The following is a 69839-nucleotide window of genomic DNA, read 5'->3' on the forward strand; positions in this document are numbered from 1 at the left end:
TGTTCAACATTATCTGTGAGATTCATCTATGTTATCTTGTCATCACTGAATGGTATTCCATTGTGGGCACATACTGTAATTTATTTATCTGCTCTCGGGTTGCTTTCGGGTTTTGACCATTACGAATAAATCTTGAACACCTCTTTTGAACACATTCTTGAACACCTCTGTCAGGGTCTGTATTGTAGCACTCCTGCTGGGTCTTTACCAAGAATGCTGTGTCTTATGGAAGGTGTAAGAGAAATTGCCTTTTATGAGACCAAATTATGAGACACTGTCAGACCTTTTTCCAAAATGGCCATACTATTTTATGCTCCTAATAGTAATTTTGAGAGTTCCATTTGGTGTTGGCATCTTTTAACTTTAGCCATTCTGATGAGTGACTGTCAAGTGGTCTTTCAGCGGCTTTAAGTTGCATTTGCCCGATGACTGATGATGTTGAGTCTTTTTCGAAAGACTCTTAGCCATTTGGATATCCAATTTTGTGAAGAGCCTGTTTAAGGATTTTGCCCGTTCACTTTTCTTCTTTTTGATTTATTGGAGACTTTTCTTTTTATAGCTTGGTTGTAAGTCCTTTGTCAGATGTATTTATTGAGAATATCCTAGCAGGATTTTTTTTTTTTTTTAACAAGTGTACATTGTATCATGGAGTTTGGAAATAAAAACAAGGCTGAGGAGTGAGTCATTATGTACAAGGAGACAGAAAGAGATTCTGGGGTCAGACGGGGCCTTGACCTCAGCTGAGTCAGGGTTGACTGTAATCCTGTGCAAGCAAGATGTGACCTTTATATGTCTCAGGTGACTTCTTTGTCTCCAAAGCACTTGCTTCTGGAAATTCCATGAACAGGCCATGCTGTTTCCCATCTGGGCCTTTGCTTGTGCTATTAGTCAAATATCACCTACTCCAGGAAGCCCTCACTTCCCAACCAGCCTCAGTCCAGGGGAGATTCCTCTCTGAATAAGTCCCTGGCACACCAAGTCCCAGTGCACACCAAGCCTAGCAGAAGAGCCCAAGATCCTCCCTGGTTTTTTTTTTTTTGAAAATTTTTAATGTTTATTTTTGAAAGAGAGTATGAGTCGGGGAGGGGCAGGAGACAGAGAGAGGGGATCCGAAACAGGCTCTGTGAGTGCAGAGCCCAACTCAGGGCTCGAACTCATAAACCATGCGATCATGACCTGAGCTGAAATCAAGAGTCTACCGCTCAACTGACGGAGTCACTCAGGCGCTCCCCCAACCCCCCCCCCACCCCAACCTGTTTTAGATTCCTTTCTTTTTCTGCTACTTTTTAATGTAGTGGCTTGCTGGGGTGTTTAAAACGTGCAGAAATCATTTGTGAAACAAGGCAGCAGATCAATAAAAGATGAAGTGAGTAATTAATATATACCAGGTTGAATGGATTTGCTTTATCTTTTGACCCCAGAGCATGCTGGCCACGAAGGAGAACTTGCGGATGGGTTGCTGAATGAATGTGTGACTCCAGAAGTTAGAAAGCAAAGCCGGGTCCCAATAGTCTTGGGGTCGGTGAGCCCTGACTGCTTAAAGCCCCTATGACTGGGGGCTGGTGGGGCCACATGGAGACCCGGTCCTATGTATAAGGATATCATTTATTCAGTCATTTCATTACTTCATTTAGCAAACATGTATTGAGTACCGACTGTGCCCCAAGCACTATTCTAAGGGGACACACAAAACAGGCCAAACTCCCTGCCCTCCAGGAGCTTACATTCTAGGAGAAGGAGAGACAATAAGCAAAGAAAGAAAGAAATACTTGTTCCATCTCCTGGGGACGAATGTCCCAGAGATTCTGCCAGGTGGGAGATGGGCCATGTTATTGGGGGAAGTTTCAGACAAGGTTGCCAGGACCCACCTCAACTGACTTGAGGTCTTTTAATGAAAGATTTGAAGGAGATAAGAAAGTGAGTCAGGAGATGTTGCAAGGGGAAAAGCAATCCAGGCAGAGACAACAGCCAGTGCAAAGGCCCTGAGGTATGTTTAAAGAACACACTGAGGCTAGTGGGGCTGGAGCGTAGGGAGCCAGGGGAGAGGGGTGATGCTGAGGGGCCTGAGGGATAGATTGAGGGTCCTTGCTGGCCACAGTGAAGACTTTGGCCTTTACTCTGAGCCAGGAGAGAGCTATGGGAAGGTTTTGAGCAGATCAGAGATACGATCTTAGGGTTTTTGTTTTTCTTTTTAATATTGGAAAATTTTAAACATACAGTATATATAAATACATTGAATAGTAAGATGAGGCCCGATGTACCCATCATGGTTGAGGTTTTTGTTTGTGGGAGTTTTTTTAATTAAAAAAAATTTTTTTTAAATTAAAAATTAAAAAAACTTAAAAACTTTTTTTTAATGAAAAAAAATTCAGGTAGTATTTACATACAATAAAAATGACCCTTTTCAGGGTATAGTTTTTTTTGTTTAAGTTTATTTATTTTGAGAGAGAGTGAAAGTGGGGGAGGGGCAGAGAGAGAGGGAGAGAGAGAGAATCCCAAGCAGGCTCCGCACTGCCAGCACAGAGCCTGTTGTGGGGCTCGAACTCACAAACTGTAAGATCACGACCTGAGCCAAAGTCAGACTTTAACCAACTGAGCCACCCAGGCGCCCCTCAGCGTCTGGTTTTGACAAATGTATACCCTCATGTAGCAAAACTCCCAAACAAGTTATAAAAGTTTTACCATTCCCCCAAATCCCCTGAACCCCTTAAAAATTTTTTTTTAATGTTTATTTATTTTTGAGAGAGAGCACAAGCAGGGGAGGGACAGGGAGAGAGGAAGACACAGAATCTGAAACAGGCTCCAGGCTCTGAGCCGTTAGCACAGAGCCCGGTGCGGGGCTTGCATGCACAAACTGCGAGATCATGACCCGAGCTGAAGTCGGACGCCCAACTGGCTGAGCCACACACGCGCCCCTCCCCTGGACCCCTTTAACCACTCCCCCACCCCACCTCTGATTTGTTTTCTGTCCTCATCACTTTACCTTTTTCAGCATGTCCTATCAATGGAATCACGCGTAGCACGTGGCCACCTATGTCGGCCTCCTTCAGTCAGCATGATGTCTTTGTGATGCGTCCAGGGTGCTGTGCCTGCCAGCAGCCTGTTCCTTTCCGTGGTTCCATAGCATTCCATGGCACTGTATAATGACCTCCATTGTGAGAATCCCTTTGCCTCCTTCGTGGGGGATGGACCATGGGAAGGGAAGCAGAGAAGCAGGGGACCCCTGCAGCAGTCCACACAAACAGCGACAACGGTGGCCAATGCCCGTTGTCCTCAGCTCTGTGGTTCTCACAGAAATGCCGAGTTGAAGGTAGCTCATGGCTGTGGCGCCCACACTGTCCCCCCCCCCCGCCTCCCCTGGGACAGGGGGACTGAAGCCTCATGAGAAGGAGGCTCCTTGGAGAGTAAAGTGACAGATTTAGAATTTGAGCCTGTTGGTCTCCAGACCTGTGCTCTTAGCCTCTCTAGCTCTATACCCCTGGGCCTCAGTTTCCTCATCTGTGAAATAGATAAGGGGTGTGAATAACCTCACCAAGTGTCCAACTTCCTGAGGTTGGAGGCTGAGACCCGAACAGGCTTGGATTGTCCATCCTGGCTCTGCTGTGAGACCCAGATCAGTCACCGGCCTTCTCTGGGCCTTACCTCCCCCCCCCCCCCCCCCCAGTACCTCAGCTCCACCAAGACTGCATGGAATGGGTGTGGGTAGGATGTTGGGGGATGCCTGCCCTGGTCACCAGCCCAACATTCTTCCCGGCCAGTCCTCATCCCCTTACCTCATCTGGACTCCAGCCACCTCCAGGTCCCTGGACAGAGCCTTCACTTTTCCTGTTTTATTTTTTTTTATTTAAAAAAAATTTTTTTTAATGTTTTTATTTATTTTTGCGACAGAGAGAGACAGAGCATGAGCAGGGGAGGGACAGAGAGAGAGGGAGACACAGAATCGGAAGCAGGCTCCAGGCTCTGAGCTGTCAGCACAGAGCCCAATGCGGGGCTTGAACCCACAGACTGTGAGATCATGACCTGAGCCGAAGTCGGATGCTTAACCGACTGAGCCACCCAGGCACCCCCTGTTTTATTTTTTAAATGTCTATTCATTTTCGAGAGAGAGAGAAAGCGAGAGAGCGAGCAGGGGAGGGGCAGAGAGAGAGGGAGACACAGAGTCCGAAGCAGGCTCCAGGACCTGAGCTGTCGGCATAGAGCCTGATGCGGGGCTTGAACTCATGAATCATGAGATCATGACGTGAGCTGAAGTCGGACGCTTAACCGACTGAGCCACCCAGATGCCCCTTCACTTTTCCTCTTAATGCCTTTACTGTTCTTCTTTCCTGATTAGATGCACAAGGGGTGCTCATTTAGAAATTTCAGAAGAGACACAAAAATATCAACACGATAAAAGTCCCTCACAAACCTACCTCCAAAGCCCACCACGGGTCACGGTTCGGCCGCATGTCCTTCTAGACATCCTACTCTTGTAGCCATTCGTTCATTCACTGATTCACTTATTCGCTTGCTCATTCAGTGTTTATGGAGCCACTGTTTATAGAGCCACTCTGGATTCTGAGAACATCACAACGAATAAATAAGGTGGACAAAACCTCTGCTCTCATGGAGGTCTGTACACAGAGTGTTTTTTCCAACAAAAGTGTACTCAAATCAGGGGCACCTGGGTGGCTCAGGTCACGAACTCACGGTTCGTGAGTTCAAGCCCCACACCTGCTGTCAGCACAGAGCCCTCTGCAGATCCTCTGTCCTCTCTCTGCCCCTCTCCAACCTGCGCTCTCCCCCCAAAATAAAGAAATATTTAAAAAATGTAATCAAATCATATTCGCTATTTCGTACTGTTTCTTTTTTTCCTTTTAACAATACACTGTGAGCATTTTTCTTTGTTAATATATGGAAGCCACACAGCATTCTTTAAGAATTTTTTAAAATTTATTTTTGAGAGACAGAGAGAGAGAGAGAGAGAGAGCATGAGTGGGGCGGGGGGGGGAGGCAGAGAGAGAATTCTAAGCAGGCTGTCTACACTGTGTACTGTGTCGGGCCGACACGGGGTTCGAACTCGCAAACCGTGAGACCATGACCTGAGCTAACTGACTAAGCCAGCCTGGAACCCCTCTTGGAGAACATTTTTAAAGTTAATTTTTGCCTAGGTAATAAGTTCACATGTTTCAAAAACCGAGGCAGAATAAATGCGGGTAACTGAGAACCATCTACCTCATGACCACGTCTTCCGTGTCCTCAGTTCCCCACCACACACAGGGAAGCGGTTTTTCTTCTTTCTTATGCATTTTTCAGACTTTTCCACACGCTAGGTAAATACACGTGTATATCCCCCCACGCCTTTTTTTACAGTAAGCTCCACGTCCGGTGTGAAGTCTCAAATCCACGACCCTGAGATCAAGACCTGAGCTGAGATCGAGAGTCAGGCTTACCTGACTGAGCCACTCGGGTGCCCCTCTCTCTTCCCATTTTGACCCCCCAGTTAGCAGGTAGCTGCTAAGTGTGCTGTGTCACTTACCAGTATGTCCCAGAGATCCTGCTGTATGAGCACATCGTGGGTACCCTCACGCTACAGCTGCATCATTTTCCATTGATGAATATCATGATGTCATTAACAGATGACGAGACCCTAACCATCCTCCTAGACACAGTCCTTTATTGATGGCTATTTGGGTCATGTCTAACTATAACATCTTTGTCTCAGCTGCTGATTCTTCCATTTTATGGATACCGTAATTAACCAGTTCCCTGTCGTGGGGCGTTTAGGTCAACTTCCAATGTTTCGCTGGCTGGAGATGAATGTTTGCACAGACGTTGTCGCCTGCCTTTGCAATCGCCTTCTCAAAAAGCCTTCTGCTACCAACAGCGTCTCTCGAGAGCTCCTTCTCTGCCAGGCGCCGTGCTGAGTGCTGTGCTGCATGTGGGTGATCCCATTAAATCCTCACGCTCTCCCTGGGTGTGAAGCAGGGATCATCCAGATGAGGGGACGGGACTTTGGAGAGACTGAGCACCGTTCATAGTGTCCCCAGCGGTAAGGTAGTGCGCTGGGATTGGAACCCAGGTGAGGCTGAGTCCCGAGTCTGGTATCCCAAGCAGGGGACAAGCCACCAGGTGGACCTGACAGATGGGACCTTCCCAAGGGCAAGGATGGCTCCCTCCTGAGAAGACCCAGTCTCTCAGAGATCATCTGGAGGAGATTGAGCGGGAAGAGCTGTGTCCGCAGAGTCTAGGCAGGTCGGACGATTGAGGGAGACAGGTTGGGTGTCAGACAAAAGGGAGCGATGGGGATTGTGGCAGAGTGGGGACTCCTGCCCTGTCCAGAGGGGCAGCTGCTGCTCGCTCCAGCTGACTGTGCCATGTGGAAAGCCTGTCCCAAGTTTTCTTTGTTCTTTTAAAACATTTATTTATTTATTTATTTATTTTTGAGAGACAGAGAGAGACAGAGCATGAGCGGGGGAGGGGTAGGGAGAGACGGAGACACAGAATCCAAAGCAGGCTCCAGGCTCTGAGCTGTCAGCACAGAGCCCGACGCGGGACTCGAACTCACAGACCGTGAGATCATGACCTGAGCCGAAGTCGGATGCTGAACCGAAGTCGGATGCTGAACCGACTGAGCCACCCAGGCGCCCTCTGTCCTGGGGTTTCAACAGAAGCTGGAAATCAATAATAAATTGAGCTGTTCTTATGTTTACCTGATGGCAACTGATGAGCAAACACAATTACGTGTGTCTGCTGCTAAGCCTTACATGGTTGGTGGAGAGTGAGAGATCCAGGGAATTGACGTATCCCAGGTGAAGACCATGTGTGCTGTGTGCATCCGTTGAGCCACTCTGGCCATTTCCAACCCCCCCCCCCCCGGGGATGTAAACTTTTTCAAAATAAAAAATTAGCGGGGGGGGTGGGGTGGGCAGGTAGGTAAGTGAATCTGGGCTAGATCCTGATTCAAACAAAGAAATTCAGCCATAAAAGATATCTCGGAGACAATGGAGTGACTGGAATATGAATTGCGTATCAAATGGAATTACAGCTTTTCTCTCAGGTGGGATGATCATAGTGTGGCTACAAGTGAGACTATTCTTGTTCTCGGGGCACACATGCTGAAGGGTTAGGAGCAAAAGGTTACGATGGCAGTAACTGACCCTCAAGTGATCCAGAAGACAACGTAGACCTACGTGTGGGAGAGAGAGGTGGCGAGAGAGGAGACTACGTGGGCCAGGCGTTAGCAATGGCCATCCGAGCCTCCAACTTCTTGTGTGCCCGAAGTTTTTCATAAAAAAGTTGGGGGTAAAGATGGAAAAAGCAACCATGGGAGGAAAACAAAATGTATGTGGGTGCTCAAAATGGCCCCCTGTTTGCCACCTGTCATTTAGCTCAATTAACCCCCATGCCAAATGGGGAAACTGAGGCCTAGGGAGAAGGAAGGAGCCTCCTCTTTTTGCCACTGATTTACCTGACTAATTCATTTTCCTTATCCAGTGTGCGAGTGGGTGTTTGGGCTGGTGGAGATAAGTCACTTCCTCTCTCTTGGCCTTTGCTTTCTTCCTGATGGGTTCTGTTAGAGTCCCATCTTACAGAGGTGGAAACTGAGGCCTAGAGAGGGGAAGTGACTTGACTGAGTTGCACATCAAGTTGGGCAGGGGAAGCTGGTCCTCAGGGATTCCTGTCTTCCTTCTGTCCCTAGACAGATTCCTTCTGTCCCTAGAGCAAGAGCACTCACTTTCGAGTCAAGAGGCCAGGCTCTGCCTTCAGCTTGGCTGTGTGACCTGAGGGCTGACCTAACTTCTCCGAGCTATAGTTTGGGTGAGAAGGCTCCTGGCCTGCTGCCCTGTGAACGGTTAGAGCTGTCATATGTCCCCCTCCCCTGTAGTCCTTGAAATCTCAGAATCCCCAGCTGTTCGCCCACCCAGCCTGCCCCAAAGGGCCATTGCCGCCTCCTCTAGTCCTTCTCTTCCCCAACTCCAGACCCCCCAGCTGCTATTCTCCCCCACCCCCCAGCCTCATCCTCACTCTCTGTGTGTTGGCTCCTATCAGGGCTTGGACCCATGATGTCACCCTTCTGAGCATTGAGTCTCCCCGCACCTCCCCGCCCCCGCCCCCTGCTCTGTGCTGCTCAAAGCTTTTTTTTTTTTTTTTTTAATTTATGGACTGCATTTCCTCCTCCTCCCCAAGCTTTTAAGGTATAGTTTACACCCCATAAAATTAATACATGTAAGTGTAATTTTGATGATTTTTGACAAAAGCGCACAGCTCCGTTACCACCATCACGAGCATCCTGTAGAATATTGTCTTCACTCCCCAATTTTCCTCAGGTCCTTTTGCAGCTAATCCTCCCACCCCAAGTCCAAGTCCCTGGCAAGCACTGATCTGTTTTGCGTCACTGTAGTTTTACCTGTCCGGATGGCATACAAATGGAATTGTATCCAATGTCACCTTTTGTAGTGAGGCTTCTTTGACTCAGCACAATGCACTCGAGACTCGGCCATGTTGCTGCCTGTATCTGTAGCCCATTCCTTTTTAGCTGCTGCATAGTATTCCATGGGCGGATATGCCATAATTTGTTCTTCCATTCACAGGTTCATGGACAGTTGGGTTTTAATTATAATGCAAAAATATGCTATTGATATTTACATACAAGGTGTGTGTGTGTGTGTGTGTGTGTGTGTGTGTGTGTAAAGAAAGGTTTTCCTTTCTTTTGGAGTGGAATGGCTCGTAGATAGGTGTATATTCAATTTCATAAGAGACTCACAAGCTGTTTTCTAGGGTGGCCGTACCATTGTGCATCCCTGCCAGCAAGGTTTCTGCGGATCCTGGTCAGCACTTGGAATTGTCAGTGTTTTAAATTTTAGCCATTCGAATGGGTGTGTAGTAGAATGTCATTGTGGTTTTAATTTGCCTTCCCCTAGTGACTAATGACGCTGTTTTCAGCTTTTCACGTGTTTATTTGCCATTCGTGTCTCTTCTCTGGTGAAGTGTCTGTTTGGATCTTTTGCACATTTTTTATTGGGTTGTTTGTTTTCATATTTTTGAATTGTAAGACTTCTGTGTATATTCTGGGTATGAGCCCTCTATCAGAAATGTGTTTTGCAAATATTTTCTTTTGGGCTTGTTCTGAGGATTAAATAACATCGTAAATGCTCAGTAAGTGGGCGTTTTATCATTACTATTCTTATGACTAATGCTACTTTATTACTCTATTTTGTCCTTGTGGATAGAACAAAACCTCATGCCTCTCGGGTTGGAACTCCCAGTGGCACCAGCCAACGGAAGCTCCCCAGGGCCCCCAAACCCAACACTCAGGTCCCCTCGGGCTGCAACTCCCAGAGGGAGACATAGCCTCTACTGGAGCCCAAAGCATCTCTGTGTTGTTTGTTGCTTATAAAATTCACTTATCAAAACCAACCAGCTGGCCTAGGCTGCTTGGCTGAGCTGCTCCTGGGAGGGGAGGGTGGCCCAGAAGAGACCTCAGAGATACCCTCGCCCGCCCTGCCCTGCCCACGAGGCAGAGCCACATCCATCCCCGTCTCCCGCCCGCCGCCAAGACTCCGGTGTGCCGGGCATGCTCGGACACGCTCCCTCCTTCGAGCTTCACCACCGCACCCGGTATCTGATTTCATTTGCCAAGTGAGGCCCCTGAGGCTTGGAGAGCCCACGTGGCCGCCCCAAGTCCCGCAGCCCAAGAAGGGTGGCACTGAGACACCACCGCGGGCTCTCTTGCACGGACATGGGCGTGTGCATGCACTCGTGTTCAGCGTTCACCCAGCTCGTGCACACTGCCAGGCTGGGCCGAGAACACCTGGAGGCAAACGGTGACTGTTTCCTGAGCACCTCGCAGGTGCCGAGCCCTGGGCCTGAGGGAGTTATCTCACTCGGGGGAGTGGCTGTTGGTCCATTTTACCGATGAGGAAACTGAGGCTTGGAGAGACCAAGTGACTCACTCGTCAGAGTGGCAGAGCAGGCTTTGCATGCAGGCACGCTGTCACCTCGGCCTGAGTGCTGGACTGCTGGGCCCCACCGGGCCCACAGCTCTGTCCCTTCCGTGGGGCCCGCCCCAACCTGTGTGGCCAGCTGTTCTGTGCTGCTGGCCACAGTATGTGCGCATCCTCACTGACCAGCACGATACCGCTGGGCAGTCCCTCACGCCCTCCCCACTTCACCTTTGACATGCCCTTCAAGCTCGTTGACTGATATGCTCCGTCTCCAGACCCTTCTCCATGCTGTGATGCTTCTCCGGCTGCCCTCCCCACCCAAGCAGTTTATAAAAATGGCTTTATTCATTAAAATCTTCCTGGTGGGAACAGGCGGACTCAGACACCCTGCTGGGGCCCCCGGGTGGGGGGTGGGAGGCCACGTGGCAGGCATGACCTGGCTGTGTTAAGACGCAGGTGCCCTTCGCCCCGGCCACCCCCTTTCTGGGACTACCAGCCTCAGGTATCCTGGCACGGTGGGAAAAGTTGTTTGCGTGAGGACGTTCGTTGTAAATGGGAAGTGCTAGAAGGCACCCAAATGCCAGTCAGCAGGGGGCCTGCTAAGTGCATTATGGGCGACATGCGGTGGATTTTTTGCAGCTGCAAACAGATAAGGATGCTCTCCATGTGCTGAGACGAAGGGGCACGCAGGACCGAAGGGGGATGTTAAGTCACAAAGAGACGTGCAGGATCCTGAGGAAAGCCCAGATATTGCCTTGTCCGTGCAAGGATGCGGGAACACTGAGTCCCTGGAGGGTGCCCAGGTGGCTGGGGGACAGAGGTGGAGACACTATTCACTCTCACACCTTTGCCCTTTGGAATTTTGAACTGAGATTTCCCCCTCCTCTGGGAAGCCACCCCTGATTCCACGAGCTGAGGTGTGTTGAGTAACTTACGGGTCAGGATAGGCCTCCCCCCTTTTCTAAATCTGGCTGCCCCACTGGTTCTTGGGAAGTGCCTCCCATCCCCTCATCGCCTGTCTGTCTTTGGGTCAGACCAGACACCCCTGAGGGAAGTCCTGGCCGAGGTACATCCTTCAGGGGAACCCACATGTCCAGCTCAAGACCCTAGGAGGCCACTGAATAGGCCCAGATCCTGAGGTCTCCTCCTGCCCCTGGGCCTCAGGAATGGGCTGATTCTACAGCCAAGCCTCTGTTGAGCGATATGTGCTAAACACATTCTAGTCCTCCCCTGACTCTTTAAAATGAGTACCAGTAAAACCTCCTCTTTACAGAGGAGGAAACTGAGGCTCACTGAACACTTACAAAACCCCAGAACTCGCCCGGGGTCATGCACTGGTGAATGGAGGGACTCTTGGCAGCCTCTTGAGGGAGACCGACCATCCGTGGTTTTTCCACCCTGGGGGTGCCTTTCTCTTGCCCTTGAATGAGGCTGGGGACCCAAGATGCATTAGGCCTGGGCTTGTGGGCTCCAATCCAGCATGATGAAGACAAGCACAGGGTTTTCGGGAACCCAGAGGAGGGAGCAGTAATTCCTCCTGGAGTGGCCGAGAAGGCTTGGGGGAGGTGGACTGGGGCTCAGCCGAGAAGGACGAGATGGCTGTCAAACCCTTCAACTCCACATGTTTCCCACCAAGTTCACTATCTTCTCTTCCCACACCTGCTGCCCAGCCCGGTGTTATCTCTGTGATTGGCACCCTTCCCCTGAACCTGTGGGAGGCCCGAAGCCTCATCACTCTGGCCTCCTCCCTCGGCCTCCACCTTCTTCCTGCCAGCCACTGAGGCCTCTGGATCTTTCTCAGATTCTGCCACCATGTCCCTCACTCCTGTCCTATCTGGACTTGTCTCAGCTCCTCACTGGAGAAGGAAGTCCCCACCAGGGGCCCTGCCCTAGGAGTGGCTGACACACTGGGAAGTGTGGTAGGTGGTTCTGTGGATGGTCACCGTCCACAGTAGACTGCAGAAGGGCTGTGGAGGTTTTATAAAAATGGCTGCAAGTTCTCCGACATTCTTCCCATGGTGAGCCAGAGTCTATGTCTCCGGTCCTTAAAACTGGTAGGGCTGTTTTGACCAATAGAGTAAGGCAAAGGTGACCCCGTGTGACTTCTCACATTGCATCAGAAAGGGCCACACAACTTCCACCTAGGTCTCCATCTGCCAGGCGGGGAGGAAGCCGTGGCCACAGGAAGAGGCTATGTGTAGGTGCTCCCGTTCAAAGACCAAGCCGGGCCCAGCCCTGAAGTCCTCCTGGCCCCGGTGCCCAACACGGAAGTGAATGGGGCCTCGTGGTGAATCCGGCTGAGGCCACAGATGTGGTGGGTCACACACAGGCCACCCCTGCTGTGCCCTGAGCGTGATAAAATAGTTATTTGACACCACTGAGTTTAGGGGGCATTGGAACTGAGTTTAAGGGGGATGATTTTAGCAGGAAATAAGCAGACGGGGTGGATTTTGTGGCTTTCCCTGTCTCTGACCGTCATTCCTTTCTCAACACATATCTGCTGGGACTTAGGAGGGGCTGGGGGCTGGGGAGGCCATGCCGGCTTAGAACTCGGCTCAGGGTCAAACCCTAGAGGCACTGTTTTTCACTCCTCCGTGAAACAGCGGGGCTGGCTTAGAACCAAGGAAGTTTTGCTGTGTCCCCCTCTGCCTCCCACACACTGCTACACACACACAGCCTCTGATACCACTAGGTTCTGGAGTTTTGGGACACTAGGTGCTGTCAGGTCCTGTGAGGCTCTCAGTTTGGGTATTGCGGGAAGGCTGCTCGTAAGAGGTGGGATTTGAGCTGTAAAGAACAGGCAGAGTTACAAACAATGATGACATTCTGTTTGTTTACATTAAAATATCAGATAAACATTGGCTTTGGGGACATATTAAACCGTGACATATTGAATATATGTGAAAAATAACACCTGGTTCTTACAGAAATGTTTGACAGAAAAGCATAAATAAGGCAACACATTCCTCTTTGCCCACAAGTCGCCATGGCCGAGGTGTTGGGAATATTTCCTTTTTTAATTTTTTTTAAAAGTTTTCTTATTTATTTTGAGAGAGACAGAGAGAGTGAGTCGGGGAGGGGCAGAGAGAGAGTGAGGGAGAGAATCCCAAGCAGGCTCCACACTGTCAGCGCAGAGCCCAATGCAGGGCTCGAACTCACAAACCACGAGATCATGACCTGAGCCGAGATCAAGAGTCAGATGCTTAACCAACTGTGCCACCCAGGCGCCCTGGGAGTATTTCCTACATTCCTACTGAGCAACGTGAACCAGGCAGCAACTTTTGGCGAACTTTCCCAATGGCTCGAGCAAGGCAGAAAACAGCCGGCAGAAGGGAGCGTTCCTACCACAACAGTGCCCTCGCTCCCTGCCCCTGCACAGTGTCTAAGGACAAGGTCACAGCAGCCGCCCCTGCAGTGGACCCAGATCTGAGCCATTCCCAGAACAACGCCGTGGCTGGGGGAGCACCTCGAGTGTGTGAGACCAAACATCCTTCCTGCCGTTTCTGGGTTCTCCCAGCCCCAAGCACACGCACTAACCTCCAAAGCCCGGGCAGTGGAAATTCATCCCTAGGAGGAGGGCTGAGGAAGCCACTTGTCTAAGCACGCGGGGGGCACGGTGGCCGCCTGCCCACCAGATGTCTGAATCAATCTCCGTCCTTCACTGGGGCCTCCCCCCGGGAAAGATTCTTTCCACCAAAGAACGTCTGCGACCCTCCAAAGGACAGTTTTCCCGGCATGGACAACCTGAACACCCTTTCTCCCCTTACACCGGGAAGATGTGCGGTTGCCGGAAACAGAACATTTGGAAGGATGGGATGGCTGGGACTTTGACTCGCAGCAGGGGCAGGCTGGGGGTGGCGGCCAAGGGCATTTCAGGCAGGGGCGCTTCCCCAGCACAGGACTGCAGGCAGCGCCCTGACTCTAGGCCTGGAAGGGCACAGCCGGTCCCGAGGAGATCCCTCCTGAGGCCTCTTAGCGTGGGGAGGTGGGAAGCGCTCAGCGCCACGCAGGGTGCTGTCAGGGACAGACCCGGGGCTTGGCTTGGCTTGGATGGCTGTGCCGCCCCAGTGATCTCCACGGCAGGCCCCTCAGAGCGACCCTGGGCTCTGAGGTCGCGCCCCAGCCGAGACTGAGCCACCACGCAGCGGCCTCCCCTGCCCGGGGTCCCCTCTGGTGGGCACGTATGTCCCTTTTTGGCCCGCCCACAGCAGACCCTGGCCCGGGGTCTCCACCGCGCCCCCTCCTCCCAGGCAGAGCCGCCTTCACGGGAGACGCTGGAGACCACCAGACCCTGGTGGCCCAGGCTGCCAAGGGGCCCCGTACCCGGGCACAGGGCATCGGATGGCCTGCCCCGACTCCACGCAGAAAGCAGGCAGCGGTCAGAACGGGGGTCAGCTGGCCCTTCAGCGGGGGCGCGGCTGCAGCACTGGCCCAGCTGCGGAGGAGGGTGTGGGGGTCTTTATCCCCAGGGCTCTGGCGAGGCACTTATGGCTTTTCTGGGGAGCGTGTGGCTGGCAGGCCTGAGCGTCCCCGAATGACTGCTGATCCTCCAAAATGATCCCATTTTGGCCTTCCACGGCCTGGGCCTGCTGACCCCTAACCTCGTGCCCTTCCAGTCCTCTACCCCGCTCCCGCTGGTACTATGCTCTAGACCCACGGGCCTTTTTATTTTTCCTGAAGGTTTCCGTTTAATTTTTATGAAAGCAACGCATATACCTAGGGTTAAAAGTTAAATGGCATTACGAGGCTTGTAGGAAGGACAACAGAAACCCGGGAGCTGCCTGCTCCCGCCCCTGACAAACGGGAAGTGGGGAAGGGAGCGTGGACCGTGTGCCAGGCTCTGTTCTGGGCACTGAGGACACAGCGGCGTCCCAAACAGACCAAGTGCCTTCCGGCCACAGTTGATATTCTAGCGAGACCGCCTCCAACCCCTTTAGCTCTTCCTCATCTCTCCATGGCATGCTTATATTGCTATTTCTTTTTCTCTTCAATTTTAGACAGTATCTGATGGCTTCCAAGGATTTCGTTCTTTTACGTATGGACCCGTGTACTTCCCCTCCCCCAAGCACCCAATCTGACCTCCTCAAAATTTTTGGATACATCAGTGTGTGGTGTTTACAATGTTGTGATTAAGTCAACATTGTTTCCAGCTGCCGCTCCTGTAGCCCATTAGGACTAGTTTTCTATTTTGTGTTATTTGTGTCACCAGGAGTTAACAATTGACTGTTTTTCTTTTTTGTGTCGAGGTGGGTGCTCAGGGGGTCCTTTCAAGCTGGAGGCTCATGACCTTTGTCTCTGGGAAGTTGGGAGGCAAAACTGCTCCTTTTACAAACTTTTTTTTTGTTTTTGATGTTTATTTTGAGAGAGAGACAGAGAGAGAGGGTGACGAGTGGGGGAGGGTCAGAGAGAGGGAGAGGGAGAGAGAGAAAGAGAGAGAGAGAGAGAGAGGGAGAGAATCCCAAGCAGGCTCCGCTCCATCAGTGTAGAGGCCAACGTGGGGCTTGACCCCACGAACCATGAGATCATGACCTGAGCCGAAACCAAGAGTCAGGCGCTCAACCTGCTCGGGCGTCCCTCCTTTCACGAACTCTTAACTCAGTTTGTTTCCATTCCCACCTGCCCCTCCACCTCCAGAAGGACCTGGTGCCTCTCAGGCTGAGTGTTTCTAAGAGTCTGGCATGTCCGTGGTCCGGTTTCGGATTGGCCCCCTCCTCTGAAACCCCTGATTTTACTCTCCTCCACTCTCTAAGTTGGTCGCTATTTGTCTATTCATTTTTTAGCTTCAAAAATGTTGTGGATTCCTCTTGCCCCTGTCATTGACTTTCTTATTCTCTTTGTCCTTGTGAATTTGTGCCTTAAGGATTTATTTATTTTATTTCATTTTATTTTATGGTCCTTTTAGAGGGGTTTTGGGAGGGAAAAGAGAAAAATATCCCCATTCAGTTCATGATTAACTACAAGTCCCCCTCACGTTTCTCTGAGCTCCTACTGTGTACCATGGACCATGTTAAATCAGCTCCTACCCTCAGTTTCACATGGCTCTTTTTTTATCCCCAAGTCTGAGCTCAGAAGGTACTTCCTCCAGGAAGGCCTCCTTGACCGCTCTGTCTAATGGTGTCTCTCTGCCACGTCATCCTGCTTTACTTTTTGTTCATAGCCCCACTATTTGAAATTATTTTATGTATTTACTTTCATTAATGTATTGCCTTCCTTCTCAACCTCTCCCAGAGCTATGCTCCACGAAGGCAGGGACCTTGTATATCTTGTTCTTTCCTGTCTCCTCAGTCCTTAACATGGGGTCAGGCCAAAGTAGATGCTCAGGAAATATATGTCAAATGGATGGATGGATTTAAGTTTGGAATCTCCAAGAGGCAAAGTTCAGCATGACTCAAGGAAGAAGATGGTAATGGTCAGAAGTTCCTAGGAACGGAAGACACTTCCAGTGAGGGCATGAGACCCTTGTCGTAGGAAGGATGTAAGTCTAGGCTTGGGGATGGCTGAAAGGGCACAGAGGCATTGAAGAGAACAGGTGTGCTAATCTTCAAGGCCTGAGACACGTGGCTGGCTCAAGGTCACTCAGCTCCTTCCTGGGGGAGTTAGGACGCCCTTTAGATTCAAAAGCAGTCTTTGCAGGTGGATATTGGGGTGTTCCCAGGTCATGGAGTTGGCCTGATCTGGATGCAGCTTGCCTCTCTCCTCCTTGGTCAGGCTGGGCAACTTGCTTGTCTCTATGTTTGCACTCCTCCCCCATACCCTGGTGATAAGGACAACTCCGGCGTCCTGGATTCTAGATAACAAGCATGAACCTTCTAGTAAAATGCTAGGATACACAGTAGGCTGTCCTGATGATCTGGTTAAACGTCTGGTTTCATTCTTCCTGGCACTGAGAATCAGGAAGCTGCTTGAAGCCTTGGGCCTCTGTTTCTTTGTCTGTGAGATGAAGTCTAACCGTGCTGACCTCGCTGGGTCACGTTAAGTCTCAGCCTTGGGGTGTGACAGGTGTCCCTCAACACGTGTCCCTGCCTCCTGGGCAGGAAGTGCCACTTTTGAGGACCTGGGGACACACAGGCTCTGGACTGAGGCTCCTGGGTGTCCAGAGCCCCTGAGCACCTTGACATGTTCCTGGGACGTGCCTCCCTGCAGAATACTGGGTTGGATGGACCCAAGTGCTCCGTCAGGAGCAAAGAGCTCGGCATTTTTCCAGAAAGCAGTAGCGAGAGCTCAAGGACGACTGTTTTGCTCAGGAGGAGGATGTTGCAACCCATTTAGTGGAAGCTTGGGCAGAAAAGGCAGGGAGACTCTGTCTCCGTCTGCCCGTTTCAACAATAGGTCTGCCATTACTCACTGCTTTAGGCATCTCCCTGAGCCTCGGTTTTCCTTTCTGTTAAATGGAGATGGTGATGCTAGTATGCATCTTGCTGGCGTGTTGTGAGCCTTTCTCCATTCCACAGTCGTTCACCGAGCGCCTGTGTGGCTGGGGACAGAGCAGGGGCCAAAGCAAAGTCACTGCCCTCACGCGTCTTGCATCATAGTGAGTCCACGAGGTGATGTGCTTTGAGGGATTAGCACACAGTAGGTGCTCTAAAAATAGTACCTGCTGTTTTGCTAGCAGAGTCATTGAGCTTGTAGGAGTTCACCTTCTGATACTTGAGAGTGGTGACAATGTAAACAAGGGAGGTGAGCCCCTGCCTTCCCCTCACCATTCTCCTCTGTACACTGTAACTTCAGAGCCTGATCCTGAGTAACAGGCTCCCACCTGCTGCCCTACTCTTCCCGGGGAACTTCCTACGGCCTTGAAGCACCCGCTGGCGCTGTGCTGGGCCTGAAGGACCCAGTCCCAGCTCCCGCTTTGGAGGAGCGTAAGTCCGATGGAGAGGCAGATGGGGGTGCAGCCACTGGCAGAGCCAGGGCCCTTGATGAGAGGGCTGGGGTGGAGGTGCAGGGGGTGTGTGTCAGGGAAAGCCTCCCCTTTCGATTTCACAACTGGGCCTTGAAGGAGGGTAGGAGTGCATCGGGTGGAGAAGGCAGGGAAGGGCCTTCCTGGCCAAGGGAACAGCTTTTGCAAAGGAAGGTTTAGGGAGGAAACTTGGGCTGGCAGTGGCTGGAAGGGGGAGATGACTGGGGAAGTGCCCCACTTAGGAAGCCCTGGTAGGTTTGGGACATGGGCCGCCGTGTCTTTTGGAAGGCGCTCTCTGGCTGTGGTGTGGAAGAACTGGGGGCAGGAAGCAAAGCGAGGAGGAGGAGGAGGAGGAGGAGGAGAGAGGGTGGCCGATGCTGCCCAGGGCTCCGTGAAGTGACCGGCAGGCGTCCGGCCACCATGCCAGAAATGGTCACCAGAGGGCGCTGTGTGTCAGCAACCATGGAGGCCTCCGCTGGTGTCAGGGTGGTGTGGGCACAGCTGTGCCTGTGGGCTGTTTCTGCAGCTGTGTGGCCACTCCACACTCATGGTCACACTTGTGTCCCTTGCTGTGTTCCTGTGTGCATGGGTATTTGGGGGTGTGTGTACTTATACAGGTGTGAAAGGGGGCTTGTGGGGTTTTGTGTAAGAGTGTGTGAGAATGTACAAGAGATCCATATGGGTGAGAACAGGGGCCCCCCATCTCCCACTACTCCAGCCACACTGTTATTCCCCTAGAAGCCATCCACCTCAGAGTCTTTGCACCCGCTGTTCCCTCCGCCTGCGTGCCTTTCTCCCGGACATCCTCATGACTCCTCTCTCACCACCTCAGCTCTGTGCTTACACGGCACCTTCTGGTGAGGCTTTTCCGGCCCTCCATCTTTAGAAGTACGGCCCCCGCACCCAGACTCACTCCCTGTCTCCCTCCCTCCTCTGTCCCATAGCACCTCTTATCCACTGACAGACTGCAAGGTAACTTAGGCATTTTGCTTGTCTGGCTTGCCCACTAGACCATCACCTCGCCGAGGGCAGGGAGTCGTGTTGTGTCTGTCTGGTTCAATTGTCGTGCCTCCAGTGCTAGGCACGGAGTAAGTGCTCAACAAATTGTTGTTGAATGAATGAATGAGTGAGCTTCCCCAACCCTGGGTTCAGACCATCGTCTCTTTCCAGTCCTCTGCCATTCCAGGTCCCTCCCACCTCTGCTCACACCCACCTCCTAACCCTCTTCCTCCCTGTGTCTCAGTTTCCCTGAGTCTACCGACAGGGGTGTTTGGGACTTTTGTTCTCAGAGTCGGGGTACGAGGCAACCTGTTGTGACCCCATCAAACACCCCTTCTGGTTTCTGGGGGATCGTGGAGTCCTTCAGCCTCACTGTGCTCCTTAGAGGCGGAGGGCGGCCCGCAGATGTTGCGGTGACTAGCCGGGAAGAGAAGAAGAAGCCCTCCCGTGGTGTTTCCGCCCGTGGCAGCAAAGCAGCTCTGCGCCCCAGTCTGGCCCTCATACGTGGCCCCTTTCCCAGGGAGACCCTTCCTTGCTTCTCTGCCCGGCAAGCTCCTAGGGATTCTTAAAGGTCCGTCTCAAAGTCACTTCCTCTGAGGAGTCTTCCCTGACCTCACCCAGGCGGTGTCTGGCACCTTCCTGAGACTCTTGCTCGGGCATCTATTTATAGTGCCCCACACGGAGTTTTGTGATTCTTGGGCTGTCAGGCTCCCTGACTAACCGTCGACTCCTCCAACTGAAGGGCCTTGTCTGAGTCATATGGGTGCCTGGGAGGCTCGCACGGGACTGGAGTCACCTCATCGATGTCTGTGGCGTGCTTTTCATCCTCTCTTTGTTCATTCCTCAGGTACTTATTAGGCACCTACTATGCACCAGGCCCGGGGCTGTGCATCAGGACTGCGGCAGGGGATGAGTGGGCAAGATGCCTGCTCAGGAAGGGCCGATGGTCTAGAGGGAGAGCTGGCTGAAAAACAGAGCAAATAGGAAAGGCATTGGTGGCCCGAGCGCCGTGCAGAGAATAACCGCGGATTTGGGGGCGTGACCAGGAAGGCCTTTTAGAGGAGTTCATTTATGCGGAGGCTTGCAGGCTGGAAGGGAGCCACCCCCAGAATCTGGGCGGGGAAAGGTGTCTCAGGCAGAGGAGACAGCGAGGGTGAAGGCCCTATGAGGCAGGACCGGTACTGGCATGTTCGATGGACAGCACTAAGACCCTTGAACCTAGCAAGGAACAGAGAGGGTGAGGGGGAGTATGGGAAGCATGGAAGTCCAAGCGGATGGCAGAGGCCTGAACCTAGAAAACCCGCCGGACCAGGCCTGCGGTCCTGGTAGGGAGGTAGCTGCTGCTGGGTGCCCATTTAACAGACGGATAAGCAGCAGGTTCCGAGATGAAATGACTAGCCCAAGGTCACACGGCCCATTTGGAACAGAGCACTCCAGACACCCAGGAGTGGTAAGGCTGAGGTGGCTTCCTGGAGGAGGTGGCCCACAGTATATTTCCTGGGCACTTAGGAAGTGTCAGGCCCTAAGCCGGATACTTCCAAGCCTCAGCTCATGAACTAATTTCAGAGGGCCTCACTGCCCCCCATGGGACAGGTAAGTAAACTGAGGCATGGAGCTGTCCCATGACTTCTAGTAAGTGGCAGGGTTGACACTCAAACCTGTACCTGTCTGAGTCCACAGATCATGACTTTCTGTCCACTTCCTGGAAAGGGTGAGTGAGAGACACAGGAAGAGAATAATGATAATTATAACATATCCCCCCCTTTTTTATCTCATCGGGCCCTCTCCATCACTGTGTGGGTGGGGCTCTGCAGGGGTCACCCCTTTCTACAAATGGGCAGACAGAGGTCAGCTCCCTGCTCCAAGCATTTCTAGCAGGTGGTGGAATCTGCTTCCCTCACGTGAGGTCCCTGGCAGGTCACACACTCATGCCTGCCCAGAGGCAAGGGGCTGACCCCTTGACCCTTGCCAAGCGCTTCCTGCCCTCACTAGCCCATGGCTTTCCATCTGAGTCACTTGATCCCAGGGCCAGATTGGTCAGTGGCTCCTAAAATGCCCCTAGACTCCATGTGGCAGCACAAGGGAGGACTGGTCTGTCTGCATTATACATTATACAGTCTGTACATAGAGACTGAGGCCCCAAGAGCAGAGAAGAGAAACACCTTACTCCCTGCCAGGTAGAGAAGGAGGGGCAGTAAAGACATGACCATGAATGCTACATTTACTGACCTCTCGCTAGGTACCACAAAGTTCACCACTGTATCTCCACCCATTTCCCGGTGCCTGAACACATCAGGCCCTCGGTGGATGTTTGCAGAAGCAGGGAATAGACGTGCGCACGCCAGACACCGTGCTTTCAGCGTTTTACAACGTTCAGTCACCAATGATAGTCCGCTAAAGCCCGGGTCTCCTTCTGACCAGCGCCAGGAGGCAGGGCTGTTACGGTTGCTTTTTCACACAGGCCAAACCCGAGGCTCAGGGGTTACCTGACTTGCCCAAGGTCACCGGCAAGTAGGCATCTGAGCCCAGGTCTCGCCCCGGGGACGCTCTTTTAACCCCTGCACAGCACTTTGCCTTCCCGCTCCCGGGGGCCCCAGCCCCGCCACCCCAGTATAGCTGGGGTTTTTTCCAGCTTACGCACCCCAGACGGGCCCACAAAGCTCACTGGCAGAGCACGACTGGCCTGGGAGAGCGCGGGGGCGGGGCCTAGAGCCTGACAGGCGCCAGGCGCGCACAGCGAGTCCCCGGGAGTGGGCGGGGCTTGCGTCTTGACAGGCAGCGGGAGGGACACCGCTCCAGCCTAGGAGGGGACAGAGCCTGAGCGGGCCTGGGTTTCCCGGGCGGGGGGCGGGGCTTGACAGACAGTGGGAGGAGCCCGATTTGGGGCCAGCAGGGGCAAGGCTTGTGCGTGACAGGCAGGGCAACGCCGGCGTTGGATAGGCAGGGGACGGGCCCTGGAGACTGACGGGCCAATCGACGCGCGGGGGCGGGGCCGATGTCGGCGCCGTCCGGCCGGGGCCCCAGCGGCGCTGCCCAGTCTGGCTCCGGCACCGCCCGTCGCGGACGCGTATTTGCCGCCACCGCCGCCGCCGCCACCGCCGCCGCCGCCGCCGCCTCTGCTCCGCCACCGCGCCCGGGCCCCCTGCCCGCAGCCATGAGCGCTCTCCGTCCGCGTAGAGCCCGCCGTCCTCTCGATTAGTTCCTTCCGCTGCCCCTGGACCCGCCTGCACCATGGAGTCGCCCGCCTCCAGTCAGCCCTCCAGCATGCCCCCGACCAAAGGTAGGAGCCCCTGCTAGGGAGCGCGACTTGACCCCCCGCCCCCGCGCCCGATCCGGGCCCGGGCTGCGAACCCCGACCTCCGTCTGTGTGATCCCATTCCATACCGTACCGGACCCACGCAGCACATCGGCCCAGAACCCGTCCCTATTTGGGTCTCGGTCTCAGCTTAGACCTCACTTGGACCCCCAGTTTAGGCCTTGGGACTGCATTCGGGCCCGAACTCAAGCTAGGATCTCCTTCTGATTATTCTGATTACCCCGCTCCAGGTCAGAAACCTCACTCTGACCTCCTCATTTAGGCCTTAACTGCACCCAGAACATGAATTCTCCCAACGTGGGTACCTCAGCTGGATTCAGGGGGATTCACTGTGATCCTGCACCCAGCCGCCTCCCACCCTTCTTCTCCGTCCACTCCCTGGTCCCAGGGCTGTAGCCAGACTGGGATTTAACTGACACCCCAGCAGTGCTGCCCTGCTGGGGAATCACTGTAACCCCCCTCCCCCCCCCCCTCCCCGCCCCCACCATGTGAGTGCCTTGGCTACACTCCAGCTAAGAACTCTCTCCTCTCCCCTAACTCTCTCCATCCTTGTAGGCCCCGCATTGCCCCATCCCTGGTGGGCTTGCAGGCCTGCAGCCTTGTCCCCCAGGAACCTCTCTCGTCCTCCCAGCCTGCCCTAACACACAGCGCCCTCTCCATCAGCTCTCCTTGTCTTGACTTGCAAGTTTCTCTCTGCACTTGGGGACCTCACCGCTTTTTGCTCCCCTGTGTCTCCAGGATTGATCGATACCAGGCTTGTCCCTGCTGCCTCTGGGTCCCGGGCCAGCTACTACTAGGCCGGCGTGCTGGCCGTGCAGTGGGCTTGCTCTTGTCTTCTCCAAGTAGCTGGCCTTCCTGGAAATTTTTGTGAGGTGGCGGCTGCGGGCGGCAGCAGGATTTGTCATGCGGGGGTGGGGGTGGGGGTGGGAACTTGGAGGGTGAAAGGGGGATTTTTTTTTTTTTTTTTTTTTTTTTTTTTTTTGCAGGAAGAGGAAAGGATGTTTTTGGCATGTGGGAGCCTCAGCAGGCTGGGCTGTGTAAGAGTTCCAAACCGGACATAGCTGTAATGAATGGGCTGCCTCCTGGCTCTCTAAACCTGCTGCTGCCTCACCCCAGCAGCAGGAGTGTCTGTGGGCCTCAGTTTCCTTATCTGCAAAAGGGGAGTAATCACACCTGCCTTGTGTGGCGTTCTGGATATGATAGGAGGTAGCAAATACCGAAGAGTTTTAAGCAAGCATGGCTGAGGAGACAAGGAACTCAGCATGGTGCCTGGCACATAGTAGGAGCTTAGGGAGGGACAGCTGCTGCACCCCGGTTTTTACCATGTTTCTTGCTGGGAAGGCCTCAGTCTTGCAGTGTCAAGGCCTTGCCTCTGTTTGCAGCTGCAGAGTGAGGTGGAGAAAGGTAACACATGGCACTTAATGGGCCTCTGATCAGAGGTTGTTCCTCCCTCTCTTTCTCTGGAGAGGCCCCGGCAGCCGGAGGGCATGTGGGGTCCTGGGGAGGGCACGGGTCCTTCTCTGCCCCTGCTGCCAGCGGCTGTGGTGGCTGTGGGCCAGAGCCCTGCTGGCCCGGTGGGCAGGGTAATTACGTCTTACGTAAGTGGGAGGCCGGAGCCCTGACCGTTGCCCAACCACTGTGAGTAACTCAGGAGGCACTCAAGGGGGGAGGTGGCTGGGGAGGGACTTGGACTGCACAGACCTCGTGGAGCTCGGGAACCGGGAAATCATACGCTTCTCCATTCTGGAGACCCAGGAAATTAGACGTTTCTCTTCTCCAGCTTGGGGTGTGTGCCTGGCTTGGTCAGTGCTGGGGGACTTAGGGCAGGTCCCCCACCTTCTTTGGGCCACAGTGTTTTCATGGGCAGAAGGAAGAGCTCGGAAGCAATGTTTGTCTCTGAATGCCCTTTCAGCTCTTCCGGGGGGGATGCCTCGTCCAAATAAAAGTTAAAGCTGTGGAATTGGGAAGGTAGAGAGGTGACAGGTGTGAAGGGGAAAGGGACTTTGGAGAGGCAGTGCTTGGTCCCCATACGCTGTGTGACTGGAGTCCTGGTGTTGCTCTCTCTGAGCCTCTCTCTGCAGAGAGAGAATTGGGATGAAATTCCATTTTGTGGGTCCAGGTAATAGATGATGGCGGGTGGGTTAGATGGAGGGTCAGGAGCCTCTGCAAGGCCTAGGGACCCCGTCAACCTCTTTGGGGTCTGCGGAAGGATGTGGTGGGGAGCCGCGATACCACCTCACAAAAATCCTGACAGCTACCACTTACCAGGCTTTTTTCCCTGTTTTCCCAGGTACTCTCTCATTTCTTCCTCACAGCCCCATTTATTGAGGCTCAGAGGTGTTCGGTGCCTTGCCTGGGTCATACGGCTGTGACAGGTGCAGCTAGGGTCTGTCTATCTAGGACTGTCTGTCTCCAAAGGTCTCCCCAGTGCTCTTTTATGTTCCATTCTTGTGCTAGATGCTTGAGCTGAGCTGCTGGGTGGCCCCCTCTTCCCCGCCCCGCTGCCCCCTGCCAACCGCCGTCCCACGTCCCACTGTCCCAGCTAGTGGCACTCTCCATGACGTCTTTGTCTCATAGGCGTCTCCCCCAGGCCGTGCCTGACCTGGGGGAAGGACTGAGCCAGAGGTGATGCCTTTCGTGTACACAGCCCTCTACAGTTGGCACATTTTATATTCACCGCAGTCCGTCCCATTTGACAGATGACAAAACTGGGGTCAGACAAGGGGAGCGGCTGGACTGAGTCCAGAGAGCTGGGATTCTCACCTGGCTGCCCTTCCCGTCCTGGGCACAGGGCCCCCAGCATTGTGCTCTTCTCCACCTTCTCAGAGGAATTTGAACAAAACAGGGCGTGGTTGGCACTTGACCTTAAGGGAGCTTTCCTTTTGACCTTCCTGCCTTGCAGCTGGTGCCCTGCTCCATCCTCTATGCCACAGGCCTGGGGAGTTTTCCATGAGCCCATGAGACCCCAGGTCCCACAGCCCTGCTGGTCTTCCCCAGTCTCCTCTCGCACATGCCATCTTTGGCTGGGGTCAGAGGCTGAGGGCAGCTGGCACTGGGGCCAGTGGTCAGGGGCACGTTTAGTTGGCGTGGTTTGGGTCTGCTGCTTCAAGCCACGCTTGTCCTTGGGGGTACCACATGTACCCTGTTACCGTCCCCGCTGCACTGTGAGTGCCACCAGTGCGGACACTTCATATTTGATCTTCACATGGCTCCCGGCTGCCCACTGCGGGCACTGAGGCTTCAGGAGCACCGTGTCCCGGTCCTGCCTGCCGTGGCCACTGTCCCCCCTCAACCCCCATCCTGTCCCATCCCTGCTGTCGGAAAGACTGGAGGGTGACACCTTGGGGACTTCCCCCACCCCTGGCGTGACGCACAGGAAACTCTCTATCAGCCAGCCCGTGGCTCAGGGCCCGAAAGGAGCAAAGTTCTCAGTTGCCTGTGTGGGGAGAGGGCTGGGGCAGCGGGAGGCTTCCGGTGGGTGAGTCAGCGGGCACTGGGTGCTGACTCACCCGCCGGGCATGCCAGCCCAACTGGCTGCTGCTTAAAGGGGCGATGCCTGCTGGCTGGCGGATGGGTCGGGGGCTGTGAGCCCCGACCTCTCAGGTCAACATCTAGCCCTGAGATGGGCATCAGAGGTGGCCCCCTTCCTGGACCTCAGACTGGGCCGGGACCCTTGGGCAGGCCCTCCTGGACCCACTCCCGCCCCGCCCAGGAACTTCCTCTGTTAGGCAAGGGCCCTGCTTCCTCTTGTTCACGGAACAGAAGCAGGTGGCGGCGGCTGTTCACCACCCTTGGCCCAGGGAACCCTCAGGCTCAGATGTGCTGCTGGGGGCTCCGGGATGCGGGGGAGGAGAGGGGGTGCAGGGTTGGCCTGAAGTCCCGAAAGACAGGGTGGGGGTGCCTGTGGTCAAATCTCAGTTCAGTCTCTTTTGCTGTGTGATGTGGGAAAAGGTACATTCACTGCACTCTGTAAGTGATTTCAGTCCCCTGGGCATGGCCTACCTTTCAGATGAGAGGCCTCCGTTTCCTCACCTGCAGAATGGGAATAGGGACCTCTCCTGTCTTGCTAGCAGCCACGAGGATGGCTGTGGACAGCCTCATTCCACTCTTGCTAAGTGTCAGGTAGTGGGCCAGCAAGACTGTCCTCAGTCCCTAAAGAGCCCTGGCGAGACAAGAAGGGGGTGCAGAGCCTGGGCTCAGGGGGTAGACAGGCCGAGTTCAAATTCTGACTCACTTCGCTGCTTCCTGACTTCCTCATGTGCCCTCTCTGACCCTCAGTCTCCTTTTCTGTCAAGTGGGAGTAAACACCCATCCCTTGCAGGGTGGTGGTAAAGATTGGAGATAGTGTTTGCCTAACGAATGGCATCTGCTATTATTTTCTTATTGTTATGGTCATGGAAGGTGTTCGTTGATGGATGAATAAGTAGGACCCTGACCTCTGGTGACAGACTCATAAGCCCTGTGACGTGGGACTCTGTGGGGGCAGGGTCCTGTAATGTCGGCAGAATGTACCAGGCCCTTTCCCCACTGGTCCCCGAGCTGGAGCTAGGGCTCCCATTGCCTCTTGGGCCTTCCTGGGGAGGGCCTGTGGGGAACAGAGAGGACTGGGTGCTGGCCTCTTTTTTCAGGTCTGCCTCCCTTGAGCATAGGGAGGCGTGGGGCAGGGAATCAGGAGGATGGGGACTTTCTAGGCCAGCCCCTTAGCTGGTGGAACTTCATCACTGCCAGGCATGGCGCTGGCTGTGGGGATACAGGGGGTGAGCGAGGAGCACCCTGGCTCTCACAGAGTTCTGCCTGGGGTACAGGAGGAGGCCTTGGGAGTCATGGTTCTGAGAGTCCAGACCCAAGGCCAAGTGTGTGGGTGGATGGGGGGGCCGAGGTGAAGGGGGGAGCAGTTCGATGCAGGGTTTGCCTGGGTGCAGGGCCTTGGTGGCCATGTGGAGTGTCGTCAGGGTCTCAGGCTGGGTGCCGTGTGTCATGACTGGGTCCCAGAGGAGGAACGCCGGGGGGCAGCACAGAGGGTGCCACACAGAGAGCCCTCCCCCGCACAAATGGGGGTGATGAGACCGGCCTGCCTTCCGCTCGGCTCCCAGCGTTGGGGTTGCAGCCTCCAGGGACCACCCGTGCTTCCCCTTGGCCTTCCTTCTCGGCATTGCGCACACAAGTCAGGCTTGCTTGCCCAGCTGTGTCTGTAGATGCCCTCCCCAGCGCTGACCACGGCAGCCCCCAAAAGCTTCACACAAAGGTCATGAAGAACAGATGGGGTTGGGCAGTGGCAACCCGGAAGGCCCCTCTGCCGCTCACAGACAGCAAGCCCGGGGGCTGTATCCAAGTCGGGAGAGGGTCACCAGGCTCACCCTGAAGGAGCTTTTCTCCTCCCTACCCCCAGTCTCGGGCGCAGGTCCCTGTCACCCTGTCCCTTTCTGGGGTGTTGTGGCCGAGCTGGCATCCAGGGGCCGCCCCGGCTTCTCTGGGAGGCGGTGTCCAGCTGCCCTGCTCCCAGCCCGTCCATTTCAAACTTTCAAATTGTGACTATACTGCAGACACCAAAAGGGTATATAGAAGGTACCGCCGTATTTTTACGAATGAGTGCTGCGTACCCAATACTCAGCTAAAGAAATTGAACGTTACTGTACCCCAAAGTGCCCCCCAGTATTGCATCTCCCTTACGGCCGTCCTGACTTTTGTCATAATCGCTTCTTTATTAGTGCTAAGGTACGAGGGGTATGTTTCGGCTCATTGTCCTTCAGAATCCCTAGGCTGGCCCCCATTGCGGCCCATGGGGCCTGCACAGCCACGTAATGGCGGGGAGGGGCTGCGGCCAGCTGGCTGGGTTCACGCCCGTCTCCCCCATTCCCGAGCCGCGTGGCCTCAGTCTGTCTCACGGGGATGCTCCTAGAATCGAAACTGCAGGGCTGTTGTGACGACTCACTGCATTAGCCTATGCAGGTGCTCGGCATGGGGGCTGGCTCGGAGTTGGTGTAGACGAGTGTTTGCAGCTGTTACTGTTGCTTTAAGCGAATCTTAAACTCCCGGGCCCGAATTGTGCTGTGCTCAGCCTGTGTAGCGACACCCTGACGGGCCCTGACTTTCCTTATCCACATCACTGTGCGAGGCGTGTCCTGAGGGTTGCCTGAGCCAGCGGGTGTGAAGCGACGAGGGAAGGGCCTTGGATGTCAGTGGAGATGTTTGCGTTCTATCAGGAAGTAAACAGAGAGCTGAGAAGCATTTCTGGGCTCCCACTAAGTGGGTCGTCGTTGTTGGTGGTCAGAGCCTGCTGAGGCAGGGGCGGGGGGGCCTGCCCGAGACTGCCCTGGGTGTGGGGCCTGGGGAGCGTGTCCTGCCCTCCCTGTCCTTCAGCGGGTCTGTGTCTTAGCCTTCTGGGTTGCCCCATACCTCCCTACTGCAGGCACAGCTTGCCCCACCCCCAACCGCCTGGGGCAGACCCCAAGGTAGTGCTGGTAGAGCCTTGCTGGGTGAGCCTGGGGGGACTTCCAGGTTCGAGGCCCAACTCTGCCCCGACTCCCTTTGTGATGTCCTGGGTTCTAGTGTTCTCACATGAACCAGGGGAATGGAAGCACCCACCTCTCAGGCTGTTGTCGAGGGTGAGAAGGGATGAGACCTGGCAGATTCAGGGACACCGTAGGTGCCCATTCGGTGCTGAAATTGAACTTGAGCTATGTATTAGCATTTTTGTCACCAAGAATACCCATTTAGATATTCTCTCCGTTATCCCCATGTTTTGTAAGATTTTGTTCCGAGACAAATGATGATAAAAGCAAGCGTGGTCTTTGCTAAGGGAAGGTGCTGCTACCGTTTTGCAGGGGCAGGAGCATGGGGCCCAGCAGTGCTTCCGGGTGGCCTGGGTGATCTCACAGTGGCCCCAAGTGCAGACCTGTAGGAGCTCAGCCCACGCGTCCAAGCAAGAGGAGCGGCCCGTTTCCCTGGGGCTCTGGGAAGGTTAGGTGCCACCCGGGAATGTCCCTCCCTGCCCCTAGCCTCGAGGCGTGGGCTCTGTGGTCTGGGGGCCTCACTCTGCAGTCTGGGGCCCACCTTGGTGACTGAAGGCCTCTGGGCCAGGGCGGCCGCTGATCCGATCCGTTTTGTGCCAGGCATTTTGCGTGCACTATCTTTCTTAGCTGTCATGGTTACCCAGCAACATGGTTGTGTTGTCATCCCTGAGTTTTACAAGTACGCCGGCCTAGAGCAGGGAGTGAATGCCCAAGGTCACACAGGTCTGCCCCGGCCTTTTCTTAGCAACCTCTGACTAGTCCTCTCCTGGAGGTCAAGGTCTTTGCGCTCCCCAGATCATCAAGGGAGGAAACAGGCTCAGGGAGGGGGTGTGGCTTGTCCCTGGTCACACAGCAGCTCAGGTCTCCCGGGGCCCAAGCCTGTCTTTCCTCAGTTCACTATCTGTTGGCCTCCACCGCAGCGGCTTGCGAGATGCTGTCGTGGCTGCAGTTGAGGTGTGGGAAGCCAGGATCTGGTGACCCCGGGGAGAAGAGCCGGTCCAGGAAGTTGGGGTCAGTGTCGGAGTCCTGGTTCTGCTGCTGCCCTGGCATGGGACCCCGTGCGAGCCTCCAGGCCTCTGGCCCCAGGATCCGGGCTGGCCAGCCTCGGAGGCGCCATCCAATTCCCAGCAGGCCCTGCTGCTGAGAGCCCCCACGAAGGACACCGGTGAGCCTGGCTACCCCTTTCGGAGGGAGGAGGAGCCTGAGCCCCAGACCCACAGAAGCCCAGGACACAAGGTTTACACAGGGCTTCTTTCTTTCTGATTATTTAATTTAAATTCACTTGCATTTAAGCAGCTCATACACGTGGTTAGGATCATCTCAAAGGTGCAGAAAGGCAGTGTCCTGCTCCTTGGAATCCTCTGTGGAGAGACCCTCGTTTCTCTCTCTCACAAAATCTGCATTCCTCCTCCTGCGTGGAGAGCACTCGCCCCGCCATCCTGCCCAGGGGCCCGCTGGACCCTTGCCAGTTCCCTGGGCCAGTCTCTTGATTTTACAAACGCTGGGCCTCAGGGTCCTCATCTGTAAAATGGAGATCCTGTTCATCCCTGCCTCTGGGGGTTGCTGAAGGGATCCGGCGAGATGCGATTAAACGCTTAGCACAGGCCACACAGTAGGTGCTCGCCAAGTGTCGGCGGCTCTTTATTCTTTTTGTCTCGTGGGAGTTGTATGTTATGGATGAGTTCCTTGAGGTCGCTTTTCTGGGTCAGTGGGTGTTTGGACAGTGCCGAGGTGCCTTCAAGGTGGTGGCCCTGTGAGCTCACGCGACTCCCAGCAGCAAGGGGGCGGACTCTGGTTGTGCCCTCTGTGCCCTGCGCCCCGAGCGCAGCCCGCGAGGCCGGGTGAGACCAGGTCTCCCACCCGCACCCGCTGGTCCCGGCCTCTCCCCCTTCCCTCCCTCTTCTAGGCCCACGTCCCTGTGCACTTGCCTCCTGTGCCTGGACCATCGTGGCTCTAGAGCTTTCCTCCTTCCTCCTCCTCAGCTCAAATCCCACCTCACAAAGGTCCCTGTCCCCAGCTCCCTTTATTCTGTAGAGCATTTAGCGTGCATGGGATTCTGTGTAAACATTACACAGATTGGTGTTGTTTGCTAGTTTGCTGTTTGCCAGTGGTCCTGCCTCTCCTGTCGGCCCCAGGCGTAGCCCTGGCACGGTTGCCCTGTTGGGCTGGATCATTCTCAGTTGTGGGGGCTGAGTGTGCACCGTGGGTTGCGGGGCAGCATCTCTGGCTTCTATCCACTAGATGCCGGTAGCACCCCCCTGACGGAACGTCTTCAGACATCGCCACAGGTCCGCGGTTGGCGCATGACCTCGGAGGGCAGGGCGCGGTCTGCTCATTGAGGGAGGGACGGATGCTGTGAGGTCGGCAGGCACCGAATCCCCCCCAACGTGCTCTGCAGATGAGGAAGGGACTGAGAGGTAAAGGGAAGGGGGGTGCCGAGGGCCTCAGAGGCCAGGGCCTGCCCAGGTGACTGGCACACAGCAGGAGACAGGGCAGGGCCATGGGCTGAGCGGCCCCCGTGGCGCAGCCCGTCGTTCGCCTGTGGGATGAGGTACACGGTGCCCTTGGCAGGTGCCAGGTGTATAGGGCACCCGTCAATGAGAGAGCCCTCCATCTGTTTCAGGACCTTGGGGAGCGGGCGCCACCGTGCAGGGGACCCAACTGGCCCCCTGCCTGGGGGAGCCGGCTCTGTCCTTGCTCCCTGCCGACACTTGGTGGTGGTGGTCCCCGCCAGCTCCTCAGGGGCCTCTTTGAGGGGAGGGTACCAGGGGGCGGAGACTGCAGCCTCAGACACAGGTGGGACGGGCCGGCCCTGCCGTTCCTGCTGAGCATCGCAGGGCCTCGGTGGGCCGGTCCGTGGACTGGGTGCCGTGCTCACCCGCGGGGCGGTAAGTGTGGGGCCGGTGCGATGGCTGCAGTGGGCGGCGGCATTGAGCATCAGGTGCCGTGCCGGCTGACAAGAGCTATTCGATAGCTGCCTGCGCCGCGGGAGTAGTTTGGTCGAGGCGCTCTCTCTGTGAGGGACCCTCCCATAGGACAGTGGGGCAGAGGCTGGGAGGGGGCATCGGTGGCCCTGGGACATCTGGCCTCCCACATCTCCATGGCGGGCACGGACGCTCAGGGCCTGGGACTTTTCTGGTGGAATTGGAAACCACAAGAAGCACCCGAAGTACCCCAAAGTAGGGGTAGGAATAGTAACAGTTTGGGAGCAGCAGGGAGCAATGCGCTTGTCATGGGAAACCAGGGGTCGTGACTGAACACGATGAGGGGTGGGGGGCTCCCTTTGTGAGTGGAGTCTGTGGCAGGGCCCCCCACCCCCCACCGTGGACACAGCCTGAGATGGAGTGGCACAGTCCAGTCTGTTTGGAATCTCCCCAAGGTCCCAGGGCAGGGGTGACGCAGGGGGTGGGGAGAGCCCTCTCTCGGGCTTTCTGTTGATGTCTGCTCATTAGAGCTAAGCAGACCCGTCTTCATGTCTGCCCCTTGCTAGACTCCCCCTGTGTGACCTTGGTCAAGGTACCTCTCCTCTCTGACCCCCGCCTCCCCCCGCCCCGGTACAACAGGTACAGACAGGAAAGCACTTTATTCTGTGGGGCTGTGGAGAGTATGAACAGAGTGACTGTCTGGGGCTGAGGGCCTGGTGTTGTTTTGGGTCCTGCGGGTTTGGTTCAGTCTAATCTTTGCATGTCAGCCACCGCTGCAGCAGGGCACTGATAGCCTGGTAGGACATGCCTGGTAGCCCTGGGATAACTGTGGGGCCGTTATCCCTGCTGCACAGTGGAGTCTATGATGCCCAGAGAGTTAAGACACTTGCTTCAGGGCACACAGCTAGGCAGTGGCAGAGTTGTGGTTTGAACCCAGGCTGCCTAGCTCCAGAGTCGGTGCTCCTAAACAATTCCATAGCTGCCCCTGAGCTAGTAGCTATAGAACTGTGACTTGTGAGACGTGACAGGAGAGAAGCTGGCCGGACACAGGGAGAGCCAGGGACAAGGGGGCTTAGCTGGAGTGATCAGGAAAGCCTCTCTGACTAGGCGAGGGGTGAGGATCGTATACCACCTAGAACAAAGTTGCAGGGAAGAACGTTCTAGGCAGAGAGAACAGAACGCGCAAATGTACCGAGACAGGCAAGAAGGTGACTTCTGCAAGGAATGATGAGCAGGGCCGGGCAGGGGTAGGAGTTGTGGGAGCGTGGGGTGCCTCTCTCCACTGGCTTGTCCCGTAGGTCAGTGGCTGGTTTCCTTGCTCTCTGCCCGTGGTACCGCTGGGAGACCGGAGAGGGCCGAGGACACACAGATGCCTGGCACTGTGCCCACCTGTGCCAGAGGCCCTGCAAGCTGAGGCTGGCAGGCTTGTTGTGGTTTGCCGGTGGCAGCCTGTGAACCTCTGTTTGTTGTGGTGACGGTCGTCACATTGAGTCCACACCTGGGCAGCCCCGGGCTGCCTGGCCATCTGGGCCCAGCGCTGACGTGTGTGACGGACGGTGGCAGCGGCTGGTGGCCCGCGGCCTGTTTCTGTGCTGTCGCCATGGCGGCCTCACCCACTCCCTCTGACAGCTGGCGCAGCTGCCCCACAGAGTGCGTGTCCCTCCGGACGCAGGCCCGGTGGCCCTGACGGGCAGGTAGGTGAGAAGGCCAGGACCACACTCCTCCCACCCACCCACCCACCCACCCAGGTGCTTGGAGCAGCCTGTGCCCTCAGGCCCGCCTGGGAGGAGGGGCAGATGGAGCTCTTGTTTACTCCTCCCCCACCCAGCCTGGCCGCAGGCATAGAAGCTCCCTTGACAGCTAGGGAAACTGAGGCCTGGCGAGGGGGCGCCCATCTCACGGCGTTCACAGATCCTGGGGTGGGGGATGGGTGCGTAGGCTAGAGCCAAACAAGGGGCAAGCAGGGCCAAGAGCCGAGGTGGTACGGGCACGGGTGCGGCCGTGAGCCCCAGGAGACCCCCGAGTGGGTTGTTCATTGTTAACACAAAATGTTTTACTTTCTGGTTACAAAAAGTTTCAAGTGAAGAATTAAAGCCACCCATAATTCTCATTACGTAGGGTAGATGTTTTCACCTCCGTGGACAGGCTTATAATAACTATAGTGACCATTTAGGGGCCATCACATAGGCCCACCTACGGAGTGCCCAGCCTGTGCCAGTTACCTTGCAGACGAGCCTGCCTCGCAGGGGCGCGTGTTCTCGGCGCTCCTGCTTCAGAGACGTGGGCCTTGAGGGGCGGAGACGGGTCCAGAGCCGCGTCTCAGCAGGGGCGCCGAGCTGGACTCGGGCAGAGGCTGTCGCGTGCCAAGTGCGGTGTCAGCAGCACCGGCCTGGCCAGTGGCCTCCTCAGGCCTCGGGCCCCGCGGCCCCGGGCCCCTGCTCCCACGCCAGAGGTCAGCGGTGATGTAGCCTGACCCGGGGCCAGCACAGAAGTCTGACCCAGAAGGCCCCGCACGCCTCGGCTTTTCTGTTCTCCTCTGCCATGTGGAATGTGCTGGGCCCAGGGAAACCCAGGGAAGCCTCTAGATTTCTGCTCAGCACAAGATGGCACAGTGCTCCCCGCGGGGGAGTGCAGCCTGCCAGTTCCTCCCCAGCAGGACGGGGTGCCATGAGCCCCTTGTGGTCTCCAAGTGGACCAATCCAGAAGGGAGTCCCGGCTGGTCCCCTGACTCCCCGTGCAGCATCTTTGCTTCTGAGCCTCGGTTTCCTCAAGTAAAGCAAGGCTGAGAATTCCTCCCTCTAGGGTTGTTGGAACATCTGGAATAGATGGGAAGGGCCACTCGTGTGACCTTGACTGCTGCTGCCGCTGGACAAGAGAGAGACCCACCCAGCCCCTGACAACTGGCCACGCTGCCTCATCTGTAAAATGGGATGAAAACACCTCCCACGTGTGCTCATGATGAGGTGACTGGTTTATCCCAGCGACAGGGAGCAGAGGGTGGATCCCAGTGAATACTATTTGTAGAAGCTTGTTTCCTGAGGCCTCCGGGTTGGTCCTGGACAGGCCCGGGCTGGAGGGTCAAGCAGCTCTGATGGCAGCAGGGTGCTGTTCTGAGTGCCTTCTGTGATGACTACCAAGCAGGCGCTTTCTTTATCCCCATTGTCTGGATGAGGATACTGAGGCTCAGAGAAGCATGGGGACTTGCCCAAGGGCACCCAGCCTCTAAGGGGCAAAGGCGGGATTTGAATTTGAGGCCAGATAGAAGTGAGCAGGCTCACTCCCGGCTCTGGGGTTGAGGACTGTGCCGTTGGGGTACTGACTTAGTAGTCGGCATGGGGGTCCCCTGGGTCAGGGCCTTTGGCTGGGACTGTGGCTCTGTCGCTGGCTGCTAGGGCACAGGCAGACCTGCCTCGCAGCCAGGCGTCTGGAGGGCCTTGGGCAGCTTCTGTGGGGAGGCTGCAGGTGTCTGCCTCCGTCACCCCCAGTGCTCTGCCCACCCACCCCGGTGCACACACTGGGACCCCCATCCCCGCTGGGGCCGTTCTACTTCTCAGTGGTTCATCTGAGGACAGCTGAGGCTGGGCCTCGTCTTCCCTATCCCATCACTCGACAGTGGCGTCAGGCTCTGCCCGGCTGCGGGGTCCAGGCCCCCAAGCCAGGCTCCCACATGGGGCACTGAGGCCGCACGGCACGGTGTGGTGCAGGCTGGATCTGAACCCAGTTCAGAGGTGGCTTCAGGGGCTCAGGTCTCCTAGTGCTCTGTGCACACTCACGGCAGGCAGTGCAGGGCCTCAGGCAGTTCCCAGTTCCTTGGGTGGCCAGTGGTATGTCTGCGGCGGCCTCGTGAGGCTGGCGGGGAGGGCAGAGCCGACGGCAGAGCATTGCCTGGGAGGTGAGAAGGATACTCCTGCAGGAGCTGGCATGTGCCCTGGGAGGTTTTGGGGAGTCACGGTCAAGTCCCAGCTCTGCCACCCACATCCTCGGTGGCCTGGACAAGTTACTTCTCTGCTCTGGAAAATGGAGCTCCTTGTCGCGGTTGCCTGGGAGCAGGGGCTGGGGACTCAGGCCTGCCTCGGTCCTCACCGCTGGGCTCCCTGAGGTCCCTCAATTTGCTTTCCTGACTGTGAGGTGGCATTGTACCTTTTTGGGAGGGTGGCCTAATGAAGCTTCTTCCACTGTGCCCAGCTCCAGCTGCATCCAGAGCTCCAGAATGTGGATTCTTCCTTAGGGCACCCGGCCACGCTCTCTCAGCTAGCCTGGGAGACGTGGGCACTGGGCCTTGGAGAAGGGAAGCCCCTCTCCCGTCCTTAGGGGTGAGGGTGAGGGAGGTGCGGCCTCGGGACTCAAGGCCTGCCCGGAGCCCTCGGGAGGGAAGCGGGCTTCCTGGGGTGCTCTTCGAGGGGGCAGCAAAGGCAAGAACTTCGTGGGGGTGGGACAGAAACAGGCACCAGGCTTCGGCCTGCAACTCCCCAGCCTGCGTCCGCTCGGGCTTCCCAGCCATCCCTGAGGTGGGCATCTGCGTTCCAAGGTGACAGATGGGGACATTGAGGCTCACAAGAGGGGTGGGCAGCAGAGCTAGGATCTGAAAGGAGTTCTCTCTGCCTCAGATGCTGCCCCTACCCCCGCCCACCAAGGTTAGCAGCACAAGTGGGAGAAGGAGGCTGTATCTGTTTCTTAGCACCGCAGGCTGGGGGCTTCACAGAAACTTCCCGTCTGACAGTTCTGGAGGCCGGAAGTCCCATCAAGGTGTTGGCTGGCTGGTTCCTTCTGAGGCTGTGAGGGAGGGATCCGTTCCGGGCCTCTCTCCTAGCTTCTGGTATCCTTAGGAGCTCCTTGGCTTGCAGGTGGCCATCTTCTCCCTGTGTCTCCTCACCTTCCAGCCGTGCGTGCCTGTCTCTGGGTCCAAATTTCCTTTTCGTAAGGACCCCAGTCATACTGGATTACAGCCCACCCTCATGACCTCGTTTTAACTTAATCGTCTCTGTAAAGACCCCATCTCCAAATAGGGTGACGCTCTTAGGACTTCAACACATGAATTTTCAGGGGGCGCAGCTCAACCCTTACCAGAAACTTTAGGACACAGGGCTTCCGCCTAGGGTGGGAGCACCGGGCCCCGGCAGAAACCTCAGCTGCTCAGACCCGGCCCTACTCCCTGAGGCGGGTGCTCAGTGGCAGCCTGATGTGTGGCCCGTGGGACAGATCTGCAATGGAGCCACCTTCCCGGGAGGCGTACTCTGGAGGCGCCATCTCTTCTCGGGTGGTTTGGGGGGGTGATTGCCCGGGGCCCAGTGGGACCTCAGGGCCACTGCCGGGAGGGCCAGTGGGGCTTGAGCCAGGAACATCCCATAGGTGCCCGAAGGTTCCAGGTCTCATCAGGGCCCTGCCCACACTGACCCTCCGCATCTGTGTCTGCACCTGGGGCCCCTTGAGGGGCGGAGGCCTGAGCCGTTTCTGTCCCCAGGTTTGTCCGGCCTAGGGAGTGCCCAGGGGATGTTGATAGACTGAGCTGACCAGATGCCTGACCTTCTCTCCATCTTAGGGAAATCCAAGAGGAAGAAGGATTTACGGATATCCTGCATGTCCAAGCCGCCTGTACCCAACCCTACGTAAGTCCACCTCAGTTTTTCCCCTGGCTCAGCCTGGAGAGGGCCCAGGGGAGGGGAGCAAGCAGGGGGCAGCGTGTCCTGGACGGCCCTGGTGGGGTGGCCACAGGGCTCACAGGCGTCGTCGCACATCCGCTCTGTGTCCCCTTCTCACTCATCTCAGAGATGGGAAGGCGAGGCTCCGGCCATGTCTGTGTGGCCACGCCTTGTGTCTGGTACGGCAGATGCTCAGTGACTGAGACTAGGTGCCTTGAGGAGCACCACCTCCCTCACGCTGCCTCCCGGGGACAGGATGCGTCTCTGGCTCCCGTGCCAGCCCGGTTTGCTCCTTCTCTCGGGGAAGGATGTGGTTCTCTCCGAGGCTCATGGGGTGTGCTTCCTCCCCACAGACCCCCCCGGAACCTGGACTCTCGGACCTTCATCACCATCGGAGACAGGGTAGGTGCTGGCTGCCGACTTGGGGTGGGGCCTTCATGTCTCTGAATCTCGGTGTCTTCATGACAGATGAGCCCACGCTGACTCTGTAGGGCCTCTTGGAGGTGGCTCTGGGAGGTGGAAGGAGCTGGGCTTGGGAGAGGAGCCTCACGCTCCAGATGGTGGCCATGTGGCCCTGGGCTGCCCACTTTCAGACCGCCACATTTGGACTGGGGCGAGTCGGCCTGCCTCATGGAGCCCTGGAGAGCCAGAGCAGTGTGAAGTTTCCCGATCTCAGAGTTTGGGTCGTGGGGCCACCTGCGTCCACCTCACCTGTGGGAATGGTGTGTGGAACGTGCAGACTCCTGGCTCTGTCCTCAGAACCAGCACCTGGGAACCTGCATTTCACATGCACCTCCTGATGCGTGGACACCAGTGGTTGAGATCCTGGCTCAGGGACGGTGCCTCACCCGCAGGAGATACCAAGTGTCTCCAGGCAGAGACCCCACTGTAGAGACCTCCCCTTGGCTGACAGCCTCTCCCAGGCTAATTTTCCTTCTCTGACACTTGTCACTGGGTGCTGTCCCGTTCATCTAGTTGTTTATTCCTTTCTTGTCTGCCCTACAGTAGAGGGCCTAGGGCCACACTGCTCACTGTGAGGGCAAGACCTTGTTCTGTTCTCTCCAGGAGCTCACACATAGTAGGTGCTCAGTAAATACTGGTTGAATGAAAGATTTAGTCCTACCACCTGAATGGGCTAGGGGACAAGAGGGAAGGGCATCTCTTGAACTTTCTGTGCCTGCCGGGGGCATTTCATAGGTGGTCTTAGTTATACCTTGTGGAAGCCTTTGGACGTTGGGGCTGTGCCTGTTCTGTAGAGGGTGACGTGAGTCTGAGAAGTTCAGTGACTTGCCCCAGGTCACACGGCAGAAGGTGGTTGGTATAGGATTTGAGCCCAGGTCTCACTGGCTGTTTTTAATTTCTGCTGCCCCAGCTCTCTCTACTGGGCAAGGTGCGAGGGTAGGCTCCTAACTTGTGGTTTCTCTCGTTTCTGTCCCCCAAGAATTTTGAGGTGGAGGCCGATGACCTGGTGACCATCTCAGAGCTGGGCCGTGGAGCCTATGGGGTGGTGGAGAAGGTGCGGCATGCCCAGAGTGGCACCATCATGGCCGTTAAGGTAAGCGGGGCTCCAGCCAGTCAGGGAGGGGACACTTGGGAGGCTTCCTGGAGGAGGCATGGGGGGCTGAGCCTTGAAGGGGAGGCTGAGGGCACCCCTTGAAGCTCCTTGAAGGGTTGGTGGGGTGGTCGCCTCTGACGTGTGGCGCCTGAACCGTAACCCTCTCTTCCTGCAGCGGATCCGGGCCACTGTGAACTCACAGGAGCAGAAGCGTCTGCTCATGGACTTGGACATCAACATGCGCACGGTCGACTGCTTCTACACTGTCACCTTCTATGGGGCCCTCTTCAGAGAGGTGCGGCCCTGGTGGGAGGGTGGGAGGTGGGTGCCAGGGTACGCTGCCCCACCCCCACCTCTCTTCTGCACACCTGCCCCACTCCGTCTAGCCTGCGGTCCGCTGTTGCTCATGCTGGGCCCCCAGCAGACACTTGCTGAGCGCCCCTGTGTGCCAGGTGCCAGGTGCCAGGCACAAGAGTGAGATGGTACATGCTGGGTCTTGAGAGCTCAGGCCCAGAGGCCAAACTGCCTGGCTCCCCTGCTTCCTGCCTCAGTTTCCTTGCCTGTGAAATGAGGCCAGTAATTGTGTCCCCCTCGAAAGGTTGCATGGGTTTGAAGTGATGTGGCCCAGGGCCTGGCACTCACTCTGCCTGTGTGCTTCACCGGCCTCCAGGCTGGCAGGGCGGGGCTCCAGGTAGGGGCGGTCATGGAGGTATGCGAGGGTCCGACTCTTAGTCTGTGGGAAGGTCTGGATGTGGGGTGAGAGAGGGGTCAGGGTGATACCACGGCGGAAGGATGGGCTCCCGCGGGATGCTCCCTGACCGTCTACTGGGTTCCCAGTTTTCCTGGGTGCGGTGGACCCATTTGTGAGTCAGCCCCTCATTATCCACCTGTCTGATTGGCTCAGCACCTGCTGAGTGCCAGGTGCAGGCTGGTCATCCCCTTGCTGCTGGGGGAAAGGACACACACTTGGGCCTCACTGCACGTTGGGTCAGAGTTGGCAGGGAGGCACGGGGTCCTGTGGGTACCCCAAGGAGATGCCATACCTAGTCTTCCCAGAAGGCTGTCCTGAAAGATAGGTGGGCGTTTGTGGCGCAACAGGGCGTGGGGGAGGCAAGGCTTTGCAGGAGAAGGGAACCGTCCATCAAGGTCAGAGCTGGGGTGACCCATGCGTGTTGGGGGCCGCAGTGGCTGAGGTCAGGAGGGGTCTGCAGGGCAGGGTCATGGAGCTGAGCTGCAGCCAGATCCTGAGAGCCCTTGTTGGGAGGAGCATAATTAGGTGTGTGTTTCAGTCACTTCTTTCTAGAAAACTGCCATGGAATTAGGGATCAGATCGGGGAGACCAGAGGCAAAAGAGGTGGGCAAGGCTGGTGGGTATACTACCTACCTAGTAGCGTGGACAAGCATGGAAGGTGGAGAAGCAGAAGCTGAAAGATTTTGGGGGCAGAAAGGGTGGAGCTGGGAGCTCAGTAAATCTTTGTGGGCTGAGGTGGGCGGGCAGACGTGTCTGTAGGAAGGCCTGACCGGCACGGGGGAGGCAGGCGTGTGCTGATGCTGGCACCAGGGCGGGCTGTCCAGGCCCAGGTGCAGCCTCAGGTAACCCAGGCTGACCTCCAGGTGTCCTTCCACAGGGAGATGTGTGGATCTGCATGGAGCTCATGGACACATCCCTGGACAAGTTCTACCGGAAAGTGCTCGATAAAAACATGACCATTCCAGAAGACATCCTGGGGGAAATTGCTGTGTCTGTAAGTAATTGCCTCAGGCTTGGGTGGGGCTGGGGGGGTCCCAGTTACATAGCCAGAGGCCCCAGCCCTGCCCCAGTAGGCACAGAGCTCAGCCTAATGGTGATAACTTGGGCATAGGTGGGTCCCCAGTGTGGCCCTGAACCTGGGTAACTGCCCTCCAGGGACCCAACTCTCCCACTCTGGGTCAGAGCCTTTTTGCGAGGAGACCCCAGAGGCTGGGGCTCCCAGAGCTACACAGATTTGGAAGATCTCAGGCCTCTAGGCCTTTGTACAGGCCTGAGCTTTCTAGACCAATTTATTATCATTATTATTATTATTATTAACGTTTATTTATTTTTGAGAGAGAGAGAGAGAGACAGAGTGTGAGCAGCAGAGGGGCAGAGAGGAAGGGAGACACAGAATCTGAAGCAGGCTCCAGGCTCTGAACTATCAGCACAGAGCCTGACACAGGGCTTGAACTCATCAACCATGAGATCGTGACCTGAACTGAAGTCGGATGCCTAACCAGCTGAGCCACCCAGATTCCCCAACACCATTTTTAAAGAAAGAACTTAGTACTTGCAACTTCCTCATTGCCAAAAGATGCCCTGAGACAGCTCATAGAGGTACAAGCTAAGTTGGGGGGAAGATTAGCATTCAGAATGTTCACCTTTTGAGGTTGAACATTTCTAAAGGAGGGTAGCAACCCTGGGTTTGAGCATCCTGGCAGCCAGAGGGAAAAGGGGTGCTTCTCGATCTTGACTACATCCAGGAACATTTAAAACATACCCATGCCAGGCTAGTGAGTCAGAATCTTTGGGGTAGTTGTCCAGGCTTCCCCTGTGTCTCCCTGAGGGGAATGGCTTAAGCATATAGCCCACTGGCTCTCATGAAGGAGAGGGGCCAGGGATGCTGCAGAAGGGCTAGGTTTTACCCCATAGCCTGGTAGGAGGTGTTGACAGCCTCTTGGAGGGGTCACAGGTCTGGGACTCTGAGGGTCTTGGGTACATCATTTCCCTGGTAAAGGCTTGGTTGGGCCTGAGACCTTGGCCCTCTAGGGTTGGTGGGAGAAAAGTAGGAGGCTGGGTGTGCCTGCACCAAGAAGGCCATGACAGCGGGGTGAATGGGGGGATGGGAGCAAGAGCCTGGGGTAGCGAGGGGCTGGGCCATGTGTATGGGAGAGGGAGACAGGTGGACGAGGGTAGGGGTCTTCCTGGTCTGTCATTGTCGATGCCACCGGAAGTAACACAGTCTGTCTTTCCTCCTCCTGCGCCGATGCCAGATCGTCCGGGCACTGGAGCATCTGCACAGCAAGCTGTCCGTGATCCACAGAGGTCAGTGCCTGCCACTCACCATCCGGGAGGGGCCTGCAGGCTACTCATACGCGGTCCCGCCCAGTCCTGCAAGGAGGGTGGACCTTCCCCTTTTCCAAGATGAGCCACCTTCTCAGGTGATAGGTAGTCATGTGCCCATTGGGGTCAGGAGCTGAGCCTGCTTCCCAGTCCAGGCCACTGTCAACCTCTCCAAACCATTTTCCTTGGCTTCCACCCCCCCGCCCCAGCCCCACGCCCCCACATGCTTCCCTTAGGTTTGCTGGTGCTCGGAGCAAAAACTGGACATTCGTCCTGGGAATGCTGCTGAGTTTGCTTCGACGTATCATTTATATATCGTGAAATGCTCAGATCTGTAGTTACCATTCAATGAGTCCGTTCAGAGTTGACATCCACATGAAACCCTGGCCCTTTTGAGGATGCAGGATGTTTCCACCCTCTGCCGCACCCCCAGAAACTTCTCTGTGCCTTTCTTGGTCAGCCCCCGCCCCTACATACCCCCTGCACCTCTCATCTGATTTTTCCTACAGTAAGTTGGTTTTACGTGTCCTTGAACTTCATGTGAATGGATTCACATGGCCTCTCTCCGCCCTTTTTCACTCGGCCTAATGTTTCTGAGGGTCACCGGGGCTGTGTGTGTCGCAGTTCTTTCCTTTTCGTTCTGAGTAGTTCACTATCCCAGACGTACTGTTTTTGTTTTTGTTTTTAAAATTTTTTTTTCAACGTTTATTTATTTTTGGGACAGAGAGAGACAGAGCATGAACGGGAAGGGGCAGAGAGAGAGGGAGACACAGAATCAGAAACAGGCTCCAGGCTCTGAGCCATCAGCCCAGAGCCCGACGCGGGGCTCGAACCCCCGGACCGCGAGATCGTGACCTGGCTGAAGTCGGACGCTTAACCGACTGCGCCACCCAGGCGCCCCCAGACGTACTGTTTTTTACAAAGTTAAATTAGACCAGGCCTGCTTTGACCACTCAGTCGCCATCCCAGCTCCGGCCCCAGGTCACCCCTGTGGTGGTTCAGTATGGAACCTGTGGTTCTCTTCCTATGCATTTCTATCCCGACGCACACAGGAAAGCATGCCGGTTTACATGTGTCTTGTGTGTGCTTTTGCTGGACGATTCCCTGCTGCGTGCCCCGTGGCATGCTCTGTGTGGGCCTCGAGTCATGGCGTGGGCTCCGTGTTTTCATGCGCCTCTCCTGTGTTTTTGCTGCTGCCCTGTGCTTCCTGGCCGAACCTCCCGACCTCTCAGCATAGACGCTCGGGTGATTTCTGGCTTTTGTCAGTGATGCTCCGCCCCACCAAATCCCCAGCCCGGAGGACCCCGGAGCTAGAGGTTATACCAGGAAATAGGCCGAGTCCAGCTGTGGGGCTGCCCGGCGGGTGTGAGGTTCGCCCCTGGACCTTGTGTCCAAAGTGCTGATGGTGGACACAGAGATGAGGTCCTGGTAGAGACTCACTTCCTTCCCCACTCGTGGCCGGTGACTAGGGCACGTTCTGGCTTCGCTGCCTCCATCTTTGTGACCTTGGCCTGGAGCGGAGCCTCTCAGAGCCTTATCTCTCATCCACTCCCTGGCATCATGTGCCCCTTGGGTGACTGGGGCGTAGGAGGAGCCTGCTGGCCTCCAGCGGAGACTCACAACCCCACATGAAGAAAAAGGTGTGTTCTGTCCCTGGCAGATGTGAAGCCGTCCAATGTCCTCATCAACAAGGAGGGTCATGTGAAGATGTGCGACTTCGGGATTAGCGGCTATTTGGTGGACTCTGTGGCCAAGACGCTGGATGCTGGCTGCAAGCCCTACATGGCTGTGAGTGGCCCCACACCGCTCCGGGTCCCAACCCACAGCTGAGGTTCAGGAGGGACGTGCCTGGGAGCTCATCGTCGGGCCATGTCCTCTGTCCATTGGGGTGGCCAGAGCCCCTCTTTACCCCGGGTATTAGCTGTGCTCCAAAGTGCCCGTTTGGGTGATAAGTTTCATACACAGCCACATGGTGGTGGCTTGTGGTATCTTTGTGGGTCCCAAGTCTGTCCCAGTGGCCTGGGCGGGGGTAGCTGCGAGGCATGGTTTGGGCGTTCACCACAAGACCCTGGCCCTCGCTGGCCTCAGTTTTCTCACCTGCCCCATGGGGGGTGGCGAGTGGGTTAGGATGAGCACTGACCCCTCCATTTGGGGTGGGAGAGGCAAGACCCAGCCGAGGGAACCTTGGGCGGCCCCTCCTCTGGCCCCTCACCGGGGTGTGTGTGTTCATGTCTCACTGGTCCCTTTTACAGCCCGAGAGAATCAACCCGGAGCTGAACCAGAAGGGCTACAACGTCAAGTCCGACGTCTGGAGCCTCGGCATCACCATGGTACTGCTCGGAACTGGGTCCAGCCCTTGCTGGTCGGGCGGGGCCAGGGTGGGGCCAGGCCCAGTCCATGAGCTTTTGGAGGGCCCATCAGATAGTTTAGGCCTGGAAAAAAGTGTTGGCTTCACAATCTGAGAAGAAAATGTACCATCAAAAGTTATGGTATGTTTAAGAGAATATCTATAGATGGCATTAGGTCCTTCCCTAGTGGGGAGGTGTGTCCTCCATGAAAGTTCTTGACGGCTTGTGATAATTTGTCCGTTAGACTTTCTCCAGAGCTCACTGTGCTTGTTGAGAAATCACAGGCAAGTCCAAATTAAGTAGGCTTCTGGTACCCAAATAATTTAAAAAGCAAAATGGCAAAAATTAAAAGAAAAAAAATTTTTTTTTGTCATAGCAAGAAGTTTGTTGCTTGTGAGGTCCTTGTGCATTTCCTTGAGTGTGGTAGGATGGGGCAGTGGGCTCTCAGTCCTGGGCTGTGGGGGCTTGGGTGGGGTGGGGCAGGTGCCCGGCGGAGCTGGGGTGGCTGCACGAGGTCCAAGAGGAGGGCGGGGCTCGTGTGCTGCTTTGCTCTTTCTAGAACTGCCCAGCCAACGCCTGCTCCTGCCGGAGTCAGGGCTTGGCTCCGGTGTAGGTCAAGGTTTATTTATATATTTCTTTAGAAAGCCCCTTCTGGTACCCATGTGGAGAATGGGCTGAAGGGACAGGAAAAAGACCAGGATGCGAGTACCCCTCCCGCCCCCCGCAAGAATACCTGAGAAAAGGTTACTGTCATGGTGGCCCCAGTATGCACACGGGACTGACTCAGTTGGCTGAGGGGTCATCAGCCTCTATTCCGATCCCAAGCATTGGGACTAATGGGTTGTGTCTGGGGTGTGGATTAGCCCGTGATGTTTGTTTGGTGTCAGCACCCTCCCTGTCCCAGCCCTTTTGGCCACCAGCTCTTAGGGACAGGGTATAATTGGTAATCAAAAATCAAACCAGTAACATACCTCGTGGGAAGGGGCGTGGAGAGGAGAGATTCAGGTACGAGTGGGGCAGCATTAATCTTCTGAGGAGGTGTGGGAGGAACCCACAGGGCTTTCTGGGTGAAGGCCCTGAGGTGGGGTGTGCCTAGTATCTGCCTGGGGGCCAGAATCGAGGGGAGATCAGAAAAGGGCGAGGCGGGAGTTCAGGATCAACGTAGATGTTTTGGATCTTACCGATAATGCAGCTTTATCATCCTGTTCCCCCTCCTCGCTGTGACTGGTAAGCTGTGTCTGTGTGCAATACCCAGGAAAGGTCCAAAATCAAAATCATTTGTCAGAGACACAGAATCGGGTGATGCCTTTGGTTTTGCTTGATAGTGCCAACACGATCGTTTTTTTACTTCAGTGTGTTTTTTCTCGGAGCAGAGAGGAGTAGTCAGAGCCTAAAGGTGCACGCTGTGCCTGCAGAAAGAGCTTCTCACCTCCTGAGTTAAAAAAAATAAGAGCAAACTCCTGCAGGATGTACAGACTGCACAGAACTGGCTGGATGTTAGAGACCCCATTCATGACCGCTTGACACACACACCCCTGCTCCCCCCCATCCATCCCTCCCTCTCATCCATCTGTCCATCTGTCATTACTGGGGACCCACCGCATCCCGGTGACGTTCTGGTGTCTCTGGTGGAACTTGGGCAAGTGCGTGCTTAGTGCGTACTTCAGTTAGCAAATGCTGCGTAACAAAGTGGACCTGAACCTAGTGACATAAACCAATAATAGTTTATTTTTTCTGCTGTTTCTGTATTCCGACCGGGTTAGCCAGGCAGTTCTTCCACTACGCTTGGCTCTGGCTGGGGGTCAGGGCTGGAGCGGAAGGTCCAAGAGGGCTCTGCAAACGTGGGGCCTTCATGCAGCTTCCTCCTGGCTGACTGCCCGCCGGGTTCCTCATAACGTGGTGGGGAGGGTAGTTGAAGTCTTTTGTGGTGGCTTCTGCGAGGGGAGAGCTCTTACGTGCTTGTCAGAGGACTGGCATAGTGTCTCCTCTGCCTCATTATGTTGGTCATAGTGTCACAGGCCAGCCCAGGTTCAAGGAGGAATAAACTCCAGGTCTAGATGGGGGGGCCGGCAGGTGCTCACAGGAGAAGCTGTAATAGCAGCTTAGGGAACTGACTGCCTTGGTACGGGTTAGGTCCCCTCCCCCCATAAGTTACAAAAGTAATAGAACAACATCTAAGAATACAGAAGAAAAATAAAAGGGGGAAGAAAAATCAGTGTGACTGTTCTCAAAGACACACAGCCCCTTCTTCCTGCTGTCAGCTGCCAACGTTGTGCGTTTCCTTCTAGATGTTTTGCCTTTTTCTAAAAAACCTCTATGGTTTTTATTTCACTTTTTTCACTTAGCATCTCATCACTCGTGTTCCTCTGGGTAGTTACACATCCCTGTAGGCATCTCTTCGAGAGACTCCACAGCCAACTGCCACCATCTACTCAGTCCCTAATGTGAGGCGTTTCACTCGTTTCTGGTTTTTTCTTTCCATTTGAAATCCCCGGCCGACCTGGGGGAGTGACCGGTGAAGTGCTGTGCGCCGGGCCTGTCACTCTGGGTGGTCTTCTCCAGTGCTCTGAGCCCACCCCGAGAGACCCTCTGCAGGCACTTGACCACAGCCGGAACATATAGATATGGCATGATATTTGGGAAGGCTCTGGGCCATAACGAGTGTTGATCAAGTGCCGATCATGTGAACACCTGAATGACGGGCACGGCCAAGACTCAGCCGCCCTGCGGCAGGCCAGTCCCCGGCACTGGGTGTTTAGACTGCTCCTTAATGTTCACTATTACAGATCACACCACACCGTGCATTTTTGTGCCCAGAAGCTGTTTTGTTTTGGGTTTCATATTTTGCGCTTTTTAGAAAAAATTACTGGGAAAAAGGATTATGAGGTCAAGAGTCTGGACCGTTTTCTGTTTTCCTAATTATGAGCTCTAGTAGGCCACAGGGTCCTTCCCTGGAAACCCGTAGAGGATCCTCACTTCTGCTGGTTGGAGTCGGTGCACATTCTAGGAAAAAGCACCCTGAATTTGTCCCGTGAAAATACACACAGGATCGCCACCATTCCCGCTGGATTGCGCACACCCTCCATCTGAGAGTTTTTATTTATGTCTCGGCTGGAAAGGGGCCTTGAGCCTAATGGGAAGGCCCTTTCTTAGCGCAATAATTAGTGATCTGTTCAGGCGCCACTTGCCAACACGAAGCATTTGTTTGAGCCGAGGTCTCTTGTGTTCATTATGGTGATTATGGCCTGTCAGTGAGCAGTCTCTGTGCTATTCCAGGCGGGGGCCTGGGCTGACCTGATTTTTTTTTTTTTTTTAATCTTGGCAGTCAAACTCGGAACCCAGAGTTTATCGTGAGATAGCTGGTCTTTTCCACAAATGACTTCCCACCAACTAGGTGCCTGGCACGGGTGCCGAGGCCAGGTGGCCTTGATGTCACCTGCAGGCAGGCCCGGGTTCAGGAGGAGGGACAAGGCCACCATGGCCATGTGTCCAGGGGGTCAGCAGGGATTGGGAGGTCTTCCTGGAGGAGGAGGCATTGGAAATGGGTCCTGCAGGACACCGCTGGGTCGGGGTGGGGGAGGGAGAAGGAGGAGGGGCATCTGCAAACTTCAGTTCTCCACGGGCCTGAGGGGCTGTTGCAGAGACGAAGCAGCTGACCAAGTGCCGGCCTCACCGTCTACAGCTCTGGGGAGAGATCGGCTTCTGAGAATAATTCCATTTCCCGTTTGCCTGCTCTGTCATAACCACAACTGTCCAAATAAGTGGCAGCAGATACTTAGACCTTGTGGAGACGTTAGGGAGAGGAGTGGTAGTTCTTTGCCGATGGCTGCCTTGTGGCAGGTGTCCCAGGGTCGCCGGCTGCTCTGATTTTTCCAGACTAGCTGGAAGTTGGGTTTTTACGTAAAACTTTCTGCATTTAGATTGTTTAAGAGCCCGATGACATTCAAGCCAGTTACAATCCGGGCCTAGATTTGCTTCGTGAGCCGTGGTCTGTGCCGGCTGGGTTACAGGAACCGGCTGTTGGCGTCACCCCGGCTCTCACAACCCGCGTTGTGGCCCGGCTTGGGGCGCCAAGCCGAGACAGGCAGGTTTCCCCACATGCTCTGTCTCCGGGTGCAGAGTGTGGGCTCATCTGACCCCGTGCCGCTGTCCCCACCACAGATCGAGATGGCCATTCTACGGTTTCCTTATGAATCCTGGGGGACCCCGTTCCAGCAACTGAAACAGGTTGTGGAGGAGCCATCTCCCCAGCTCCCAGCTGACTCGTTCTCTCCCGAGTTTGTGGACTTCACCGCACAGTGGTGAGTGAGCGGCCCTGCGGTGGCTCTGGGGCCTCCCCAAGCCCCGGTCAGCACCCCTCCCTGCCCCGGCCAGATTCCCGCTCTTCCCTCGCCTGGCCCCCTTCTCCTTGAGCAGATAAACCCCCAAACAGCATAGCCTCAAAATATGCAAGGCAGAAATAGAACACGAGGAAAATCTGGCAAACTGTGGTCCTAGAGGTGGACAGACCTAGAGGGGGACAGTCCTGGAGGTGGACAGTCCCGGAGGTGGAGAGTCCTAGAGGGGGACCGTCCTAGAGATGGACAGACCAGGTAGACCGAAAAAGCAAACAAAAAACAGATGGAGGATTTGAACAGCGTTAACAGAGTTGCTTTTATTGCTGTTGAGAACTTTGTACCAAATTAAAGAATGCCCGTGTGAGCTTCATATAAAAAAATATATATCGTGTTAGAGATTACAAGGGAAATGGGGAGAAGGGAAAAGGCAGAGTCATATAGGTCATGTTCCTTGCCTGTAGTTAAATCAAACAAAAAGTGCGTAACTGAAGAGGAAAAAGATACGTGGAAATTCAAAGTAAATTCTTGTGACCAACTCTTGGGGTTTGAAAGAGGTTTGAAAAATAGAAATACAAAGTATTCAGAAGTGAAAGAACATATCAACATATCTATGTGTCGTGGGCAAAGAGCAACTCAGAGGAAAATTTGTATTCTTTATTTCTTTTATTAGAAAATAAGAAAGACCAAAAACAAATGAGCCCCACAAACAGAGTGCCTGGTCACCTTGATCCCTTACACTGAGGCCTCCCCTCTCCCAAGACCCGTGATAAGGAATTTCCCTTCTGAGTCAGGATACTGAGGACACGATTGTTAACTATCGCATCTCAATGTCATTTGGTATTGGGTCATTGAGAACTCCCTAGACCTCTCTAGAGGCAAAAAAAACGAATACCCCAAGAGGCAAGGGAAGTTCGTCCAAGTCTCTGTAGTTTGTACCCACAGATCCCACTCCATCCTCAGGACCCCCCCCCCCCCACCGAATAGCCGCCCCCTCCTTGGCGTTGCCCCAGGAGCACGTGTGTCCTAAGTGCCCGGTTAGGGGTGAGCCCGCCCTGGCCCGGCCGGCCTAGAGACCTCCTTTATGCCGGCCTGGCTCAGCCTGCCCTGTTCTCTCCTAGCCTGAGGAAGAGCCCCGCGGAGCGCATGAGCTACCTGGAGCTGATGGTAAGTGCGGGGCACGGGCAGTGGGTTGGCGGGGCTCTGGGGCGGGGGCTGCCTCCCTGTGCACAGAGATGGGCAGCGCCTTCGGCCCGCCTCTGTCTTGATTCCTTCAGGTGTGCAGCCGTTGACTCGGACGTACCCTGGCGCCCTCCCCCGCCTCCACACCAGGCCCCGTGGAGGGGCACACGGCCACGCTCTGACACACAGGGCGGAGGGGCGGGGCGTGGTGCACGGTGGCGGGAGGCGAGCCATTTTATCCCCAGGCATCAGGGAAGGCTTCACAGAGGAGGTGATATGTGAACTGGGTTTGGAAGGGTGAATGAGGATTTATTTGCTGCTGGAGAGGGCGTTCCACTTGGCTGGAGGCCTGGCGTGTGTGGGGAAAAGGGAGTGTGGTGTGGCCAGGGGATGGCTGCAGGAGCGCCGAGGAGGGAGCCGTCAACCTGTCTCTAGAAGGAGGGCTCCCTGAAGATGGAGGTCCTAGAAGGATGAGTAGGAGTTGGCCAGGCAGGAGAGAGGTGTCCTGGGCAGGAGGAGCACCCAGGGGTTGGGGCTGGTTTGGGGAGGTTGGGGCATCTCCACCTCGCCTCCTCACCCTTACCCGAGGTGACTGCCCTCTCTTGTCCCACCAGGAGCACCCTTTCTTCACCTTGCACAAAACCAAGAAGACGGACATTGCTGCCTTTGTGAAGGAGATCCTGGGGGAGGACTCGTAGGGGGTGGGGCCATGGACTCCGCTGTGGCCCTCCAGCGCCCCACAGCCCTCCCTGCCAGGGCAGTGCTTGCCCACACCCATAAGCTACTGCCACCCCGGCCTTGGGTGTTTGGGGAAGAATCAAGGGGGCTGCTCGTGTCTGGCTTGGCAACAGGCCATTGGTCCCAAGTGCCAAACAACCAGACCGCCAGAGCCCCCAGCCAGGCCCACGTGGGCCCCACCAGTGCCTCTGCCCCTGCTGCTCCAAGGACCCCAAGTCTCCAGCCCCCGAGATCCTGGACTTGGAGGGGCCTGGATGGCCTCCACCGGACCCCGCTGCCCCTCGCAGAGAAGGCAGCCAGTGCCTGTGTTCAGGAAGCTGCCTTGGCCCAAGCCCTGGATGCCACCCAAGTTGTATATTTTTTTATCTCTTGACCGAATGGACTTTGCACACTTTGGCCTAGGGTGGCCACACCTCTGTCCTGGCATCAGTGTGGGGGACACGATCGGGGGATGAGCCATGTGAATCCGCCAGAGCCCCCACGAGTGCGAGGACAGAGCCGCCCGAGCCTTCACCCCAGCACTGGCAAATAGGGCCTCTAAGGGCACTCGGGCTCAACCTAGCCCCGCCCACTGCCTCGGGAGTGGGGGGCGGGGGTTGTTTCACTTTTTGTTTTAATTTATCCTCTTGATTTTTTTTTTTTCTCTTGCTTTGTGGGTTTGCCTGGTTTCTCTTGCATGGTTTGGAGCCGATCACGTTTCTCTCACCCCCTAGGGACCAGCAGGTGGAGAACCCCTGCCTCTGCTCAGGCTGGGGTCTAGGGGGACGGGCCCAAGGTCTCTGCTCAGAGAGGTGCTAGGGGAGCTGTCTAGCTCACTCTCCTTGGGGACCGGCTCAACAGGGGCTGTGGATTTGCTTTTGGTGTTGTTTAAAAAAAAAAAAAAAGAAAAAATATATTTTTTTGAAGAAAGACTGCCCAGGGTCTTCTCCCTGATGGGTTGGGGCAGTTACCTGATTGTTGTTTTAATTTAAAAAAAAAAAAAGTGGGACACAGGTTGTGTGAGACTGTGTGTCATAGCGGCGAGCCCCACTCCTTGGTGAAGATCTGTGCCCACGGAAGGACCCCTTGATCCTGGGACAGGGCCAGGGGAGTGTGATTGGGGGAGGGGGTGCCTGCTGAACTCCCCAGGGCCCTGCACTTGACAGGCCCTTCCCCATGTGAGGACACGGAAGCTCCCAGACAAGGCTCCAGGCCCTGTGCTGGATGCTGGACAGAGCAGACACAGGCCCGATCCACTGGGGGAACCGCCCGTCCCGCCGCCATTGAAGGTTGCATCAGCCTTGGCACACTCACCTCCTCGAGGGTGTTGTGTTCCTGTCGCAGGTAACATTGTTCTCCCCGGTTCACACAGGAGAAAACAGGCCCAGAAAGCTGAAGTGACTTGCTCAAAGCCACACACCTTGGGAGATGGAGGAACTGAGGCTTGGGGACAGGTATAGGCCCCCTGGAGAGGGCTCTGAGGAGAGCGGGGGACAGCTCAAGGAAGGCCTCCTTGCCAGGGTCCAGTGGGGCTCTGTGATCCTGTGATCCTTGAGGCCTGGACTAGGGCTGACACCCTCCCTAGCAGACGGGAATGTATTTGCTTGTATAAGAACTGTGTCTGGCTTCAGGCACAGTTAGATCCAGGAACCTGTTTAGTATCCCGAGGAATTTGTGTCCAGCTTAGCTTTGTTTCCTCTGTCTCGGCTTCATGCTTCCCTCATGAGGGCAAGTCAGGACCCAGTGGCTCCCCCAGCTTAGTGAAGTTCCAGCCATCTCGGGGCTGATCTTTTAGCTAGGAAGAGGTCACATGGTCATCCTCCAACCAATCACGGGCCAGGAGGAACAAACACACGGGAGAGTCCACCTACCTACCCACATCTCAGGGTCTGAGAGCAAGGTCTCCCTCGTCCTCCATGGGAAATGGGGGCATGTTCCCAGAAGGAGGCGCTGATCCCTTTGGGATCCATCTCTACTCTGCCTTCGTGCACACGCCTCTCATCTTCGGCTCAGCCGGAAGTGAGGTCTGGTTTTTGTCCCCAAGTTGGTCCCCAGTCTGGGATAGGTTTCTGCCTATTAACCCTTCCCTGGCACAGCACTTCATCATTTCAAGGCACTTTTGTGCGCCTCCCTCCCTCTCCCCGCTCTGGCCTCTGCACCGACTGAGCCGGTCTGGAATCCCTTTCACCCACCATCCTGTGGCTGCCTGGCACCCCACCACCGTTCCTGGTTGGCCATGTCCCTTCCTCAGGGAGGCCTCCCCACATCTGGTCCAGCCAGTGTAGCTAATCTCTATCAGCTTTATCTGGGTAGATTGGACCTGCCACTGTTCTGTCCCCAGTGCTGACATCTAGCAAGCATTCTGTCAACCTTTGTTGAATGAAAAGGCGAATGAATGAATACACGAAGGAAAGGATGAGGGAGTGAATGAATTCTGAGGCTCTGTGTGTAGGTGCGCGCGTGGACGTCTGCGCGTGCGCGGATCGGCCCGCGGGCACGTGTGTGTGTGCGCGCGCGCGAATGTATACATGTGTGCGCGCACGGGATCCGTCGGACCCTGAGTCCCAGGGGCGCGGCCCCAGTAGTTCCTCCTGCCGCCGCCAGGAGGCGGCAGAACCCTGACTTTGACCCTGTGTCCCCTGAGCCCCGCCCGGCCTCGGAGCGCCCCGCCCGCCCCTTCTACTCCCCACACCCCAACCCGCACTCGAGGCTCTGGAGCCCCGGGCCGGGTCTCGGGGTGGGCCAGGGGTCAGCGCCGGCGTCGACCCTCTCAGCACAGTTCTCCCTCCCTGCACCATCAGCTGTCTGGCCCGCCTGTGCTCACCCACCCCTCTCCCTGCGTGCATGGGCCCTGTTGGGAGGTCTGGGGCTGATGCAGAGTGACAGGGTACAGGCCTGACTCGTCTACAGAAGCTCATGGGTGCACCCCCCTCCATAGCTGGCAAATCGCTCTACGGTTTACAGAGAGTGATACAGCGTACAAAGGACTTCGCGCTGTGCGGACCTGGGGGCTCTTTACAAAATAGTTTACAGGGTAATTTACATTTGCAAAACTGTACAGGATTATAAAGCACTTTGTAGTTTACCAGGTAGTTTACCAAGCACTCTCCCCATTGGAAAGCACTTTAGAGTTTGCATATGAGTGAAAACACCAGTTGTTTACAGGTTCCATTACCGTTTATGGGATCCTTCAGCTTTTACAGGGTGTTCAGGCATCTGAGCAAGGGAAGCCAGTATGCAGATAATTTTGACATTTACAAAGGACCTGCTCAGTCCCCAGGCCCTGGACGGTTTATACAACCCATGACCTCAGTGAAGGCTTCCTGCCTGCTCTTCACTGAAAGTGGCAGGGCCCCCTCTTCCCTGTCCCCAGGCTGTGACGTGGAGGTCAGAGGCCCTTTTGCTAGGGCTGGATGTCTCCATTTCCCCCCAGGCAGCAGGGACTCAGAGGTGCCTATCCCTGGAGTTAATGAGTCTCTCTGGACTGATAGACAGATGGCAGAGGCACGTGGACTTTCTGTTTCAATCACAGTTGTGAGAGCCTCCTCATTAGGTAGCATTAAAATGCAGCATTCGGGCGTGGTTGGGAATGGGAAGGCAGCCCCAGAAGGAAGATTTGGTGACTTCCCTTCTGGAAGCCAGGGAGGCAGCCTCCCCTGTTAAATATCAGCCCAGTCTCTCCTCTCCTCAGAACTGTGCTGTGGCTCCCGCCTCCCCTCCCCAGTCCAAACCTCCTGATGGCCCACAATGCCCATGCCAGCTGGCCTGCCCTCTCAACACGCTCCCACTTATTCTCTGAGCTTCAGCCACACGGTGCTCAAACACACCAAACCTGGACCCACCTCAGGGCCTTTGCACCAGCTCTTCTCTCTGCCCAGAACACTCTCTGTAGATGTCCTCCTGGCTGGCTCAAATGTCTCTGTTCACATGTGGCTTCCTGACAGAAGCCTCCCTGACCACCCTGTCACTCTGTCCCCTCACCCTAGCTTATATTCTTCACGTTTATTTATTTACATTTTTCTCCACTGGCCACCTCTCCCACTAGACCATGAGCTCTTCTAGGGCCTGGATGGGTCTGTCTTGTTTAGAGCTTGGAATGGGGCCAGGAGGGTCTGGCAATGACAGAGGAAAGGGCAGGTGCGGGGAAGGTGCCCTCTGGCCTCAAGGCCGAACCTAGAACCAAGGCAGTGGGGCCCTGGGAGCCCAGCCCTGCCAGAACTGTGCCGAGGTTTGGGGGGTGAGGGTGGGGGCTATAGTTCTATTTATTCTGGGGCATCAGTCCTGGGAGGGCTCTCTGGGAGCAAGGTAACCCCCTCATTGTACTGAGTGGGGAGCCTGCACCTCGGTGAAGGGAAGCAAAGAGCTCAAGGCCACACGGCAAGCAGCAACGAGAGCTGGGCACCCAGGGCTCAGTTGGTGTCTCCCAAACATCAGCTGCCTCGCTCCGTGTCTGAAGGCAGGACTCCCAGTGACGCTGCAGACTTTAGCAGGGCAGTCCCAAGAACCGTGATTAAGGTTTACTCCCCTGCTCCAGTTTTTAAGCCTATTTGGGTAACGCTGGCCCAGGGAAGGGGGAAGGGGCTAGCAAACGGCTCCCAACGCCCAGCTTCATCTTGGGCTGTATCCCTGGCTGCCCGTGGGCAGGGGCGGAGGTTGAGCAAGCAGGGCTGGTATCATTTCCTCTCCCAGCAGGGACTTAGCATCTGGCCCAGCCTTCATCCGTGTACCGATCCTTCCCCAGCCAAACCCCCCACCTAGGGTCTGTGGCCTCTGCTTGCACACCTTCCCCAATGGGGAGCTCATTCCCCTTTAGACGTGCTTCCTGGAGGGATCAGAGATTCTACTTGTCCTGGTTCTACTCCCTGAGGCCTGTGACGTGAGCGCCTCATGTGTAAACCCTGGCACGCTGCAAATGTTCATTTCTTCGCCTCTTGTGAAAGCCGTTTCGAATCCTTTTGGAAACCAGGTGGGAGGGTCTATATATACATCAGCTGTGCTATGTTTATCGTAGCCCGTGTATCCTCACACCCAGGGGACTCGGGTTCTCCTGGAGGTGAGGAAGGCTCAGCAAGGGTCTGGTCCTGCCCGCGCCCCCCGGACAGTGAGGCAGAGCTGGGTGAACCCAGAAACCCTGGAGTCCTGCCCCACTCCCCGCCCCCGGCCCAAGCTTGGCCCTACCCAAGGGAGCCACCTGCCAAAGCCAGGTTTAGCTGCATCCGCCCCCGCCAGCCTTGCTGAAGCCGTGGGCTGCTCTATTCTCGTCCTGGGCTGGCCTCGCGGAGAGACTTGGGTGGAAGGAGGCTTAGGAGGCGGCAGCAGCTGTGACCTCTGTTGGGATGCACCAGTTCAGGGAGTTCTTCTCTTCCACGGCTCCCCATTGCCCGAGGGTCCAGGCAAAGGGAACTCAGTGGGGACTCCCTGCAGCAGAGCCTCGTCTGGATTGTTCGCTGCAGGGCTCGGTGCATGGAAGGTGTTGTCTGAGCACCCGCCGTGTGCCAGGCAGTGTTCTAGAACTGGAGCTCCAGCAGGGCTGAGGCCGACCTGGGCCTGCCCTCAGTGAGCTCCGCCAGGGCATCAGACACAGCACAAGGCAAACTCACAGATGCTTAAAGAAGCATTTCCTACTTCTTTTTACATCATCACTCCCTAAGGAGAAGCATCAAATTCAATTAATTGATTAATTAAATCATTTACCTTTGTGAAACTTAATTATAATTAAGTAATTAAATTCAATTAATTAGGTAAATTATTTAAATGCAATTTCTCCTGAACGAGAGACACAGTATGAAGGAATAAAGATTTTGCCCTGTGGGGGCCACAAATAATTGTGCCACCTAAGCATTTTGTCACTCCCCCAAGAGCCAACTTTTGCCAGATGTATGGCTACGAGTATGCACGCAGTCAGCGTCGTGAAAGCAAAGGGGAGACGTGAGGGTGGGACCCTTACTGGGTGCCGGCCATGGGAGACAGCCTACGGCCTCAGAAGACTCCATGTGAGGGGGCAGCAGTTGGAGAAGGAATTAAGTAGGCGAGGAATGGAGACAGCATTCCAGGAGCAGTCTGTGCAAAGGTCCTGAGGACGGAGGGGACTTGGTGCCGCCGAAGAGAATCGAGGGCTGGGAGCAGATCACATGGTGTCCTGCAGGCCACGCAAAGACTCTAGACTTTATTTTCAGGGCGTAAGGGGTGTTGTCGAAGGATTTTAAGCAGAGGAGAGACACGGTCAGACTTGCACTAAGAACAATAACACTTTTTCTGAAATGTCCTCGTCTCTGCAACATAAATGCCTTTTTGTCATCAAAGTCCTGCTCCATGCCCCTGCAAAGGTTTATCTACCCCCTCCTACCCCGTCCCCAGCTCTTGGGTCAGATCGCCCTGCTTTGACTCTGTCAAAGCTGTGTGACCTTGAAGATGTCACAGTACCTCCCGAGATTCAGTTGCCTTCTCTACAAATTGGGGGTGCTGACACTGATCTTGGATTGTAGGTGGATTCCATGAAACCCCGGAGAGGCATCCTGGGACTGGCACACAGTAGGTGCTCAGTTAATGAACCTGTCCCTCTGGTTCCTGTTCTTAAGCACCTTCTCGGACCACTTCAGTGGATGATGAGCACCAGGCACTGTGTTCCTCAGGCTCCAAATCCATTCTCTGTCTCACGATTGCCTTGAAACTAAAACCCCATTCGCCATAGCCCCCCAGGATATGTGGCCATGGCCAAGGGAGGCTTGCCTTTTAAACCTTGGCCTCAGCATCTGTCCTGGGACTGTAAGATTCCAAGGGCTTCTATGGCAGGTGCCCAATTCAGGGTCCCGGCGCCTCTGACTGCAGCAGGTGCAGAGCCTGGCCAGGTGTCTGACCCTACATCAGAGCCTACTTGGGCCTTCCCATCTATGGGCAACTTTCAGCAAATGATTACTTCTCAGGGCTCAGTTTTGTTGCCTGTGTGACGGAGTGGAGAGGTCCGTCTGCCCACCAGCCTGCCTCCTTGTATGAGCTCAGTGAATGTTGATGAGGAAAGCTTGGGCGGGGGGGGGGGGCAGGCTTTGGGGTGGGGCCTTGGGTGGGGGCAAGGGTCAGGATCACTGGAGATGTCCTCCTTTCCATTTCTGTCTCGTTCCGGTCTTTGTGCCAGGAATTCCCTTCGGAACTCTTGGTTGCAAGCAACAGAAGGTGACTGTCCACCCGAGGTAAAGGGGGGATTTCTTAGCTCAGTCTCAGGGCTTACCCAGTGGATGTGAGGACTTTCAGTGACTGAGGAAGATACTGGGGCCTGGGCATCCAAGCCAGCCTGGGCCAGGACTCCACTATGGCCCTTGCCCAGTGTTAAGCTTCCAAGTCCCAGGCAGGAGTGGCCCATGCCCCCAACCAAAGTCTGGTCGTTTCAGCTTCTGCAGGGGGAGACAGGATGCTGCCTACCTGGGACTCTACACAGGAGCTCCTCTCAATTAAGAAGAGGTTTAGATGGGCGACAGCCACCCCGCCCCAACACACACATTCACTACACCTTCCCTTTTCTGCCTGTGAACTCCTACTCACCCCTCAAAACCTACTCCCTCCAGCTCTGCCTTGGTGCGGTTTTCCTGTCTTCGTCACTCCTTTCTCAGGGTTCCCACGGCACCTCGCTTCCCTCTATCCAGCCCCGATAGCGCCGGGTGTGGCCACGTCTATGTCCAAGCCCCCTTCCTACGGCCGACTCTGCTCCTTTGAAACACGGGTCCATCTGGCATCTAGTAAGCACTTACCCTCTGCCAGGCACTGCTCCCTGCACTTTGCGTGGGTTATTGCGTTCAATTGTCACAACAGCCCTAGGAAGTGGGTTCTGTTGCCTTGCCCATTTTACAGATGGTGAAACCGAGGCACAGAGATGCTAGGCGATTTGTTCAAGGTCACAGAGGTGGTGAGGGCCGGGCCTGGGATCCAAACTCAGGTAGCCTGGCTCTAAGGGCTGGTGAGTGAGGGAGAGTCCAGCCCCATTCAGGGAGGGGTCTGGCCACTCGGCTGCTCGTTTCCTCTCAGGCGTTTGAAGACCTCCCTCCCCGCCCCACAGTGGGTTAATGGAGCCGAGGAAATATAATGCCAATGTGTAAATGAAAAGCTCCGAGTCATTCAAGTCTTGAAGCTGTTCAAATGAGGAAAGCACACGGGTCTCAAAACACTGGCAAATGCTATTTTCAGGAGTAAGAGGGAGGAAGAGCTGGAACGAGTGGGAACTTCTGGAGCCCTGGGTCAAACGGACCTGGGCCGGCAGTGTTTCCCAGCGTGGCCCGCGTGGCCAGGAGCGGCCCCTCCCCTCTATGTGGGGGAATGAAATTACCTACCCGCTGCGGGGGCTCCCGTGCCTGTCCTTTGCCTCAGGCTCCAGGGCTCTGCCCAGGAGCTTTCTGTGGCCAGTGTGCTGCTGGAGAGAGCAAGACATGGGCCATCGCTGTCCCAGGCTTCCCCAGCTGGACAGAGCTCCAGGAGCCCCGGGGAACTGTGTTGAGAACGCACCTAAATCGGCCCCTTTCTGCCCGGCTCTCACTTCCCTGTGGGTCTTTCCCAGGATTTCCTTGCTCCCGAATCCTTCTCTCAGCCTCTGCTGCGGGCGCTCCGAAGGAGGTGGCGCCTCTGTGAATTACCGGGGAAAGCCGATGCTAACAGAGGCCAGGTTGTCAGTCCGCGGAAATGCTCAGTAAATGCCACCTGAAGTCTTTACAGGGGTTCTCCCTACCCCACATGGGGCCACCCTGCCCCCAGAAGCTCCCCCAGCTCCCCCCAGATCCTCACAGCCATAGGCTTTTCTGTTACATTGCTCCGCCCTTCACCCACCCGCCTCAGTCCCTCCGCTTCGGCTGTGTGGCCTTGGGTAAGTCGCTGCACCTCTCTGATTCTCCACATCCTGAGCTCCGTGTGCTGGGCCCTGTTGCTTTCTCTGGGCAAATGCTGGCGTGGTTTACTGGGCAACCGAATTGTGGGTCTCATGGCATCTGCCAGCACTCCTGGCTAAGGGTTCCAGGGGGTATCTTTGGGGTTGTCCTTGTTCATCTTGTTTGCATGAGGAGGGCAGGCCCAGGCTGGGGAAAGAGGTCGATGGGGTGGGAATCACAGAGGGCCTGGAAGGCTTCAGCTCCCCACGCGTGGGGACCAGAGGCTCCAGAGGCTGCCAACCCCCATCAGGGGGTCTCATACCGGATCCCCTCCGGATAAGACTCTGGAGTATAACCTACACTCCAGAGCTCCCCAGGATAAGGCCCCGGCCAGGGGGCAGAAACGCACCGTTGCTCGGCTTCTCCCATTTCTCCTGTTTCCCTCACTCCCTTACTGGTTTCTGCTGGGAGCACTTCCTTCATGAAGCACTTGCTCCTGAATCCTGGTCCCAGCCTGTTCCTGACATAGGCGAGCCTGCTGGCGCTGGGTGCCACGGCGCCATTTAATAGAGCAGGTTTATCATTACGACCCAGGGTTGGCTGCTTATTAACACCGACAGCAAAATCCAACTGATGATGCTTTAAACCAGACAGATGGTTATTTTTCTCTGTCCCGTAACAGCTTGAGGGACAGTGATCTGCAGCAACAGTGGCCGCTTCATGGTGTCAGGGCCTAGGTTCCTTCCATCTTGTTGCTCTGCTGTTCCTAGGGTGTTTGATGCCTTCATCCTTGTGACCCAGATGGTTCCTCAGCTCCAAACCCCATGTTCTGAGTGGCAGGATGGCGGGCATATCCCATCCTTTGGATATGGGCATAACCTGGAAGTAGTACGTCATTGGGTCACATCCCATTGGCCGTACTTCGGTCACATGCTCGTCTGTAGCTGCAAGGGAGGCTGGGAAATGTAGTTTTTGTGTAGGCAGCCAGGGCCCTACCTAGACAGCAGGGGCTATATGACTGTAGAAGGAGGCGGAGTAGAGACGGGGAAATCTAACAAGTCCCACCACAAATAAGGGCACAAATGGTACTTTGAAGCTGGAACAAAAGTCTTCTTTCACTGGGAATGGTCTTTAAGAAAATATGCTGAGGATTCTGTGGATGAGGGGACTCCTGTTTGGGGGGGGGGGGCGCAGCACGGCACAGGGGAGCCGTGGGATGCTGTGAAGTTTTTTAGAGATGTGCGGTGCACCGGGGCACCTTGGGGCCAGGAGTGGGGGAGGGAGGGACAAGAAGTGGCCGGGGTGGGGGGCCGCCTGTGGTGAGGATACTTTCACTGTGAAACCCAAGCTTCTCCACTTTTCAGTTAAAGTGTGACACGCACAGGAGCCTGGAAGGGAGTTGCAGATTGAGGAAAGGAGCCGGGGAGCCTCACCAGGCAGGCAGTGGGGGGATTCGTCGCAAAAGACAAAGCCCAGCTGAGAATGCGAGAGACACGGGGCACTGGAACAGGTGGGCTTTAAGGGAGCCATCTGCCTCCCGAGGATTCCGGAGGAGCTTTGAGGAAACCAAATCTGTCTTATAAGGGGTACAGGAAGATATTAATGGGCTGTTCTGTGAGGCTGATAACTGGGTTCTATTCATTTTCCGCATATGTTTGCAAAACTAGAATCGTGTCAGACGTACAAACACGCACCCTTGGTTCACGCAGCGTTAGGTCCGAGGCTCTCTGTCCCACAATCACTGATGGCTTCTTAGCATTCCACGTTCCGTTCTTTGCCAAGGCAGTTCCCTGTTGTGGGATGTGGCCTCCGACTCCAAGTTTCTACTCCGGTAACGACCCCTGCGTGGACATCCTTGAGCAGGCAGCTTGGATGGCGTTTCAGGGTTCGGATGATTTCCCTGGGCACGATTCCCAGAAGTGGGGCCAAGGGAAGCACATTTGCCTGGAAGGGCCACAGTGTGCGCAGCCACATGGCTTCCTGGTCCGGCTGTGCCAGGTTAGCCGTCCACCTGCAGAGCCTGAGAGAAACCTTCCCTCCCTAGGAAGGGTGTGCTAGCTTAGTTTCATTTTTCTCCCCCAGATTATGCTGCGTGTTCATTGTAGCCATTTTAGAAGATATTGAATGATTTAAAAAGAAAGCTCGCCTATGATCCATCCCATCTGCCAAAATGACTTATGCTTGGCATTTTTTAAAATTTATTTTTATTGAGACATACTTGACATAGAGCACTGTGTAAGTTTAAGTGATGTATATCTTTCCAGCCTTTTCCTCTTTAAAAAAATTTTTTTTCTTTTAAATGCTTATTTATTTTTGAGAGGGAGAGGGAGAGGGAGACAGAGCGTGGGCGGAGGAGGGGCAGAGGGAGAGGGAGACACAGAACCCGAAGCAGCCTCCGGGCTCCGAGCTGTCAGCACGGAGCCCGAGGCGGGGCTCGAACCCATGAACTGCGCATGACCTGAGCCGAAGCTGGACGCTTGATCGACTGAGCCACCCAAGTGCCCCACAAGCCTTTTTCTATATAAATTTTTTTTATTGTACAAACATTTGCACACATGAGCCTTTCAGTATGAAAAGTCCAGACATATGAGAGCAAGTAACGAGCCTCCAGATACCCAACACCCAGAGTGCTCAATGCACGCCAGTCCTGTCTTTACCCCTGCCCACTTTACTTCTTTACCTCCCAAATTCTTAGGGCCTACGTCCCATTCATTCCAGATATCGTATGATTACGTCCACAAATACTATTCCAGAGTGTGCTTGTGAAAGATTAGGCCTTTAAAAACAGTAACAAGATCATTATTGGATGCTTCGGGTGTAACGATCATTCCTTAATATCAGCAAAGATCCAGTCTCTGTTCAAACTTAGCACGTCTCTGAAATGTCAAAAAGAAGCAAAGACCAGTTTGAATCAGGATCTGAGGTCCCCCCCGTCACACGGGCTGACGTAGCTCCCAAGTGTCTTTCGTCTTGAGGTTACCCTGCCGTGTTTTCCTCCTTTTAATTTGCTTGTTGAAGAAACAGGGCTTGAGAGGCCTACGGTTTCCCGTGGTTTGCGTTCTTCCCGCAAACCGGGAGCTGGGTCCAGAGACTTGATCAGATTCAGCTTGGAATTTTTCTTTGGCAAGAACGCTTGGTAGAGAGCTCTGTGGTCGTCCTGTGGGAGGCACGGAGTCCCGCTGCCTCTGCGGCGCGAGCAGCTGCTGATGGTCATTTGTTAGTGGTTGCAAGCTGGTGACATCCTAATTCTGTTGTCACTTCTTCACTCACTAGCTGAAATGTTTCTGCGGAGAGAAACTCACCCTCGTCTCCTATTTGCCTACCTGGTGATCCAGGTTGTAAAGGAAAAGGTGGAGGGCCTGCTTGTGGAGTCCCTGTAGTTTTCTAAGTTACACGCGTCGTCCAACAGTGACCAAACAGGGATTGAAGAAGTAATTTGGAACGCCTGGATTCAAAGATACTTTATATATTTCAATTGGTTGTGAGAGTCACCCTTACTGGGGGTTTCTCTCCTGCATGTAATCGTTAAAAAATATATGGTTTAGCGGCCCCTGGGTGGCTCAGTCGGTTGAGCTTCTGACTCTGGATTTCTGCTCAGGTCATGATATCATGGTTTGTGAGTTCGAGCCGTGGGTTGGGCTCTGCACTGAGAGTGCAGAGCCTGCTTGGGATTCTCTCTCTCTCTCTCTCTCTCTCTGCCCCTCCCCTGCTCATTCTCTCTCTCAAAATAAATAAAGAAACATTAAAAAAATATACGGTTTATTCTTGGTGGCACTTGTAAAACAGGGCCACACATTTTTGGACATTCATGCCACTGAGAGATGCGGTCTATGTTCCCCCCCCCCCCCTTGGTTCTGGGTGACTTGTGACCACTTCGGCCACCAGCAGCGTGCGGCAGGAGTGATTCTCTGGGCCTTCCGAGTTCGGTTGTACACGGCCACAGAACCTAATCCTGACTCACTCAAGACACCGATGCTTGGACCCCTCCCTGCTCCAAGACCCTTTGCTGGGTCTTTGCTGGAGAGGCCACGGGTATCACGCATCGATCCACAGTCCCCTCGAAGCCCAGCTTGCCAGCTGGCCCCACCAAATGCCAGTCATGTGAGTAAAGCCATCCTGGGCCTTCCAGGCCAGCTCACCTCCAACTGGATGCCAGTGAGTGACCCACACCGACACCATGTGGAAAAGCAAAACCCAGCCAGCCAGCCCTCCCTCCCTGAATTCCTGACCCACGAAACAATTTAATAACAAGATAACTGTCTAAGCCTGCTGTTGGGGTAGTTCATGGTACAATAGATAATCAGAACATTCTTCCTTTCGGATTTGTAACATAAGCTGGCCATATCCACATGCATCCCCCTCCTTTAATAGATAAAATATACCATAGTCACTTCCCTCCACCTCACGTTTTTTTCACCACACAGTATATGTTCTGGCCATCACTCCAGAGAGATTTAAAGAAAGTTTCCTTTCTTAGACAACCTAAAAACGTTTTTCTATTAATAGGTGAGTTAAGACCACAGAATCAATATGTTTAGCCTCAGTTCTGTCATATTGTTTTATGTTACACTTATGCCTATGTAAGCTTTTAAAACAGATTGTCTTTCGGTATATTTTTTATTTCCTCTCTCTCTTTGACTTTATCTCTTTGGTACTTAGGAAAGGTTCATATTTTTGTTCCAATGGTTACTTTTTTTTTTAACATTTATTTATTTATTTTGAGCGAGAGGGAGAGAACAGGGGAGGGGCAGAGAGAGAGGGAGAAAGAGAATCCCAAGCAGGCTCCATTCTCAGTGTGGAGCCCGACGCAGGGCTCGATCTCACGGACCGTGAGACCATGACCTGAGCCGAAATCGAGAGTCGGACGCTTCACCGACTGAGCCACTCGGGCGCCTCTGCTCTAACTGTTGCTCCCTTTACACTAATCTCCGTAGGAAATAGTTTCAGTTCCCTCTCTTTTTGTCTATTGGTTCTCTACCACGGGCGATACTGAAACTTGCTATGATCCTCTTCAGCCTCTGATTCGAATTAACACCGGTTTGCTCCCAGACACTGACCAGTCAGTAAGCTTCTTCCAGGTTCTCTACGCTCCTCTGACGCTCCCTCCAACATCTGATGATTGTACCGCAGCGCCCTATCCTGTGTCTGTTACAGCCACTCTTTGGTCTCAACCGTACAAGTAACTATGTGCCCCCTACGACTACCACTCACCATCAGCCCCTTTGTTTGTGTGTCTCCGGTCATTTTAGTTGTCTGAACTGGTTTTCCGATAGGGTCCTCACGAGGTGCCCACGGGAACAATATTCTCGGAGTCCTTGATTGTTGATAACTGTTCATAACCTTTACGCTCGAAAATCTGTTTGGCTGGATATGCCACCCTTGGCTCTGGCTGTACTCCCTTAATATTGAAAATATGCTTTCTGTTCCTTCTGACAGGAAGTGTCGATGTGGGTAAGTCTGAGAAAGACCCGATTTTCCTGAGAAGTGACTGTGTCTTTTTTGCCTGGATTCCCAAAGGCATCTGCAGACTGTGTCGTAGAATATGACATCTCTCTGTTGGATATTCTGGGTCAGTTTTTCCAGGTACCCAGCGTTGTTTCAAGTTAGTTATTTCAGGAAAGTGTTTTGTTTGTTTGTTTCTTAATTATAGTGTTTGGCCTTTGTTTGATTCTTTAGCCTTGATTACCTTCTTCAGTGACTTCTATTACACATATGTTAGGTCTTTCTGCCTGCTCTCTGTATAGGCACTTTTTCTCAAATCCAGTTTCTCTCCTCCATTTTTTTAAAAAAGTTTATTTCTTTGTTTTGAGAGAGAGAGCTGAGGAGGGGAAGAAAGAGAGAGAGAGAGAGAGAGAGAGAGAGAGAGAGAAAATCTGTGCTGACAGCACAGTGCCTGATGCGGGGCTTGATCCCACAAACTGTGAGATCATCCTGAGCCAAACTCAAAAGCTGAACACTTAACTGACTGAGCTACCCAGGTGCCCCTTCGATTTTTTTTTTTTTTAATGCCCCACCACTTATGTTCTGACTTTCTTCGGCATGTCTTTTGTGTTTATTTGCTCTGATGCTCTGTTCAGTTTTGGCTTTCTTCTTCTTCTTCTTCTTCTTTTCTAATGTTTATTTATTTTTGTGCAGCAAGAGACAGAATGCGAGTGGGGGAGGGGCAGAGAGAGAGGGAGACACAGAATCCGAAGCAGGCTCCAGGCTCCGAGCTCTCAGCACAGAACCTGACACGAGGCTTGAACCCACGAACCTCGAGATCATGACCTGAGCTGAAGTCCAATGCTTAGGACGCTTAACTGACTGAGCTACCCAGGCACCCCTAGGCTTTATTCTTTAATGAGGTGTTCCTTTTATTTCTAATTTCAATCTCAGTTCTAGCACAACTTTTCTGAGGTCTTTTCATTTTGAATATTCTTCTGTATCTTTCATTACTTAAAAAATTTCTGTTGACTCATTTTTAAATACCAGGATACGTTTTTTTATGTTCTTAGGCATGTGTTGTATGGGCGCACATTTCTGGGATGCCCTCATTATCCGTAGGGACGTTGCCCGTTATTCTCATTTTTATTACGATAACTTTACAATAATCATTTTCTGATGCTCATGTTTATGTGAAAGGAATTTTCTGAACTTCTTTCCTTCTTCTTTCTTTCTTTTTACTTTCCCTCTTTTCTTTCTTTCTTTCTTTCTTTCTTTCTTTCTTTCTTTCTTTCTTTCTCTTCCTCTTGTGTCTACTTTTGGGTTTCTATTGTCTCTGTTTTGTCCAGTTTGTCTCCTACTCCTTCTTGTCTGGGGCCCTGCCCTGAAGTGGAGGTTCAGTTCATTAGTATCGAGAGTTCACAGGGTCCACTCTGCTGCAGCCTCCTCAGATCTTTCCGTGGGCCACTTGCGCTCACCCACACTTGGGAGTTGTGTGCCGAGTCCTCCCAGTTTCCACAAAGCACATATCCATTCCTGGCTGAAGCCGCGAAGACTGGGTCTGCCCCTCTGCCTCTTTCTTTCACTGCTGTGGTCATCTTGGAAGACGGAGCTTCATCTAAGATGGAAGGGCCCGGACCCCTCTGAGTCCTGGATCCCTCATCTGTCCCTATGTTTGCTCAGACCGAATGTGAGCAAAGAGTGATGGTAAGCCATTGAACTTTGGGGCTTATTCACACAGCCTGTCCGATTGTGACTCCCACAGAAATTGATTTGTAAGAGAAATGCTGGCATTGCAAAGCTCTGAAGTAGGTGGTATTGGCTTAGCACCGTAGGGGCAGGTGCTAAGGAAACGTATCAGAGGCCAGAGAGGCAGAGATCCATGTTACACATTTCACAAGCCTGTCTCCTGTGACCATTTGGAAAGTACGAGTACCTCCTGGATTTATAGTTCTAGAGAAAGAGGTTGGAAAAGAAGATGCACATAAAGTTTCTTCACTGCTGTTGGCTGCATCTGGTGAGGATTATGAGGAAGACATCAGCTCAAAAGGAATGGAAAGGAGTTGGGATCAATCAGAAGGTCAGGACCGAGTAGGGCGGACACACTCAGGCCTTCTGGATTCCCAGCAGTCTGAGGTGGTATTTAAGACGCGTTGGGCCTAAAACCCAGCAACATCTGTCAGTTGATCAAGGTGATTGAGGGTAAATATGAGAGTAGGGCGTCGCCTTCTCACCTGTCGTTTCAGGTGGATTCAGCCATTAAATTGTGAGAAAGGGCCCAGAGGTGATCAAGCAAAGACACAAGGTGAGAATGTGCACATAGAACAGACCTGAGTCAAATCAGTCAGATGCCTACTAGATTTTTAAAGGGACTGTAATTCCGATGAGATCCCATGCCTGGCCTGCAAAAGCCTTTGATAATTCGAGACTTCCAATGGAATGAAATGATGTTTGAGCCTTCACCCTTCCTAGGAGACAGGAAGCAGACTGAGAACGTGAGAAAACTCACTCCAGAAATGGTCAAGAAGGCGAATAAAACCCAGGGGGCAAAGAAGAGTCCCAAAAGTCACCGTGGAGGACATTGGACTTGGAGATTCTCTCAGAGGGAGGAGTCAGGGCCGCAGTCAGGAAACTTCTCACCCTCAAGGTGGGGGCTGCACAAAGTATCCCTGGTGAGTTCTCAACATTGCCGCAATTTCTCAAATTCTAGAAGTTTTTTTTATTAGAAATGATCGATGAGGGCACCTGGGTGGCTCAGTCGGTTGAACATCTGACTTTGACTCAGGTCATGATCTCACGGTTCGTGGGTTCAAGCCCCACATCGGGTTTTGTGCTGACAGCTCAGAGCCTGGAGCCTGCTTCAGATTCTGTCTCCCTCTCTCTCTGCCCCTCCCCCGCTCATGCTTTGTCTCTCTCTTTCTCTCGAAAATAAAATAAACATTAAAAAATTTTTAAAAATTATAGATGAATTTTTGAAATGTCTTGATGGATTCCAAACAGGAATGCAGATTGTGGTTATCGGATCCCTATTCCACTGGAATACATTGGGTGTGTGTGGAAAGGGGTATGTGACTTGTGGTTTTAGTTCAGAAGGCTCTGGACAAAGAGGAGCCACAGAGGGACCACTGCAGGTTGCCCGTGGACCCTGCACTCTCAGCGGGAGGCAATGACTGGGTGGGACCTAGGTGTTCTCCCTTAAGGGAGGGGTGTATTCTCTGTGTAGGAAGGACGGGGCAGGGCATATTTGAAGTGTTACGGCAGAGACAACCAGCACTTGCTGAAGATCCATGTTTCCAGTCTTCCTTGCCATGGGGGTGGAGTCATGTGACTCATTCTGGCCACGGACTAATCCCAGATGTGACCTGGGTTAATTTCTATTTAAAAAAAAAAAAAGATCTTTTTAAGAAATGTTTATTTATCTTCGAGAGAGAGGGGGGAGACAGAGCTCAAGCAGGGAAGGGGCAGAGAGAGAGGGAGACACAGAATCCAAAACAGGCTCCGGGCTCCGAGCTGTCAGCACAGAGACCGATGCGGGGCTCGAACTCACGAACCGCGAGATCATGACCTGAGCTGAAGTGAAGCTGGACGCTCAACCCACTGAGCCACCCAGGCACCCCGACCTGGGTCAATTTCAAGTTGACCCAGATAAGAACCGGAACTCTCCCCCAACGTTTGTCCGTTGGTGGTGGTAACTGTGGAAGTCACGTGTTGAGATGGTGGAGCCACAAAATGGAGGCTGCCTGGACGCCTGGGACACCACGTGGAGGAGAGAGCTACCCTGGACAGTCATCCAACTTATCTGAGACTGGGACATGGGGATGAGACAAAAACCTTACTTCGGTCAAGACACCAACATTGTGGGGGTTTGTTACCATAGCACATCTTTAGTCTTCTTGGCCAACAGAGATAAGTAGTAAACTTTTTTCACACAAAATCGAGCCTACCAGCCAGGTTATTTATAGCATGCTTTTAAAAAACTGTTAAAGGGGCGCCTGGGTGACTCAGTCAGTGACTCTTGATTTTGGCTCAGGTCACAATCCCAGGGTTGTGGGATCGAGCTCTGCGTTGGGCTCTGTGCTGAGCGTGGAGCCTGCTCAAGATTCTCTCTCTCCCTTTCTCTCTTCCCCCTCCCCTGCTCTCTGTCTTTCAAAAAAAAAAAAAAAAAAAAAAAACTAAAAAATCAGCTTCACTGAGGTACAATTTACAGATAATAAAATGTTTGTCTGTAGGGGCACCTGGGTGGCTCAGTCAGGTTAAGTGTCCGACTTCGGCTCAGGTCATGATCTCGCGGTTCATGGGTTCGAGCCCCATGTTAGGTTCTGTGCTGACAGCTCAGAGCCTAGAGTCTGCTTCGGATTCTGTGTCTCCCTCTGTCTCTACCCCTCCCCTGCTCATGCTCTGTCTGTATGTCTCTCTCTCTCTCTCTCTCTCCCCAAAATACTAGGCATTAAAAAAATTAAAATATTTGTCTATAAATCAAATCATTTACAGACAATAGAATCCACCAATGTTAAGTGTCATTTTGATGATTTTAGTAAGTGTACCCAGCTGTGTAACCACAAGATAGAGAACACTTCCTTCACCCCCCTCCCCCCAAAGTCCCTCTTGCTGATTTGCACTTGAACTCTGTTCTCACCCCAGCTCCTGACCCACACTGAATCGTTTTCTGTCACTGTAGCTTTGCCTGTTCCAGACTGCTACATCGACGGAATCACACTGCAACTAGCCTTTGGTGTCTAGATTCATTCATTTAACACAACGTCTCTGAGATTCATCCAGAAGTTTGTTCCTCTTTATTGTCAACTAGAAGTCCACAGATGATGGCTGCATCACCCGATGGACATTTGGGTTATTTCCAGTTTTTGACTACTGTAAATAAAACTTATTACCATTTGCCCCCAAGTTTTTGTGGTCACATTTTCATCTCTCTCGGCTCCATTTCTAAGAGTGTCATCTCTGGGTTGTATGGTCCATGTGTGTTTGACTTTAGAAGAAACCCTCTCCCAACGTGGCTGTACCGTTTTGGATTCCAGTCTATCAGAGTATAACCTGCTTTCCAACTTAACTAGTATTGCCCTGCTGAAGGAGACATTTTTCCGAGACACGACTTCAATGGTTTTGATGGTTCAAACCATCCTGTTGTTTAA

At 54.5% G+C, this 69839-nt stretch overlaps 1 protein-coding gene across 1 annotated transcript; it reads left to right on the forward strand.

The window, feature by feature from the left end:
* The first annotated feature begins 21810 nt into the window (after positions 1-21810).
* MAP2K3 (mitogen-activated protein kinase kinase 3) lies at positions 21811-50858 on the forward strand. Its single transcript, XM_043583365.1, has 12 exons — positions 21811-22102; positions 37114-37180; positions 37567-37615; positions 38655-38768; positions 38944-39063; positions 40397-40513; positions 41775-41826; positions 43505-43632; positions 44097-44174; positions 48354-48493; positions 49648-49693; positions 50323-50858. The coding sequence occupies exons 1-12, from the start codon at positions 22054-22056 to the stop codon at positions 50404-50406; spliced, it is 1044 nt and encodes a 347-aa protein (XP_043439300.1). The 5' UTR covers positions 21811-22053; the 3' UTR covers positions 50407-50858.
* Positions 50859-69839: the final 18981 nt, after the last annotated feature.

The sequence above is a fragment of the Prionailurus bengalensis genome, chromosome E1 (genome assembly GCF_016509475.1).
Source record: "Prionailurus bengalensis isolate Pbe53 chromosome E1, Fcat_Pben_1.1_paternal_pri, whole genome shotgun sequence".
NCBI classification, from domain to species: Eukaryota; Metazoa; Chordata; class Mammalia; order Carnivora; family Felidae; genus Prionailurus; species Prionailurus bengalensis.

Excerpts from the sequence above, each read along its gene's own strand:
- MAP2K3 (XM_043583365.1), top strand. The coding sequence starts at position 22,054 with ATGGAGTCGCCCGCCTCCAGTCAGCCCTCCAGCATGCCCCCGACCAAA. Across the intron at positions 39,064-40,396 it reads ATGGGGCCCTCTTCAGAGAG|GGAGATGTGTGGATCTGCAT; the intron begins GTGCGGCCCTGG and ends GTCCTTCCACAG. Across the intron at positions 49,694-50,322 it reads TGAGCTACCTGGAGCTGATG|GAGCACCCTTTCTTCACCTT; the intron begins GTAAGTGCGGGG and ends TTGTCCCACCAG.